This window comes from Corticium candelabrum, chromosome 11, assembly GCF_963422355.1.
Source record: "Corticium candelabrum chromosome 11, ooCorCand1.1, whole genome shotgun sequence".
In the NCBI taxonomy this organism is placed as follows: Eukaryota; Metazoa; Porifera; class Homoscleromorpha; order Homosclerophorida; family Plakinidae; genus Corticium; species Corticium candelabrum.
This window is the reverse complement of record NC_085095.1, coordinates 4,399,920-4,470,573: the sequence shown is the minus strand read 5'-3', so window position 1 is coordinate 4,470,573 and position 70,654 is coordinate 4,399,920. Positions and strand designations below refer to the sequence as shown.

General features: G+C 42.2%; 8 protein-coding genes across 16 annotated transcripts in view; 5 read left to right on the top strand and 3 right to left on the bottom strand.

Annotated features, from left to right (window-relative positions):
* The window catches only part of LOC134187453 (contactin-5-like), a 1,646-nt gene extending 1,202 nt beyond the window's left edge, over nucleotides 1-444 (top strand). Inside the window, exon 2 of the mRNA XM_062655571.1 lies at nucleotides 11-444. Within this exon, the coding sequence (XP_062511555.1) occupies nucleotides 11-309 (299 nt within the window). The 3' untranslated portion in view covers nucleotides 310-444. The remainder of the gene's footprint in view (nucleotides 1-10) is intronic.
* A 333-nt stretch (nucleotides 445-777) lies between these two features.
* Nucleotides 778-4,072, bottom strand: LOC134186939 (uncharacterized). The gene has a single exon (XM_062655039.1). The coding sequence runs from the start codon at nucleotides 1,684-1,686 to the stop codon at nucleotides 841-843; it is 846 nt and encodes a 281-aa protein (XP_062511023.1). The 5' UTR covers nucleotides 1,687-4,072; the 3' UTR covers nucleotides 778-840.
* Nucleotides 4,073-10,843: 6,771 nt separating this feature from the next.
* On the top strand, nucleotides 10,844-26,766 carry LOC134187027 (mucin-22-like). Of its 8 annotated transcripts, none has more exons than XR_009971044.1 (19): nucleotides 10,846-10,983; nucleotides 14,387-14,668; nucleotides 14,982-15,557; nucleotides 15,624-15,917; nucleotides 22,386-22,481; nucleotides 22,536-22,577; nucleotides 22,638-22,730; nucleotides 22,791-22,859; nucleotides 22,929-22,997; nucleotides 23,072-23,128; nucleotides 23,187-23,270; nucleotides 23,314-23,379; nucleotides 23,448-23,660; nucleotides 23,722-23,778; nucleotides 23,838-23,903; nucleotides 23,958-24,017; nucleotides 24,341-25,353; nucleotides 25,411-26,522; nucleotides 26,592-26,766. XR_009971044.1 is itself a non-coding variant. In XM_062655142.1 (17 exons), exons 2-17 carry the CDS (start codon nucleotides 14,389-14,391, stop codon nucleotides 24,463-24,465), a joined length of 2,247 nt encoding a protein of 748 aa, XP_062511126.1. In that variant the 5' UTR covers nucleotides 10,846-10,983; nucleotides 14,387-14,388; the 3' UTR covers nucleotides 24,466-26,766. The 8 variants fall into 8 exon arrangements, 1 of the variants encoding a protein (XP_062511126.1); XR_009971045.1 differs by having other exon boundaries at nucleotides 24,341-26,137; nucleotides 26,194-26,522; XR_009971046.1 differs by having other exon boundaries at nucleotides 10,844-10,983; nucleotides 22,389-22,481; nucleotides 24,341-26,522.
* A 4,335-nt stretch (nucleotides 26,767-31,101) lies between these two features.
* LOC134186993 (uncharacterized) lies at nucleotides 31,102-32,211 on the top strand. Its single transcript, XM_062655101.1, has one exon. The coding sequence runs from the start codon at nucleotides 31,293-31,295 to the stop codon at nucleotides 31,716-31,718; it is 426 nt and encodes a 141-aa protein (XP_062511085.1). The 5' UTR covers nucleotides 31,102-31,292; the 3' UTR covers nucleotides 31,719-32,211.
* A 3,117-nt stretch (nucleotides 32,212-35,328) lies between these two features.
* On the bottom strand, nucleotides 35,329-36,570 carry LOC134187153 (uncharacterized). Its single transcript, XM_062655270.1, has one exon. It carries the CDS (start codon nucleotides 36,568-36,570, stop codon nucleotides 35,329-35,331), a length of 1,242 nt encoding a protein of 413 aa, XP_062511254.1.
* Nucleotides 36,571-41,325: 4,755 nt separating this feature from the next.
* LOC134186796 (uncharacterized) lies at nucleotides 41,326-50,459 on the top strand. The gene is made up of 3 exons (XM_062654851.1): nucleotides 41,326-41,533; nucleotides 49,109-49,958; nucleotides 50,024-50,459. Exons 1-3 carry the CDS (start codon nucleotides 41,514-41,516, stop codon nucleotides 50,096-50,098), a joined length of 945 nt encoding a protein of 314 aa, XP_062510835.1. The 5' UTR covers nucleotides 41,326-41,513; the 3' UTR covers nucleotides 50,099-50,459.
* A 7,052-nt stretch (nucleotides 50,460-57,511) lies between these two features.
* On the top strand, nucleotides 57,512-66,189 carry LOC134187316 (cell division cycle 5-related protein-like). 2 transcript variants are annotated; one of them, XM_062655427.1, is made up of 6 exons: nucleotides 57,512-57,631; nucleotides 57,691-57,794; nucleotides 57,858-57,888; nucleotides 58,598-58,728; nucleotides 58,793-58,920; nucleotides 65,684-66,189. In XM_062655427.1, the coding sequence occupies exons 1-6, from the start codon at nucleotides 57,587-57,589 to the stop codon at nucleotides 65,818-65,820; spliced, it is 576 nt and encodes a 191-aa protein (XP_062511411.1). In that variant the 5' UTR covers nucleotides 57,512-57,586; the 3' UTR covers nucleotides 65,821-66,189. The 2 variants fall into 2 exon arrangements, with proteins under 2 accessions (XP_062511411.1, XP_062511412.1); XM_062655428.1 differs by lacking the exon at nucleotides 65,684-66,189 and adding an exon at nucleotides 59,665-59,830.
* Nucleotides 66,190-66,558: 369 nt separating this feature from the next.
* LOC134187152 (uncharacterized) lies at nucleotides 66,559-68,999 on the bottom strand. The gene is made up of 2 exons (XM_062655268.1): nucleotides 67,583-68,999; nucleotides 66,559-67,067 (listed from the first exon to the last, which is right to left on the bottom strand). Exons 1-2 carry the CDS (start codon nucleotides 68,352-68,354, stop codon nucleotides 66,559-66,561), a joined length of 1,281 nt encoding a protein of 426 aa, XP_062511252.1. The 5' UTR covers nucleotides 68,355-68,999.
* Nucleotides 69,000-70,654: the final 1,655 nt, after the last annotated feature.

Genomic DNA, 70,654 nt, shown 5'->3' with positions numbered 1-70,654 from the left:
GTGTGAACAGGTGCACCTTTGTATTTTACCAAGCATCCACAGTCCACAATTGCAGCACCAGATACAAATTTGCAGTTGACATGTGAAGCTGTTGGCAGGCTACCAATAACATACAGATGGTTGCGCAATGGAGAGGACTTGATAATTCGAGGTAATGTAGAAGTGGAGGGTGGAACAATTTCTTTCAAACCTTTCCAGTTTGATCATCGAGTTTACAAACATCATGTGGGTCAATATCAGTGCATTGCAACAAATCAAGATGGTGCTGTGTTTAGTGAGCCTGCTGACGTTGAATCTTACAGTGAGTAGCTGAGTACTTTAACATATTAATTAAGTACAGCTAACTTGATTGTAATATAATTCTCCATTTGTGTATAGTCATGTCTTTTACTTTGTTGTGTGTTTGCTTGTTGACTTGTGTTTGGTGTGTGTACTGTGTGTGTGTGTGTGTGTGTGTGTGTGTGTGTGTGTGTGTGTGTGTGTGTGTGTGTGTGTGTGTGTGTGTGTGTGTGTGTGTGTGTGTGTGTGTGTGTGTGTGTGTGTGTGTGTGTGTGTGTGTGTGTGTGTGTGTGTGTGTGTGTGTGTGTGTGTGTGTGTGTGTGTGTGTGTGTGTGTGTGTGTGTGTGTGTGTGTGCGTGCGTGCGTGCGTGCGTGCGTGCGTGCGTGCGTGCGTGCGTGCGTGCGTGCGTGCGTGCGTGTGTGTGGTGTGTGTGTGTGTGTGTGTGTGTGTGTGTGTGTGTGCGCGCGTGTGCGTGCGTGCGTGTGTGTGTATGTGTGTGTGTGTGTGTGTGTATTTATATTTATTTTTTACATTTTACCCACTAACAGTGGGCAAACAAATCACACATACTCCCACATAACATTGTCAACATTACAGATGGCTAGTCTGCTCAAGATCAGTTTAGCATTATACCGCCAAAGGCTAGAAGAAAGTTGTTGCAGTAAATGCTGGATAGCTTTAGAGACCGTTGCCCCTGTAGGTAAAACAGTTCTTCTTGCTATAATTTTTAAAATCTCTAAAGAACTAGGAGACCAAACTCCCAGTGTCTCTACAACTAGAGGATAGAAATCACATCCAGCTGTGTTAACTTCATCTTCATACCATGCAGTCTTCTGGGAGTTTCCTCCAGCAGCTGCTGCTCCTGGTTGGGTGGCTGACTCTAGGAGATATGATGCCTGTAGGGAATTCCTAGCGGTCACATCAAAATACGCAACTCGGCCTTGCAGGAAGTCAGGATGAAACGCAGCCCCTAGTCTGGCATTGTTGTGGCTGTTGCACCGTTGCTTCTTCTTGCAATCACGGTTATCAACAAGAACTGTGTTGAAAATGACGTCACAAAGTGTGTCATACCTTTTATTTCTTAGTGAGCCATGACCACAACCCAAGACATCATCTCCATCTGGATCGATGACAGTATCGCAAGGACACCTTATGGACGAAGGAGGAGATGGAAACATAGGAATGCCAAGCCACATACGAAGAGCAACCATAAATTCTTGAGGAGACATGACCAGGCCTAATTTCTGGTTATGTATTACCACAAGCCATGCCCCGGATTGTCTGGCAGAGACTGAGTTGAGACGTGCTTTATCTCGTAAGTTACTTTCAGCCTTGATTTTTCGTAGCAGTGATGAGAACGGCTTGGAATTCGCATTGTTTAGAAGCCTTGAAATCAATATGTTCATAGTGTGACAGTGCTCTCCTTAAAATCTCTCGAGTTGGTAGTTCACCAGGGACTATCAAATTCTGGTCAAATGAGGCGAGGTTGACGTGCTCACTGCCATCCACAAATGATGTAGCATGCCAAGCAATTGACTTAATAATTTGCGAGTTGAATTACAGCTTCCAATGAAGGCTGCTGAAGCTGTTCTGCTGGCTTCTCTTAGACCAAGGCCACCAAGACGGACTGGTAGGGTTGCCTGTTTCTAACAGGCGTCAGACATAGACGAATTGAACATCTTCTCTAGGCAACGATGCACACCATGATCAAACCGGCTAAGTTGTTCTGTCACTCTCCCTGGGAGACAGTTCTGATTAGATGATTTATTTGCACAGGCTAAGACAGCTGTGTAGGAGGTGCATCTCTACTTGGGGGTCTTCGAGTTCAGAGAGATGATCCTGACAGGAGAGAACATTGTCCACTCGTTTGGGAAAGGATTGATTAAAGAATGAATCAGACCCGACAACTGGAGCCCCTAAAAACTCTGCACCTTCTGAACCCTGATTGATTCGTATGACCTCTCCAGGGAACTCTGGAAATGAAATGTCATCTGATGGCCAGAATACCTCACATTTCTTCTTATTAATGTAAAGGCCATGCGATGGGCCCTTTGATGACAGTAAGTCCAGGAAAGCAGCAACAGAACTGCGTTTTGCTACGAAGGTGCCATCATCTAAGTGCAGTGCCACCAGGCATATCTGGCCATAACTTTCACGCGCCCTACAGTGGAATTCCGAGGAGCTATGGTAATGCCGCCAACACACACACACACACACACACACACACACACACACACACACACACACAAACACACTCACGCGTGTTCCTTAGAGTGAGGTCACTTCAGTAATCTATATACAGGTCTATAGAACATTCTGGAAAGAAGATAGAAATGCAGTGTGTTGATTAGCTGAAGAATAGGCATGGCTAATCGCTGATTGGTTGACATAATTGACTCCGCCCCAAGGTTGTTTGCATGTTGGGCGTAACCATGCAACAGTTGCTATTTGCATTACATGTTCGGGTTGATGTGGAACATTCGTGTAGGAGTTGAAAGCGAGAAGTATTCGAGAATTGATGGCGGGCTCTATCTGAGTGGAAACGGAGATGGAATAATGGCTTGCTGACGAACAGCAGGCTCCCCTTTTGAGGGACGTTGAGACAGCCACTCCGTTGCCCTCTGTTTCTTCTGCTGAAGATCCTGTGAAGACTTTTATGACTTCTATGGACTGCCAGGATGCAGATCCCGGCACGGACGAGAGATTCGACAAGCTGATCCGTGACTGGCTCGCTACTCTTCCTCGTCGTGATCAGATGACAAGCTCTAGATGTGAAGAATTTATTGTTTTGTGCTGTCCTTGTAATCTAGGTTGAGTGAACTGAAGTAGTGTTACACATTATGTGAAGATTCTGTTGTAATAATTATTTTATTAGCATTAGAGGTATAGCAATTAGAACAACAACTTCATTGTGTTATAACTCCGTATTGAAAGCGTCTTTTGAAAATCGCCTCAATGATTTTTGCTCCAACGTCTGAATAACGTACTCGTGTACGTTCATTGCCAAGTGTTGCTGTTCAACGGACAAACACGACTAAACAACACCCTTTCCGGGGACCCTTTCAATGAATATCTGCAAAGCAGAAGCTTTGTTTTAAAATCGCCTCTATGATTTTTAATAAAACAATATAACAAAGCTTTGGACTAAATTTTAGAGTCGTGCGTCTTTCTGACAGCGAGAAATGCGACGATATGTTCTAAACATCGACATCACAGTTCCCCAAATGGGAGTCCCGTAGGGAGATCATTTTCAAACAAGAAATTGAATATAGAAACAGATTTTGTTTCTCCTCTTTGTCTCCAAATTTCAACGCAATTGCGAACGCCAAATTTGAATTAGGTGTGTTTTTGACTTTTGGACCCCCAGATGGCCAGATATGCCTGGTGGCACTGTACCAAAGCTGGAGGTGCAGATCCGGTATATCATTAATATCATCAAGGAGCTCCAGGATAACTGACGAAAAAAGAAGAGGACCCAGAGGGTCTTCTTGCTGAACTCACTCTGATGATCTAATCATTCCCAAAGCGAAGTTCTCAGTGTTATGATCATTGAGACCATGCGAATAACTCCGGAAATTGAGTATGTACACGTTGGGGATAGGACCGTCGCTTACACTCATTGAAGGCATTTGAGAAATCAATTTTCAGATAACAGAGATCCTGATCGTTCACATGTGATTCTATGAAGCTGGAAAGACAGTGGATAGCAGCTTCTAACCCTCCTTTAATGCCAACATCAACTTGGCCAGTGGGAATGAAAACATCTGGCAACTTTGATCGAACTGCCATGCAGCAGAGGCGGCTGGCAAGGCATCTTAAAACTTCTCCTACTGCAATTGGTCTGATTGTGCCTTGTTTCTTGTATAGAGCAGTTGGTGGTGCTCCTGTAAGCCAAGGAGCTAACCAAGTGTCTGCTTGACCAAAAAGAAGAAAACATATGAAATGTGTTAGCCGATCTAGACAATCTCTTGCAGAAGGGGTGGTTGTTCCATCAATAGCATCTAGAATATGCTGACAGCACAATTTTTGAACTGCCAGGGCTAGTAGCCGGAGGGAAAGCACGAAGAGCAGCAAAAACTGAAGCACAGGAAACAGTCAGTGGGGTGGAATATCCTCATTCCATTCAGGAAGTAGATGTTCTAGGTGTCGCTGACGTAACTCATCAAGTGCTGAAGTGTCATCTAGAGGAGCACAGCTCAACAAACCAAGTGCTTTCATGGCACTGCTGTATCGACCTTCTCTAGCCAAACGCAGAGCTCGCTTGGCATTTGCTCCAGCGACTGTGAAATGCTTGGATTTCTGGTTATGGCACTTGGCATCAATTCTAGCATCTTCCTAGAGACCAACAAGATCCCCTGTCTGCCCTTTCTGAAGGCGTGAAAGCAGTTCTGCTTTACCACATGACGTTTCTTCTTTCCTCCTCTTGAAGGACATCGAAGGACAGCTTTCGGCAGTAAGAAAAGGCGAGCAAATCCCCACACACCATCATATTTAGCATGCCTTAATTCTTTAGCTAATACCTCAGCAAACAAGGGGCGGACAGAGCGAGGAATGTGACAAGTGGTGGTAATTGGAAGGGTTATAATCTCATTCATCAAGGCCTGAAACAGGATGAATTCTTGTTGAAGGTGACAACAAATTCTCTCAGCCGATCGAATGGCTTTCAAAACGATATCATCAGACATGAAATTGCTAGTGCTTCGTACAGACTGGTTAAAGGAGACCTCTCACCAAAATCAACTATCTCTTAGATGAAAGCTGTCACTTCATGGCACAACCCTTTGCAACCGTTTACTGCAGAAGTTTACCGTAACGAAGAAATAAAGCGTTGAAATTACCAGCGTAGGCGTATGTAGTACTCGTATGTGGCATATGCGTAACTGATTGTTGGTTAGCAAGGAAGACCGATATCTGTGCACATTTCAAGGTAAGGATTGGGAGACATATGGTGTCAAGTTGTGATTTATTAACCAAAACCTAAAGTAGTTGCTTCGAGAGAGTAAGACTTTGCGTACATACGGGGAATCGTCTGAGCAACTCATTGCTGATTCTCTGCTTCTGTGGCTCTCTGGGACCGTAGGTTTCCTGCAGGAAGATACCAAGCCTTGCATCTTTCTTTCAACAAGTTTTAGTATTTGGTGAGAGTTCTCCTTTAAAGAGTCCCGAGTTGTTCATCAGAGGAGGATTCGCCCCTTGTGTATCTTCAGTCATATCTTCCAAACAACCGTTTCCAGTAGACGGCATATCCTGCAACCAAAGAAAGTTCTGGTTCTGTCATCTGACCTCCACATCGTTGATGACCAGGGTTATTCAACCTGGAAATTTTTTGTCATCCTGTTCAAACGTCGCCTTGTCTTTATTTTCCCTTCTTCCTGGCTGGACAACATGGTCATTCGGAAGTCTGATGTATGTCGCACCTTCACCCTGCTCTTTGAGCACTCAGCGCTCATCGTGTCTATTCCTCTGCCTGTGCTGCTTCCACAATGTCCTGTACTCTTGTTTTGTTTTCTCATCATCGCACTTTCTACTTCCTTCTCTATAAATCTTTACAAATCATGTATTTCTGTCGTCTTTGGACCAGAGTGCACTTGTTTGACATATCCAGTAATAATACTTGTCTTTCATGTATGTTTTTTTGTCCCATATGGGACATTTAGTTATATATATATATATATATATATATATATATATATATATATATATATATATATTAGGATCCATGGCCCGTCCTTTGTACGGGCAAGACTGTAGTGTAAAGATAGGTCTGTGGACACGTCACGTGCAATCTTTGTTGCAAGATCCCGGATGTGCTGAATGAATTCGAATCTTGCTCTTCGCGCTTGTTTCGATAGAAATCGACACACTCCCCGTGTAGCGCTTGCTGCAGAAAATGTGTAGGTTGGATTCGGTGCAAATGCAATCGGAATTTGAAGAGAAACGAAAGCGCTAGAAGAGTAAGTTTCGTCGGCAAGAGATATTTGATTGCTCGAAGCTTTACGAAGGACGACGATGCATACAGTCTACACGGGACTGGTGTGGGCGTGTGTTTGAATGAACTGCAATGTGTAGCGTTTGCGTCATCGAGAAATTTTACGCGTGGGTCGTTACCTCCAGAGGGGACCCGGTGCATTAATTTTTTATGCAAACCTTCCTCTGTGCATGCCGAGTGTGCGTGCCGATTTCGGTTGCGAACGGACAAAAGACGTGGCCGCCAAATGCGAACACACACACACACACACACACACACACACACACACACACACACACACACAGACAGACAATTTGAGCTTTATATATTATATATATATATATATATATATATATATATATATATATATATATATTATATGTATATAGTGAATCATATATTATTTCTTCAAGTACAACTATACATAGATGTCTAGACCACTAAATAAAAGACAAGCCAGTTAAGTCATCACAATCTAAACATATATGTATGTATGTATTCGAGTCATCACTGTTATCAGTGGACATGCCATCATATATATATATATATATATATATATATATATATATATATATATATATATATATTATGTTGTGCTTGCATATTGCTGTACTGACCTGATCACGTTCATCCAATGAACATGAGAAAAGAAACGAGATATATATATTTTCTTTCAAAATCAAACAATTCCCCAAACATCCCCAAACTAACAAGTCTTACATTACACTAGGTATATCCCAACCATTAACGTCCTGTACTTCAAGCTGAATTCTCTTATGAATCATTCTCGAGTTATGTTTCCATAATTGAATAGACAGTTGCTGCATCATATTTTGGAAAGCCTGGTGGAAATTAAGGCCACTGACTGCTGAGGTTTTTGGAAGCAATAGCTTTCAATATATATATATATATATATATATATATATATATATATATATATATATTATAATTTATCAGTAGATAATGCTTAGCTACTTTGTCCCTTAATCATTATCCCCCTTATGATTTAAGGGGTAGCATGGCTGGTTACGGCAGCGATAGATAGTTTCATTCAGTACTAGTAGTTATATCCAGTAGCTTACTTTTTGTCTGCACAGAGAGTCGGCTTTACAAGTATTCTAGATATATATTTTGATTAAACTTTTAATTAATGACTGTTTTCCGGTTGGTGGTGGCAGTATTATTGTTATTTATGTATAATAATGTTATAGAGTATTTAGTTTGTTGAAATATATTGTAGTATGATCTATTCAAATACACCATTTTAGTCAGTTATATGTAGATCTGTAGTACTATTTGTTGAAATACACCAGGTTTCCCAGTAGTAGTAGTGTTCGCTCTTCTAAGGTCTTAATTTTTGTGTTTGTGAGGCTGTAGGTCTGGCACAAAAGCGTTGTATTCATCTGGTAGCTTACTTTCTGTCTACACAGAGAGTCGGCTTTACAAGTAGTCTAGATATGTTTTGATTAAACTTTTAGTCAACGAATGACTGTTTTCCGGTTGGTGGTTGTAGTATTATTACCCGAGGCTTGGATTCCCGGGCTCGAGTACAGTAGTCGTTCGATGACCAGACAACCGACCCACCGTATATAGTTGGTTAGCACAGATGCGAATGAGCTATTCTGACCAATAGACGAGAAGTGGTGTCATTACCGACCAATAGATGAACATGATGTCATCATCATAATCTAGCTGCATTTGTGACATTCCCACATCTAATTTTGTTTTGGCTCTGGTACCTATGCCACGCCTAAAACCGCCCATAGTTACGACCTCAAAAGCTGCACAAACAATCAGCTGCACAAAGAACCGACGAGCGAAGGTTGTAACATTATCCATGACAGCGTCTGTTTGTCGGACAAAGCGGCTCGGCTGACCTGTAAGTACGCTAGTGCGTCTCTATTTATTTTTGTTTTACGGTATCCAAAGTCAGAGCGAACAGACACCTAATTAATCTACATGTGCACGTGCATGTTTTCCCACATTGATGTTTTGTTTTGGCTCTGGGGTCACCTCATTACAAGCAACCAAAATTTATTACCCACATCATACGATTCTGTCATACGATTTTGTCATAGTGCGACTAATTTACCTTCAAGGTGCATACCGGCCGAGGGTTTGCACTTCTAGTGCTTCTTCATTGTTATTTATGTATAATATGTTATTTATGTGTAATATGTTATAGAGTATTTAGTTTGTTGAAATGTATGGTAGTATGATGTATTCAAATACACCATTTCATTCAGTAGTAGTAGTAGTAGTAGTAGTAGTGTTTTGAAAGAGCCAAGTCTACTTTCATCAACACCAACATCAATATTACAACAGAGGGACACTATTATCTTGGAGCTGCAATTGGTAATCGAAGCATTTGTGAAAATTTTTTGACTAACAAGGTCAAGGATGGGCCAAAAGAAATTGAAACGCTCTCTTTGTTTGCTCGATCACAACCGCACGCTGCGTATTCAGCTCTCATTCATGCAATTATTGGCAGGTGGACATATGCGGCTAGATGCAATGAACATCTGTCAGACTTGTACAACTTTTGCAGTCAGCAATTCAGTCTAAACTTATTTCAGCTCTGACTGGCCGTTTTTACCCGGAAAAACATTGAGAATAGTCTTCGCTCTTTCAGATTGTCTTGGTGGTTTGGGAATTATTGATTCAACTGCTTTAACAGACGAATATGTTAAATCCCAGAAAGTTTCTGAGCCTTTGTCTAATCTCGTACTGCAGCAACAATTACACCTGGGAAATGCCTCACAGCAACAGAATAATATCAAATCTAGTATAAAACAACAGAAACACCATAGGAACAAGGCAAATGCTGAACAAGTAGAATCTGAAATTATGCCAGATCTTAATCATGCACTAGAACTAGCTAGAGAAACAGGTGTGTGTACTTGGCTTACAGTTCTTCCCTTGGACGAATACCAATTCTCTTTACACAAATTGGAGTTCCAGATACACTTTGTCTTCACTATGGGTTGCACCCTCTTCATCTGACTGACCAATGTCCTTGTGGTGAATCTTTCAGTATTGATCATTCAATGTCTTGTCCAACTGGTGGATTTCCCACAATTAGACATAATGAAGTAAGAGACCTTTTTGCTGCCATGTTAACCAAAGTTTGCCATGATATTGAGACCGAACCATTTCTTCAACCACTAAGTGGAGAGATTTTACCGCAACGATGTAACACAAGAGAAGATGAAGCAAGACTTGACAATTCCGCCTGCGGTTTCTGGGAGGAAGATTCCAAGAAATGTTTTCTGACGTCAGAATTTTTAATCCTGATGCCTCTTTATATAAATCTAATGCCATTAGCTCTTGCTACAAAAACCAAGAAAAAGAAAAGAAGAGGAAATATGAAGATTGCATTAGAAGGGTTGAGCAAGCATCATTTACTCCTCTTATTCTGTCTTGCACTGGAGGTGCCAGCCAATTGACAACAACATTCATCAAAAGATTGGCCTCACAACTTTCTGAAAAGAAGGACAGAACATACAGCACTACAATCTGTTAAGATGCCGGCTTGCTTTTGCCCTTTTGAGGTCGTCCATTATGTGCATACGCGGTTGCAAAATGCGAAGACAACTTCAATTGAACACTCAAGACAACGTTCTCTCAGCGACAGCTGAGAGCCGATTATTTCAGTAAAAGACTAAAACTGTTTCAGTAGATAAATCTGAGTCTTTTAGTAGAGTGTTTTGTTTAGAAAGTGAGGTCTTGATTGCTACCTTGTTAGCTACGTAGCTATTATTGTATACTTATCAAATACACCATGTCTTTCATGAGTAGTAGTAGTAGTAGATCATTTGTTTTGACTTTGTCAATCAATGGCACAGTAGCAAGGGCATACTACTGAGAGAACTGATGTGTTTGAAAATCGAACTCTATCATACAAGATAAATAATTAAGCAATGGTACTGTACGCAACATACGTAAAACGAGTACTACACATATCTAACTCTAAAATTCAACTACTGCAAGGTAGTCTTCTCTTGGCCGAAGCCAAGAGTATGTCTTTGTTAATAGGTGTTCTTGTTCTGCAGCCTCTGAGTCACACGATGGATGCGCGTAATAAGGCAAAGCCAATGCGACATCTTATCCAGTTGATGGAAGTGCTGTAGACAATGTTTTGTTTCAGAGACAGTAGAGACCCCAGTCTTTTCAGAAAGGTTGAAGTTAAAGTGCTGGCACCTCCAGTACAGGAAAACACTAGGGGAGTAAAAGAGGCATGCTCTATTTGTTTCACCCTTTCTTTATAACGACTTTTCTTCTCTTGTTTGTGGAGTTTGTAGCAGGAAGAGATTGCAGAAGACTTGTAAGAAGGAGCATTAGGATTGAATATTCTTACGTCATAAAAATGTTTTTTGAAAACAACCTCCCGAAAATCCACATGCAGACACATCTAAGCGAGCTTCATCTTCCATCGAGTTGCTGCGCTGTGGTAGACTCTCACCAGAAAGGGGCTGTAACTTGGGCTCTACTTCAATATCATGACAAACATCAGAGAGAAGACTTTGCTATAAGATCGCTTACTTTGTTGTGTCTGATTGTTGGGTATCCACCAGTTGGACAGGCAAGAGCATGATCAATTGTGAACTTTTTACCACAGGGACAAGTATCAGCTAAACGAGGAGGCAACCAACCATATCTAAGGCATAACGTGTCACGAAATGCAGACTTGTGTAGCAAAAAGTCATGTTTGATCAAAGGAAGCACTGATAATCAGGTAGAGGCATCTTTCTCTTTTGCTAGATCAATGGATCGCTTCATAGCTTTTGGAACTTCATGTTCTAATTGTTCTGCAATCGCTTTCATAGTTGGTTTCTTTTGCTGATGTACAACTGATAACAAGCGATTTTGTTCTTTCTGAACATTTTTCAAATCTGTGTCTTGTTGAAGAATGAGTCTTGACAAAGGAGCTGTTATCATTTGTGAGTTGGTAAACTCTTGACATAAAGAATAAGGATTGATGATTCCCAGACTGCCAAGTTTAGGAGGAAGAGCAAGCATATTTCTTTCTATATTTGAAGGAGCTGAACGACCAGTCAGCAGGAATCCATTTTGATTTTATTACGTTTTCTAACGGTTTGTTGACTTCAGAAAGATGGTCATTTGTTCTAACCGTATAGGTCCATCTTCCAACAATACCATGTGTAAATGCACTGTGTGCAGCATGTGGCTGTGAGGATGGTAGCCAAATTTGGGACCTTCTTTCACAATTGCATTCCACCATTATTTCACATTTTCAATACTTCCTGCTCTGGTGGCATCATCTGCGAACCATACTTGCTTACATAACTGGGTCAGTCTATTAATGAGTGCTAGAATACCGATAGCATATATCGACATTGCTAATGGATCTTCGTGTTGTACCTTCTGTTGATTGAATAATGCCACCACCGATAGTAAATATCATTACCTCAGCTCTATAGGTGTTAATGAGTGCAGTTGTAATAGTTGGGCAATAATTTGAGCGTTATGAAGAGCTGCATTTCAATTGAGGCAATTGAAAGCATTGGTAGCATCAACTAATAATAAGCATTCTGCATCATCATCAAATATCATGCGCATGGTGTGAACAGCCGCCTCGCAACCACCATCGTGACCTGCGCATACCTGTAGTGAACCAGCTGATTTACAGACATCTTCCTTGACAACATTCATTATTGCTTTTGCAATAATCCTACGAAATGTTTGTCCAATGCCAATGGGTCGTAAGCCAGGACATTTGTCTAAAGGAATAAGACGACATGCAACCAGAGCGTGGACAGTCTTAGGATCTACAAATTCAGAGCAAATACGTCGTGCTAAACCTGCAAGACCATTGCATAAATCATTTGATTGGCATTTAAATGAACAGCAAAAACGTTTTCAAGCTGTTGAGTCGACAACTGATGGTCCACCAGCACCTTGAGTTCTCAGTGCTGCAGAATGAATAGCAGATCCATTAATTTTCTCAAATATCACTGGTGATATGTCATAAACTGGACCTTGCAATAATACTTCTTCATTCAAAGGCTGCTGTTGCAGATGTTTCATATGCAATAGCTCTCTCACAGTTGTACCTTGGTCATCGATCACAGCATTAAGAGACAGAACACCTCCTTTAGTGTTATCTGAAAGATAACGAAGAGCAGCATTGATTTTCCCCTGAATAACAAGATGACTGAACACCTTTGACAACTGATCTTCTGAAACATTTCTCAAATTGGTCTCTAATCGGTGTTGCAATGTGCGACCTTCTCTTAGTAGCTCTTCAAATTTTGCCATCTTCCAAAGCTCTAGTCTTCTCTGTACACATTGAACATGGTCACGTGATTTGGACCGAGCATGAGACTTTTGAAGAATAAGAACTTGTAGAATAACTAGAGCTTTCAGAGCAATTCCTTCCATTGAAGTAGCATTAGCAAATGACTGTACTAAACGTGTCATTTCAGCAACAAAGCAAAGGTGGGTGGGTGGATGGATGGGTGGGTGGGTGGGTGGGTGGAGATATATTTCAGATATAACTAAACAGCCAAATATACAGAAATCACTGATATGCTAAACTAGAATGTAGACAGCTACAGTCACCAAACGTAATCCATACGTATAATAATTTACTAACTGTCAAAATTATGAAGCCCAAATAGACTGGGCATCCAGTGGGTGGGTGGGTGGTGGGTGGGTGGATGGGTGGATGGGTGGATGGGTGGATGGTTGGGTGGATGGATGGGGATATATTTCAGATATAACTAAACAGCCAAATATACAGAAATCACTGATATGCTAAACTAGAATGTAGACAGCTACAGTCACCAAACGTAATCCATACGTATAATAATTTACTAACTGTCAAAATTATGAAGCCCAAATAGACTGGGCATCCCAGTCTTGACCGTGATTGTATGGTCTCCTTGAGTTGGTAAGCCTGTCAATCTTCCTTAATAGGACCCTTGAATTGCACTTTTGAATCTGAACAGAGATGCGCTTACGCCAAAAATTTATGAAGTCAGCCATGTTGGATTTTCCAACAGCATCCCTAGATTTTCTCGAAAGTACCCTTAAGTAATCGACAGCTTTCTCACCCCAGCAGCCAAAGTGCTCGAAAACTAGAGGTGTGAATGCTGGTGAGTCACCACTTGCTAGACGTTCCTGATCATATTTTGAAAACTTGAGGTCCTCACGTTTTTTGGCAGCAAATCCGCAGATTCGAGCTGTTCGTTTCAGATAGTCTTTGCTCCAGGGGTGGGCGAATGAAACATCTAGATCTAGAGATGAGCCATTTTCGCTGTCAAATACGACGATATCAGGCCTATCATCGCTGTTGCTGTATCTGTTGCGAGGCTCCTTTCGGTGATGTATACCAAGATCGAGAAGGCAGTCGGACCAGCTTGCGACAAGGCTGTTGTGTTGCCAGTTGGGACCGCCGCCAGACTTGCAAGTAAGTAGGTGGAAACCTTCAGCGTCGAGTTTTGATCCACATTCGCAATTTACAACCCATTCTCCATGGATGGGTGGATGGGTGGATGGTTGGGTGGATGGATGGATGGATATATTTCAGATATAACTAAACAGCCAAATATACAGAAATCACTGATATGCTAAACTAGAATGTAGACAGCTACAGTCACCAAACGTAATCCATACGTATAATAATTTACTAACTGTCAAAATTATGAAGCCCAAATAGACTGGGCATCCCAGTCTTGACCGTGATTGTATGATGGATGGATGGGTGGATGGGTGGGTGTGGGTGGATGGGTGGGTGTGGGTGGATGGGTGGGTGGGTGGGTGGATTTTCTATACATATATTTTCAACATATGGCTGCTCTATTACAGGCTAGTTGTCTAACAGTCAACATCGAATACAATCCAATAGTTTGTACCAATAATGCAATATGGATGGATGGATGGGTGGATGGATGGGTGGATGGATGGGTGGGTGTGGATGGATGGGTGGGTGTGGATGGATGGGTGGGTGTGGATGGATGGATGGGTGTGGATGGATGGATGGGTGGGTGAGTGTGGATGGATGGATGGGTGGGTGTGGATGGATGGATGGGTGGGTGGGTGTGGATCTGTGCACACTGACATTGCCATAGGATGTACTTTTTTTTGTAGTTATGGAAATTTGTATTTGTTTACAGGAATGGCTACTTTCATTCGTCCTGATTCTCAGATAGTAGCACCAGGAGACATGGTTCGTTTCTATGGTAGTGCTGCTATTGCTATCCCTTCTCCTACTGTAACCTGGGAGATGAATGGAATAATGTTGCAAGATGGAGATCGTACAAGTCGAGTATCTATTTTTCCTTCTGGAGCTTTACATATAGAAAATGTTACGCAACAGGACGAGGGGCGGTATATGCTACAGCTTACAAATGGGTATAGAGTGAGGAAGTTTGATGTAACTCTTCGGATTAAAGAAAGTATGCATTTTTACTTGCTGGTTTTGGTATTCAGTGAAATGCAATATGAATGTGTTGATGATGTTAATGAGCAGTTGGCTGTTGCATCGATCTGTCTGTTTTTAATGTACTTATGTTCATTTGGTTGTTTTTGTGTTTATGTGTACAGTGGTTTGTAATGTGCATCTGTGTGTCTGTCTATTATCAGTCTGTCTGCATGTTTGTTTTGTGTTTGTCTGTGTTTGTGCATTTGTTATTATTTGATTTTTTGGCTTTTCTGTTTGTGTGTCCATCTGCTGTTATGATGTGGATTGTTGACAAGATGTCACGTTAGGTTCTCTTCCTTGTCAACCTTCAGTTCATCTTCCACTTTCTCATGTACAAGTGAATCTTGGTGATGCTGCAACCATTGAAGTTGTTATTCAACATTTGGGTTGTATACCTGGACAGATGTCAGTACAGTGGATGAAAGATGGATCATTCATTAGTGACTCAGCAAAGTATGCATTCAAGGTATACAGTTTGGTGGTTAGAGATGTGGAACCAACAGATCTTGGAAATTATACTATCTTCGTAAGTGGGAATGGTGTGGAATTAAGCAAGCTAGTTCATGTGTCAGCTCTAATCAAACCAGCATTAACCACACAATTTTTGAAAGAGGAGACAGTCACGACTTTAGATGATACTATGATAACATGCTCAGCTAGTGGAAGTCCAACACCTCTTGTTACATGGTACAAGAACACAGAAAGAATTGAATATGATGGAAACCACTTTCAATTGCAGTCATCACCAGGACAACTGACATTGATTATTCGCTCTTTCAATGCAAGTGACGATGGTGTATATCAGTGTAGTGCTAGTAATGCTGTTGGACTTGTGATTGGAACTACTTACTTGACTGCCAAAGGTGTGCATGCATGTGTTTGTTAAATATTTATTGCATATACAGTAGAGGTGTTGTTGGGTGCTGCAGATGGTGTACCAACTGCTCCCAGGCATGTCAAGGTTTTCCAATTTGATAATGGAACGGTTCGGGTACATTGGAAGACACCAACAGTAACCAATGGACAAATCATCTCATACACTATTTATTACAAACAGCTGCCTGATGGAGTGGAAGAGTCTGTTGTTAGCAATGACATCAATATTCTTCAAGTTCTTTTGCATCAATTGGTATCATCTTCTAAGTATAGTATTTCAGTCACTGCGAGCACATCAGGAGGTGAAAGTAAGAGGAGTCATGTAAAGACAACGATGGTCTCTACAGGTGATGTATGGGGTTGGGTGGTATGACTAGAAGAGTGATGGGTGGTGTTGTGTTGTATAGTTCTTAACGTTTGCATGCCCAAAAAATGAAAAGTTTAATTTTTGAAGCTACATTCGTGAAGTTATTGAGGCGTAAGCGGACCCGTCGTGACGTCATACGAAGAACGGAAATGGCTACAGTGCATGCTTGCAATAGAAATGTCGGATGAGATAGTACACCTCTGGTTGCCTGCTGGCTGCAGTAATGTGCTCAGAAAGAAAGCATGACTTTGATTCACTTCTCCAGTAATGCTAAGATGTCAAAGAAATGGGCAGTGCGAGAAAACAAGCGAGAAGTCAATGCGATTTGTGTACTAGGAAGCCATTGAGAGGATTACTGCGTGACAATGCGAGAAAGTCAACAAATACAGAAGAGGAGAAAAGGCTGAAAGAAAGTGTGAGAAATGAAGGGTTAAGTAAGTCCTGTAGAATTCTAATGATAGACTTGCTCGTGACGATTTCTCCACTGATACTGCTGCAGCGTGCAAGAGATGAGCTTCATTGCATGTGCAGGAGATACTATTTGGTATACACTGTGGCAGTATATCATCAACTCACAAGACTCCTTGTGCTGGAAGTGGGTTGGAGAGAACATGAGTTGTATTGCCATCCATACTCACTAATTAATAGGAATCATGAATTGATATCAGAAATCTAACTGATTTCTTCTCACCTTTTCATTAAACAAACGAGTATTTGAGAATCAGTTACCCATGGTCAGAGCAAACAAGATAATGAAATCTTTCTCAGTTAAACCCTCTCTAAATATGATTATCTCAGACTCTAATTTATGACGATGTTTGAAACTGCTGCAAAAGGATGAGTGTGAGGATTATTGATAATTGATTATAATCTTCAGAAGTTTTGACACTCACAACCTACGAACAAAAATAACATCATTTATTAGTAGTTCCAGTGACAGTATGTTTCACGTGAAACCTAAACCTAAATTATAAATTATTGATGGCTGTCTTTTACTTGAGATACTCTATAATGTCTCATAGTGCCTTCTGACGTTTGAATTGTGATCTCACGCAATTTCCATTTTATACAAAGCAGCCAACAACAATCTGTAAAAGGAACATTACTTTTATGATATTTTAAAGGGGAAGTCCAACAAAAATGAAGTTAACTTGTATGAGTAGATCTTACCAAGACAAATCGATCGGTATAAGTTACTTCGTTATCTTCACTTTTGTATACGAGAACGAGCAATGTTTCTGTGATGTGCAACACCCACACACCTGCTCCGCGCTTCCTGGTCTATTAAGCTCCACCCACTGCAAACAAATCAATGCGTTTACAGATGACTGCTACGGATATATCGAGAATGCCGAATGTGAATGCGAAGATATTATGAAGATCTGCCTTCTTGCCGTCAGTGGTTCCTCTCTAAAGTAAAATGGTGTCGGTAGAGCTGTTTTCCTGTCAGACTTTGAAGCAGAATTCCTCAATACCGCGTCTTACTTAGAGAACGCGCTTGTGCTTGAGTATTTGTTTATCCTTGTTTTATGATATCCGAAGAGAAACGTTCAGCGTGCCGTCTGGCATGTGCTACAGAGGACGTTCCTATTTTCACATTCAGTCTGCTAACTTTCTTTTGCCGCTGATTGGTAGAAGGTTACAATCCCAGATGTAAATATAGAATCATCCTCTGTTGCACACACCAGACGGCGTGCTGAACGTTTCTCTTCGGATATTAAAAGAACAAGGATAAACAAATACTCAAGCACAAGTGTGTTCTGTAGGTAAGCTGTGGTATTGAGGAATTCTGGTTCAAAGTCTGGCGGGAAAACAGCTCTACCGACACCATTTTACTTTAGAGAGGAACCACTGACGGCAAGAAGGCAGATCTTCATAATCTTCGCATTCACATTCGGCATTCTCGATATATCCGTAGCAGTCATCTGTAAACGCATTTATTCGTTTGCAATGGGCGGAGCTTAATCGACCAGGAAGCGCGGAGCAGGCGCGTGGACGTTGCACATCACAGTAACACCGCTCGTTCTCCTAGACAAACAAAGATAACGGATTAATTATACCGATCGATTTGTCTTGGTAAGATCTACTCATACAAGTTAAGTTCATTTTTGTTGGACTTCCCCTTTAAGCACTTGATATTCTATGGCATGTGTCTAGCATTTCTCATTAACAAAGCTACTGTCTGAAGTAGAACAGAAAAGAAAAATAAGCCATTTTGTCAAGACATGGTAAGTACATAGACAGTAATTCTAAACAAACCAGAAACACACCACCACTACCAACAACAACAACAACAACAACAACAATTGCCATTGCAACCAATAGGAAGGAATGAAAGAAACTTTGCACTCATAAACCTGCGAATGCTACGTACTGGAGTCCAGGACTAACACCAGGACACTGATCAGATTCTTCAGCATTGTCGACATAATTTATCCACATCAACATCAAGAGAAGCTCATCTCTTCGGTTCAAACTTAATTACGTCCACGCTCTAGCAGTAGGTAGAAAATAGTCCCAAGCAACTCTATCGATCACTAGAATTTTACAGGACTTACCCTTCATTTCTTATTCTTCTTTTCAGTCTTCTCTTCTATTTGTTGACTTCTCACGTTGTCACGTTGCAAGGGTTTCGTCTTAGCTCAGCTTGATGCTTCAGGCTTTAGTCTCCTTTTACCTCGGGTAAAGCCCATAGCCTCTTACTAACATAATCCTTCTGTTTCGAAACATTCCGGCTGAGAATATGCACTAGATGAGTCTGAACGTGTGGTTGGCCCATCTCACCGATTTCTCATTTGTTTCACTCGCGTTGCCCATTTTTTTCACGTCTTGGCGTTGTTGGAGAAAGCGAATCAAAGCCACACTTTCTTTCTGAGCACATTACTGCAGCAGCAGACAACCAGACGTTTACTTCTTGTAGGACATTTCTATTGCTAGCATGTGCTCTAGCCACTTCCGTTCCTCTTATGACATCACAGCGGGTGTACGCCTACTATACATCCGGAGGCAAAGTGTGTTTAAATGACAAGTTTTATATGGGTGTTTTAATTGTGTTACTTGCAGTTTTCTGTTTGAGTTTTCTGTTTGTTATTTTTAGATGTCACTACTGAATGAAATGGTGTATTTGAATAGATCATACTATGATACATTTCAACAAACTAAATACTCTATATAACATATTATACATAAACAACAATAATAAGGCCGCACCGAAAAGATTGTCTGATTGGGGTAACATGCAGTGGAAGAAGACAGGCAGGCGGATTTTTTGATATCTATGTCAGATATGGTTTTACCATCGACGTTTGACAACCCGATAACACAAATTCAACATGGGTACTAGAGCTAAAAAGATCACCTACTGTAAGTCAGGAAGTTTTGAAATCTGTCAGATGTTAGACTGGACATTATACATTCTGTTTCTGACCGATGCCTCAAAAGAAAGTACACGTATCGACGCTTAAACTTGGCATGGAGCTGCACCTCATCATCTAACTCCGCATCTTGTTTGGAGGAAGTGTCTGTGGTCACAGTTCGCACGCTATGTACATCATCCACCTGATCACCTAATCCAACCTCCTGCAATACCTCACGAAGTCTACATTTCCCAGACACACTAAGAATCTTGCCATCTCTCAAAATGCGTGCTCCCTCGGACACGGATATGCACAGAGCAACAGAAGACATTTTATTTCTCAGTATGAGCATGCGCAAAAAAACTACCAGCAGCCCTCCAAACACAGGTGGGCGGGTTACCCCAAACTGGCAATTTTTTCAGTGTGGCCTAATACAACCACCAACCAGAAAACAGTCATTTGTTGATCAAAAGTTTAATCAAAACATATATCTAGACTACTTGTAAAGCCGACTCTCTGCGCAGACAGAAAGTAAGCTACCGGATGAATACAACACTTTTCTGCCAGACCTACGGCCTCGCAAACACAAAGATGAAGACCTTAGAAGAGCAAACACTACTCTGCACCTTATCCAGGCAATTGCTAGACTGTATGGCATGTCCTTTTTTTTCTGAAAGGAGATATGCTAACTGCTTTAAAGGAGCACATCACTGATCGACGCACGCACTCTGACCCCGCCCTCGCTTGCTAATTGTTTCTGGTCTTTTTAAGTTGGTAAGTTTGGCGCTATCTCAGAGCAAACTTGATAGCGGAGCATTGTGATAACGCAAAAAATTGTACGAGACGTTTTCTTCAAAGTAATGTCCGTTATGTGTAGGTTTTGTTTTACCACTTCGTGTAAACTTTAATATTTGCTTAGGCGAAAGTAAAATGTGCTTCCGCATTTCTGACTCACCTTCAATTGACGGCGAAAAGCACACATATGGCGATGGTTCAGCTGTAGAATAAAGGCACTTTGTGTCACGTGATTGTGTGCAGTGACGTACGTTTCTGTGTGTTTTCGCATCACTCAATCCCTTTTGAACTGTAGTATGTCCTCCATTCGTAGAAAGAAACATGGAGGAAAGTGCAAAAGACTAAGCGATTTGAAGTCGCTCAAGATGATCATGTGGAGTCTACAACGTACGAACGACTGAGTCACTTATGAACTGTCACTTGTTCTCTTTCACTGTTACGAGTTGCCTGAAGCGTCTAAACCCGTCTCTTGTGTGATCTTGTAGTTGGCCTCGGAAAGCAAGACCAAAACAATGCACCATGCAACACAGCAAGCGTTCGGTTTGCAGTCCAAGGCCTTAACATACGTTAATGTTTACTGCGTGTGCGTCTGTTGGTTCTTTCTCACTGTCTATTTAGCTACGTCTGTGAGTTTCTGTGATCTGGCGTGGGGCTAATGACTGATATCTGCAGACTAGACTACTAGGCATGCTGTTTAGAGCTGACGAAATCCCCATAGCACACACAATCAATAATTGATAAGCCAATTACTAGTGCTATATGGAGTACACGGAGACGTGTACCTTTCTGGGACTTACCTGCCGGGTTGGTGGGTGCTACTTACCCTACCTTGAGGGTGATGACGACATAGGATCAGTGCTTTCTTGGTAGTCATTGATATCTACTGGGCGTGCTGTTCAGAGCTGGCGAAATCCTTGTAGCACACGCAGTCAATATTAATAAGCCAGTTACTATCGTCTGGATTACACGGAAACATGTACCTCTCTGAGACTTACCTACTGGTTGGTGGGTGCCCAGTTGAGGGTCAAGATCCCACTTACCCTACCTAGAGGGTGTGACGAAATCTCGTTTTTCTCGAAGTTTGTACAGGTTTTCTTTTACTGTAAATCCACAAATTTTTGCATGCATTTATTTTTTTATTGTTTGTACAACTCCTAAATGTACCAAATTAGAATGCATACTAAAATTTTTCTTCGATGACAAACTGTTATTACAAATTGCCACTAGAGATGTTGATGATGTACCACAACACAAGATCCTATTGAACAGTACACAGGTTTTACAACTACAAAAGGTCAAAATGAAACTCTACATACAGCATGTCCAGTTGCAACATTAGGATGTCACTCAACTCGAACTGTTTCTGGAAGTACTCTTACAGACATTTAGCAATGGCATCAACAGAAGATGAACCAGACAGTTGATGTTGATTCTTGCAGCAGTGACGGTTTGTTCTTTTGAACTAGTCCTAATGAGCACCCCAACACTATGCTTCAGTTGACGACACAGCTGCTGTCTCACAAGGCATGCCAGTAATATAATATCATGATCACTTCTTTGTCCAATGCCGGTTCAAGAAAGACGTCTGCCGCATCTTTTTTTTGCTAGTTTTACCATTTCCTCAGACCGTCGGTTCAATACTAGTAACTGTTTTTGATACACATTGCGGATTGATTGAACTGTTGGCTTTTGTGATTCTATGAATTTTTGTGGAATAGCGCATGCCCTCGTAAGTCCACATTCTTCAGCGACTCGGGCCATGGTCACCCTAGTCTTGTCGTAGACATGATATTGTCCTCTCTTTCTGTGCTTAGGTGCTGAGTGATCTCGATCTCGATCTTCCTCTACACAACTGCGATGTCTCTTGTTGAATCCCGGATGCTGCTTTCGATCTCCTTGGTAGTGGGAGTTTTTTCTTTTTGATCTTTTGTCGTGAGCCAAGCATGGATACCACTTTGCTTTAGCTTTGAAGTTATGAAATACGTACAGTGACGCACGTAGAATAAAACAGTTACTGTACTACCTGCACTAAAAATTGGCCTGTTAGAGTCCGTACAAAAATATGATACAGATACGTACGAAAGGTTTTTGTCAAATGTATGAAAATAGTCTTGTACGAAGATTTTTGTGGATATACAATGTATACTAACTTGCAGTTGTACTCATGAGCTGTTAATTAATCATAAGCTGATTGTCTTTGGTATTGAGCATGTCAATAGTGCTTGGATATTCCATTGGGTTGAGATTGTGGTAGATTTTATGTTGTTTGTCATAGTGCTTTTGTGTTTGCTATATAGTAGCATCACTTTTGCCAATGACAACGACAGCAACAACAGAAGTAACCTCTTTAGTGACACAGGAGGCAACTGGAAGTGAAGCATCAACGTCAAGAGGTTATAATAGTTGAGATATGCAACAGGTTGTCTAACATTTAATGTTGGTTGCAGAGAAACCTTCTCAATTGCCTTCAGCAAATATTTCTTCAACATGTACGTGGTTATCTACCTTTACATTTACAATCAAGAACTTGGTTTTTGGTTTTGTAATAGTTCTCTTTTTGCCTGTGACTACAAATGCAAGAACAACTATGATGCATGTTACAGAAGCAGGTGGAACAGACATTCGGGCCTCAACCTCAAAAGGTATACTTGTATGCTGTTTCTGTATAGACAGTCATGTGTAACATTGGCTACTTATTGTAGCAAAGAGCACAGAATCATTATCTCAATCACTGTCGAAGTCAACAAGAAACGTGAATCTTGCAACATTGTGTAAGTGGTCATATTAAAAGTTATAATTTTATACTTTGAATGTAGATGCATCTTCTGTGCTCATGATAGTGACGGCAAGAAGTACTATGACAACCACAATAGGAGCAACACAAGCTGAAGTTCAGATGGTAACAAAAGGTTTGTATCTTTTTTCCAAAGTGCATGAGGTTCATTCATGATTGTGTATCACTTACGGTACTAATGATGTATAGGGAAGAGCACAGAATCTTTTCAGTCATCATCCAAGTCAACAAAACAGCCCACAAAATGCAAGTAGTCACTTGTTTGAGCGGTGATTAGGTACTTAATTTTTGTGCTCCAATAAAGTGGCATCTTTTGTGTCGATGACGACAGTGGTGAGGACTACTGTAGTAACAAAACCACCAGAAACTGCTGGAACTGAAGTCGAAGGTTCTAAATTACATGGTGACTTTATTTATTATGTAATGGGTAGATGTTGTAGGGAAGGGTACAGAATCTGTTCAGTCATCGTCTAAGGCAGCAACTCATGCAATGCATTGTGAGTCAATTGTCTTCAATCTTGACTCGTGTGATTTGTCTCGTAGCATCATATCATCTAATACATAGTGGCATCTTTGCCGATGAAAACAACAGTAGGATCATCAGCAGTGAAAACAGCTGAAGCACTGATAACTGAAGCTCAAGCGTTAACGAACAAAAGTCAAACAACAACAATTCAAGCTCCAACAACTAAAGTTCAAGTTTCTATGACTAAAACTTATACACCAACATCTAGAGCTCAATCACCAACAACTGAATTTCATGCAACAAGAGGAAAAGGTTTCTTTTGGTTTGTAGAGTATCTGCTGTATAGCATTAACCATGCAATTACTGGTTGTAGGAAGGACAGAATCCTCTTCATCATCGTTGTTGTTCACTAATAGTTTTCCAAAGGACAGTAAGTGGTGATCAATCTGTTGAAGTTTGACGTACTGCTGAGTGTATTTGCTCATCTAGCAACTGTGGAAAGTCCAACTGTGCAATTTACAGAACAAAATGATACTGAAACATTGGATTCGAATGGTTTGTTTTGATTCATAAAATGGTGCTCATTGTGTAGTAGACTGCTGCTTGTAGGAGACATTATAGAAATTTTTTCGTTATTATCCAACTTAACCAAGCAACCTACAGGCGTCTGTAAGGCCCATCTCTCTCTCTCTCTCTCTCTCTCTCTCTCTCTCTCTCTCTCTCTCTCTCTCTCTCTCTCTCTCTCTCTCTCTCTCTCTCTCTCTCTCTCTCTCTCTCTCTCTCTCTCTCTCTCTCTCTCTCTCTCTCTCTCTCTCTCTCTCTCGCTCTCTCTCTCTCTCTCGCTCTCTCTCTCTCTCTCGCTCTCTCTCTCTCTCTCGCTCTCTCTCTCTCTCTCGCTCTCTCTCTCTCTCGCTCTCTCTCTCTCTCTCTCTCTCTCTCTCTCTCTCTCTCAAGTGTATGATTAACATTCAGTGTTGTGTGTTGTGTTCAAGATGTACCTGTTGATATAACGGACGACTTGATGCTAATACCATACATTGTAGCACCAATTGCTGGTGTTTGTGTGGTCGTGCTGGTCATAATCATCTGTTATGTTTATTGTCGAAAGGAAGAGTGAGTTCTATAAAAGTTTATTGTCTGTTGTGCAAAATTATAAAACTAGTAATTATTATATACTAGCTGATTAGCTGCTTGTTCTTTACTCAGGCAAATTAATTAGTTCATTAAAGGAGCACTTCACCAGTCCGCACATCTCTGACTTCGCCCTCGGCATTAGACGTTTCTGGTCACACATCAAGTTAGGAAGTTTGGCAGTATCTCAGAGCAAACTTGATAGCGGAGCATTATACTAAGGTTAAAAAACGAAAATGTACGAGGCGGTTTCCCAAATAGTGTCCAAGTGTAGGTTTTGTTTACCGCTTCATGTAGACTTTGATATTTACTGAGGCAAAAGTAAAACGTGCTTGTGCATCACTAACTCACTTTCAATCGACAGCGAAAAGCACACATACGCTATGGTTCGGCTGTAGAATGAAGGCACTTTGTGTCACGTGATTATGTGCGGTGACACACATTTCCGTATGTTTTTCGCATCACGCAAGCCTTTTTATACTGTCTGATCTTCGTTCGTAGATAGAAACACGAGGAAAGTGCGAAAGACCGAGCGACTGCAAGTCTTTCAAGATGATCCATGTGAAGTCTACAACATGTGAACAACTAAGTCGCTTATGAAGTGTAACTTGTACTCGTTCACTTTCAGAGTCACCTGAAGCGTCTAGATCCGTCTCTTGTGTGCTCTAGTAGTAGTCCTTGGAAAGCAAGACCAAAACAATGTGCCGCACAACACAACAAGTGTTTGGTCTATTGTGCGTGCGTCAATCAGTGAAGTGTTCCTTTAACGCAAATTCCCACATCTATATACGGATTGATGGGCGGAGACAACAAAACCAGATATCCTGTTCGCCTGCCCTTAATTCAAATGGTGAAAAACCCACGGACTCTTGTGGTACTTCTTGGTACACAAATAACAAATCATTGACATATCTATCCCTCTGTTTACTAGGCTTTTCAGTACACAATCGTCTCAGCGTCGTTTCAAGGTGCCGTTAAATCTTCTCACCATTTGCACATGGGAAGAGAAGGCATGACAGTAAGCTGACTAATGCTAAATAGTTTAGACACCTCTTTCATGCAATCCGAAACGAATTGTCTGCTAAGTCAATAAGATTCTCAGTTATTCCCACTCGGCTGTAAATGTTGAAGAGCGCTTCCCGCTACTGTCTTTGTATTGATGTTCTTGAGAGCGATGGCTTCTGGATATCTGTTTGCATAATAGATTAACATCAAGATATATTGACTGCCGTCACCAGGAGAGGAGATTGGTCCCACCAAGTCGACTGCCACTTTTTTAAACGGCTTGTCTATTAAAGGGCCACCGACACGGAAAAATCAAGAATTATTTTAAAGTTCTATATGATAGTTCTCGGGAAAAATAATTTTAGATTTAAGAGCAAGGTTTCTATAAGAAAATTGCCCCGTAATGTGCTTTTGGTTGATCGCATCCGGTTTTGAGCAGTAGATTCGGGGTGTGTACGTACGTATGATGTAAAAGTGAGAACGGATGTTGCGTTTGCACAAAGGAACTAGGTAACGCACAAGACTCGAGTGGGTGCTAGGGTTAGAATGGTCTGGCACTGTGTGGCAGCTGGGTGCTATATTACCATGAAAGAAGGTGTGAGGCTCGTTTAGTTTCCGAAGACCCCTAACAAAGACGAAAGCGGGCGGAACAAGTCAGACAAACGAGAGATTGCTGGTAAGCTCCAAGTAATTCTTCTGTCTTTTGTAGTCGTTATTTTGGAGCAGACTGCTTTGAAGATGAGCCAGGATTGTGCAAGCATTTAGTTTAGGCTACGGGGCACCGAAATGGAGCCGAATGTCGTGCATACTGATTGAGACAATGCGGAGAATGGGCAGTTAGAAACACCAAAGAAGGATGAGATTGGCATACGAAAAAAATGTGAAAGAAAGAGTAGGTTGTATTTAGACTTTATAGAAGTGTACATATAGTGATGAATTAAATTGATTAAAACTGAGCCACTGAACCATTTCTGTGGTGGTACACAATCTGCTGACAAGAGGCATGACAGCCAGTTTACAGCATCTTGCTAATTGATGGTAAGAAGTATATCTGTATATCTCCTGTGCAGCATAGTAATGCATTGTTGAAGTCAGCATTGTTTGTAGAATTGTTTCTCATGAATTTGAGGAGGATCAGTTTCATACAATGCCATAGTCTTGCTGTATGTAGTCTGCAGAACCCACACATCTAGTTAGGCAGATGCCAGAGAATCCTGGGTATTCAGTGATGTAATGTCGTCAAATTACTTCCAAGTATGTCCTGGCAACACCCACTGATGACATGAGGTCAGCAACCACAACTAAAAAATAGTTGTACACCTAAACAAAATTCCACTAGACATGACTTGTAGATCATCCTAAACTGTTTAATCTATATATATAAAGGAGAGGTGTCTGTCTGTCTGTGTGTCCATCCGTATGAGCGTTTCTCAAAGACGGCGAGTCCGATCTCGGCCGAATTTGGCTTGCGCACGCCGAATTCATTTTGGTCAAAAGTGAGACCGTGGTCGTCTTCCTGACTTCTCCCACGACAACGCCATTTCCCGGCATCGCACTCGCTTCCGCTCATGCAGAATGGGTATCTCCGGAACGGCGCATCGTATCTCCACCGAATTCAGACTGCCCATTCCCGACATCGGACGGTACCCGCCGAGCGTGTTGTTTATTGCGTGCGATGCTGGAAATGGAAGATATTTTTGCTGATATCCGGTTCTTGAAAAATATGTCCACAGTCGTTTGCCAGTCTACGACGGTTGAAGAGCTGCCGTGTTTGATGCACCTGTTCCCCGAAACGCCAGCAACGTCTTCGACGAGACGACGTTCAGCGGAACTGTTGAAATGACGAGAGTCGGTACGAGTCGTGACTTCGTTAGATACTGGGAACGGATTATCTGGGTGAGTACTGCATGTGACTTCCAGTTCTGCTCTGATAGATTCATCTAAATGCATTTTGGACAGCGCAAAATCCGGGGGATTATCCGTGTAAGTATTGCACGGGACATTGGACGGTATCTCCACCGAATTTAAACGGCCCGTTCCTGACATCGGACGGTATGCACTCCCTGCAGCGGAGAGAAGTGACCATGTCTCTAGAGGATGGTTCACACTGCCCATAATTACGTTATCAAATAAATATCCGGGAGTGCTATACGATTCGTCTAACTGCACGTGACTTTATTTCATTCAATTGAACAGCGCAATATCCGGGAGTGCTATACGATTGCAAGTGTATACGAGACATTTTTATTCACTGCAATCATCATGGCCAACATCACCTATGATACCATCAAACGCATTTTTAGATACTTTCTGCTATAATCTCTACCTATAAATGCGACCTGGCTCTCATCCACTTTCGTGTTGTATTGGCTCTATGACAAACGTGTGTGTCAACTGCGGCGCTATGAAGTGGAAAGGAGAAGTACCTGGCATGTGTTGTCCCCCGGGCGAAGCCGGGCATTGGAACTTGTACTATGATAATTCAGTAGTCATTTGTTTTGCTCACCTTTGGGTGCTACCAGCAATGGTGTCTCATGGGGCGACAGGCTCAAATTTAGACAGCTCCATCTATTCTACGGCTTTAACTTCATCGTCTTAAGCCATTCTCCACATTACCAGTATCTACTCCATACGATACTGAAGGTTCTACGCACACAGACTGTTTTAAACCGTTATGCAACAACGATTCTGCAGGCTGACGTAGCTGTAAACAATGATGTTTGCCCGCTTGTACCTCGTGAAGAGTATGATCACGCAAAACTTTTTTGAGAGCGCCGCCATCTTTCTCACTAGTAGTCATCAAATCGTTTGCACTAATGCGACATTTGTTCTCACTTTTACGTTATATGTACATGCCTTGAATCTACTGCTCGAAACCGGATGTGATAAACCGGAAGCACATCACAGCGTAATTTTCTTATAGAAACCTTGCTTTTTAAAAGTTAGTACGATGACATTAGATAGATACCACAAACTACATAAAATGTCAGCTAAAACTCTAACTTAACTCAAGTAATTAATGTGGGCACGTTTGGACACGCATGAGTTCCATTAACTAAAATAGAACCACCTTGGACAATGTTCAAGATCACATGAGCATTGAGTTTCTGCAGTGTAACAGAGAACCGACGTCTCCAGTAGGTCTTAGTCAGCAGAGTTGTTCTTTCCTTCTTGATAGATATATAAGTTCATTGGATATCAAAGTTACTAGTACAATGACGTTAGATAGATACCGCAAACTACATATAGTGTCAGCTAAAACTCTAGCTTAACTTAATTAAGTAAGTAATGTGGGCGCCTGGACACGGCTGAGTTCATCAACTAGAATAGAACCAGATAGATAGATAGATAGATAGATAGGTAGATAGGGTGCGCACATATTCTGTGAGCTCCCTATTTTGCCGTCTTTTCTTGCTTTGGAGAGTTTATCGTTCCAGCTGTCGATCACATTTCAGTAGCTGACGTCTTTAGCTACTGTTTGATACGCAGAACGCATCATTTGACGCCAATTTTCATTCATTGTCTTTGTCTGATCGAGTGACACGTGATCAAGAAGTCTCAGTCTACGAGGAAACGTCGTGCAGACAGACAGCCAACCAACTGTTTCAGGTCTGTTGCGTGTCTGTTCGTCGTTTTGTATCTTGTGCGCAGAGTTTGTCTGTCGTACGAGTGACTGCGCTCGTGTTTGTCAAAGTCAACACGGCGGCGCACATTGTACGCGACATGTCACTGAGAATTCGAATAGACGAAAGCCTCTCAGTATCATACGACGAAGTAGAAGAGGTGGTGTTGCAACACGTACGCGTCGACGAAGTAAGCTGCATAGCCAGAGTGCAGTGTCATCACTACCAGGTCACACTGAAGAATCAAACAGCGAAAGAGACACTCCTGACACACGGAGTAGACGTCAAAGCAAGGCATTTTGCCTGCGAATGCGTACAAAAACCGAAGACTCAGTACACAGCAGTCACATTATTGATGCCATTTGAAATGGATGATAGTCACATGACTTCCATACTGTGCAGAACGGGCACACTTGTATCGACGAGAAGACTAACCAGCAAGAAACACCCAACCATCGAAACGGGTGTCCGATTATTTAAGTTTAAGGATTGTAGAGCCGACGACTTTCCTAGTCTAATCACGATCGGTCACTACAATCTGGTAGTGAGAGTGTGCGGGAAAATGGTGAGGCACTGCTATTGCTGCAAGAGTGCATCACATTTAGTCAGAGACTGTCCCGAACCGGACACTCGTTCACACGACTACCAGGCAGAGATGGATGTCGACACAAATGCCTCGGAACCCTATCCCTTGCGCGAGAGAGCCGACTCGCCCTGGACATACGACGGTAGATCGTGTGCTAGCACACCCGAACTGCCATATCTAGAAGTAGGCAACTCCATCCTAGACGGCGACGAACAACGCGACTCTTCTCTGGGCGCGTTCTCGTCTTCTGTTACAGTGGACAACTCGGACCTTCTTCTGGGGTTCGAGGAAGTGGTAGGGGAAGAGTTGACTTCCCAGAACGATGAAGAAGGCAGGCTCCCTGCACAAGCACCAACTCTGGCTGACGATAGCACTCCCGACGAAACTTTGCACTGTGCGCTCGATCCTCACGTAAATGACAAAGTTACAAACCCTTCCGCTGACTCTTTCCACTCCGTCGCTACGACTAGTCTTCAGACCTCTGGAACAGCCGACTGGGCGGAGGCAATCTTATCGGCTAACCAAGATCACAGTTACTTTGACACAGGCGATAAGGACAACCCTGTCTTTGTCGAACCACCTCCCAAAAGAAGTAAACGCAGGAAACAGACACAGAGATATGCGAGATGCCTTTCTTCATCGCCGGGCAGGTCGACGCGGAGCAGATCACGATAGAAAGAACCGAATGTAATCATTCACGAGGGAGAACCGATGATGCCTTATCACATGCGCGACGGTACAACGGTTATGAGAAAGCTGCGAAGTGATTCCCCGTACTTCAGAAAGAGTAGCGATGCTCCCGAGTCGATTGCTACACTTCCCGACACCCAATAATTGTCCCCTTCTGTCCCACTCTTTCCGTCTAGTCATCTTTTCCTTCTTCCCCTCGTCTTAAGTGTCCTCATGTCGGTCTTAACTATTGCTACCTTAAATGTCAATGGTCTTCGTAACCCGTCCAAGCGTTTTGCTCTAAATCGCTTTCTCTGCTCTCTCCACGTTGATATTGTTGGTGTTCAAGAGACTCATTGGGCTACAGATTTTCTACTACACTTTCGGAAACCACGCGATCTTTCCCTCGCCGGACGTTCGTATGTGGCACGTACGCTAGCGGCATCCAAATTGTGGTATGTGGCTCAGGTAGTCCCGGCACCACCACGAATGATCGACGAGATCAACACGGCCATGTGGAAATTTATCTGGAAAGATCACGTCGAACTCATAAGCCGACGAGTCTGTTGTCGGAGCAGGCACAACGGAGGGTTGGCCGGAATCGTAATCCACGACAAAGTCGCTGCTATACAATTACAGTGGATCTCTAGACTGACGAGTACCGGCGACGACAGTTGGAAGTACTTCGCGCGATTTTGGCTAGATTGAGCAGCCAGTCCTTTTACCGACCATCGTGGCCTCTTGTCAGGAAACCGATCTCCTGTTTCCTCGGCCATACCACCTTTCTACTTTTCCTTGCTTAAAACCTATCGACGCTTCAACGGTGCCGACAGGACTAGCCCGTCTACGTTGTCGGAGGCGACTTCACAGTCTCTGTTCGGCAACCCAAACATCACCGATCCGAGCGGCAGACCGTTCTATTCGCGTTCCATGGCGACCGCGGGACTGTGCACTGTTGGTGATTTACGAGAGAACAATAGGTGGAAAGAGATCGCACAATTACAACAACGATATCAAGTCGGACCATACTTTCTTAAAGGCTTTGTGCATAAGCTGCACACTGCCATACCAGCCGTCTGGTTTACATTGCCCGACACCGAAGCCACTCCGTCATTGTTATCGATTTCCTTTCCACCTAAGACGGCTATTCCTCTTTCCTCCAAGAGAATGTACGTTCAGATGGCAAAATGCAGAGATGTCAGACCACTAGCCGAGGATAAGTGGACGCTCCCTTCTTGGTCGGAGGCTGGTCGACAGCTTGCTCCGCTCTTCAGGATGCAAGACTGGACACCCCATATTCCAACGATATTGCTTTCAAATTTCTCCATTGCGTCCTTCCGACTCCAGACTGTCTGACACTCTTTTGACCTTCTCACGACACCTCTTGTAACTCGTGTGGCGACGGACGGGCTGATCTCGAGCATATTTTCGCTCGTCCGTCGGCGAGGTCTCTCCAGCCTTCTTTACGACGTATTCTCACCTGCTTCCTGTCTGACGTTCCGTCCGATGTGACTCTTTTGACTGCTCCGTTTTTGTGTGGTCTATCGCTATCATCACCCGCATTGTTTGTCGTCTGGACCTTCATCACATCCTATTGGCGACATCGTAATTCTTTAAATTCTAACAGCATATTGAGTGTAACAGCGTTGGCCATCAGGCGGCAGATCGTGGAGGAATGGCACGAAGCCCGCCTTCATCGTCCGCCGAGAATTGATTTCTTTTCTCGCCAATGGAGACCACCGGATAGGCCGTGCGCTTTGTGTTTTGAGGATGGCGACGACGGCCTTGACATCCGCCTGTCTCCTCTGTTGGATATACCAATATAACCCCCCCCCCCAAAAGAAATAAACCACGTGATCTAGTCAGTCACTCAGTCAGTCATTTATAACTGTGTAGTCAGTCTGTGTGTATGTCCACATTTCAGCAAAACGGTTGTGATGGACTTAACATGTACACCTCGCACCTCGGCGTGAGTCGGGCCGGGGCACCATAGATCGCATTCACTTAGTCAGTTTTTACTTCTCGTGCAACACTAATGATTATCATACGTGAGACCTGTCCAAATATGACTCAGACAGGAGTCACAAGAAGAAATTCTTGTGGCTGGCGGAATGGCTGGGTTCGGTCCCCGGGTGATTTTGACGTGCTAGTGCACTCAACCCGTGTCTCAAAAAAAAAAGAAAAAAAGATAGATAGATAGATACACAGTAAACCCTAGATTATCAGATCCTCGGTTATCCGACCCCTTGATTATATGACCATGTTCGCAAAGCGGAAATGATGCCACAAGCCCATTTTGCACAAGCGCAGTGACAACGTGCTGTAATGGTGATGAAAGATACAGAGGCTTCTAGGATTAGTTTTCACTGTTTGGTGATTGTAGTAGTTTGCATATATAGTACATGTATTATGTCTTTATGCAATCATTTTATCACTAGCGTGTTGTGCATGTACATACTGAGACTCAAAAGCGGACTGGAACTCCGAGGTACGGTTGAACTCTGACACTTTGATTATCCGTTCTTTTCACTTATCCGACCCCTATTCCTCCGTGGCTTGCCCGTGTGTGTGTGTGTGTGTGGGGGGGGGGGAAGGTCTCTACGACACGTCGAGTCTGATCTCCACTGAATTTGGCTCGCACACGTTGAAACGATAGGTCGAAACTGAGATTGTCGTCATCTTCTGGACTTCTTCCACGATGACGCGATTTCCTGCTGATAGAACTCGCCTCAACTTGCGTGTGAATATCTCTGGAATAGTGCATCAGATCTCCGACGAATTTTGACTGCCCATTCCTGACGTCTGACAGTACTTGTGGGAGCGTGTCTTAAATCGGGCGACCTCGATAAAAGCAAGATATTTCTGTGTGTATCTGGATCCTTGAAAATTGCGCCTTTCTGTGTTCACCATGTAAGCACATCGAATACCTGCCACGTTCGATATGCCCATTCTCCGTTATGGCAGCAACATCTTATAAGTGACGGCATAAAATGACTGTCGAACTAGGCCTTTGTTCATGTAGGTCCCACATACACGTTTTGACCTTTGTCGTCATGTGTCACATTCTGTCGATGTCACAGCACCGAAAATGGGGTAAGGGCTTCTTAGTGTCTCAGAAACTGTACAATGAATAGGACTATGCACGGACGAGTTTCTTTCGGTGTGTAGAGCAAAAGTGCATCATTGGGAATGTGCGCCAGACGCCATCTTAACAGATTGATCTGTGACATCTTTATGCCGATCAAACCCGCTTTCACTCGCATGCAAATTTTTTGGAATGGCCCAAGAGATCTCCACCGAATTTAGCTGTCCGTTCCTGACATCCGATGGTATGCACGGAGTGTTGTTTATTTCCAGGACGTTGAAAAAGGCAAGATGTTTTTGCATTATATTCGGGTAACAAGCAGTAATGCAATCCGCCCAGGCAAAGAATGGGATCTGTAACGTCATATATTCTACTTTGAGATAATCAATCTCAGAATGGTATATCTTTGAATGGGATATAACTCTTGAACGAAATTCTTCATATAATTTTGTTCCTGCTAATTCTTCAGAACAGAGTAAAAATACACGTGAATGAGATATACCTAATGATAAATTGTCAGAATGGGATACTAATGCAACAACATAAATTTGCATACAATGTTAAATAAATTAATTAACTTTATGAGAATTCTGTCCGTGGCTGGTAATTCTGTTAATGAGATATATACTTCATGAATGCATACAACCATAAATTAATTAATTAACTAACAACTAATATGTATCTTATATATATATATATATATATATATGTGACCAAGCTAGACTAAATGCAATATCTGAACCACATTGCAGGGGCATGGCTCATAGCCATTCCCAACCCAAATCTCGGGCTTGCTATGTCCAGGCATGAGTTCACTGTTGCTCTACGACTTCGGCTGGGTATTCCTCTTTTTCCGTCTCATCCAAACGCTGTATGCTGCCCATATGCTCAATTGATTGACAAGTTGTTGATCATCTTCTCGGCTGTCGTAAGAACTCGTTGAGATCAAAACGTCACGATGCTTTGAGGGACACCATCTATAATGCGCTGTTGATAGATGACAAAGGGACTTTACTAGAACAGAGATTTTCGTCACAGAATAACAATTGCCCTGGTGATGTTTACCATCCCAACTTTCTGTTTGGACGTCCTGCCTATTTTGACCTTACCGTCCGTAACACAGTCCAATTGAAATTTATTGCCAACAGTGCAAATTCTGCCGGTTCAGCTGCAGCAGCAGGTGAACTTGAAAAAGATCTCAAGTACGAAGAAGCAGTCACTGACAGTGGTGCTTTGTTCTTCCCACTAGCAGTGGAAACGTATTGTTGTTGGACTCTTACTAGTCTGGATACTACTAAAACTATTGCGTCTAAAGTAGTGACTGCGACTAGCATTCCTTTTACACAAGCGTATTCTAATTTAATGCAACAGTTGTCTGTTAATTTGTGGAAATTTAATGCTCGTATGATACAAAGTAGATTAATGTTAGAGGCTGATGTAATTGCTTGGGATTTGCCGGTTTTGTCTGTTAGTAGTTTGTTATAAAATATAATATTATTTCTATAATATATATATTTTTTATATTCTTCTTCTATGCAAACTGCCCCAAACTACCCCAGACTACCCCAAACTACCCTACCCACCCAGTCCCTAAACATAACTACATTACAGTGACAGGAAAATCCCACAATTCATCAAAGTCCAGGTTCAGTCTACTGTATAATAGCTTGGCATTATACTGCCACAGTCTCACGGACAGCTGTTCCATCAAATTTGAGTATGTCTGAGAGAAAGGTATGCTGTTCATTGATGAAGCTTTTGAGGCTATGATCTTCAGCGTCTCTAGACTTGAGGGAGACCACTGTCCTAAAGTTTCTACAATGAGCGGGTAGAAATGACCTTCTGCTTGAGTAACCACCTTGTCATGCTTTTCATCTTTCTCTATTCACCAGCTTCTGCTGCGGCACCTGGTTTTATGGCTGCCTTGTAGACATAGGATGGTTGCATAGAATTCCTCACTGACACATCAAAGAATGCGGGACGGCCCTCCAGGAAATCTGGGTGAAACACATCACCAATTCTATTATTGCTTTCCCCTCCACACTTTTGTTCCTGTTTGGAATCTCTGTTATCAACAAGCAGTGCATGCCAGATAACCTCGCTGATTGCATTATAGCATTTTTTGCGAAGAGGTCCATGCCCGCAGCCAAGGACATGATCACCAAAACAGTCCATGACATGTCCGCATGGACATCTTGCTGCTTGTTGACTGTCCGGAAAGATAGAGATTCCAAGCCAGTATCTACATGTTAAAATATGTTCATGTCGGAGCATGGCCAGACCGAGCTTTGGGTTAGGGATTGCCTTTAACCACGCTCCTGCATGAGGTGTAGAGATGGTGTTAATACGTGCTTGATCCCGAAGACTGAAACCCTCTTTCAGATTTGACAACAGATGAGAATCAATTCTTGATTGGATTTGACGTTGTGAAGCATTTGTGAGATTGGGAGGGATCGTGTCACTTCCAAGATACTTGGGCAATATGTTCCTAGCGTGGTTCTCACCTGGAATGCAGACATAAGGACTGTTGGTGATGTCATCTAAGTCAGTTGTATTGGAAGCTTCCTTGTCCAGGAAGAAGCTGACAAGGTTCCGAGAAAAGTTACAGCTTCCAAGAAAGGCTGCAGAAGAGGTTGGTACAGCTTCTTTTAACCCAAGACCACCAACTTTCAGCGGAAGTGTAGCCTGATGCCATGCAGAATCAGAGATAGACGAGTGGGTTATAACACCCAAAGATCTTCGGAGTCCTTTGTCAAAGTGTACAAACTGGTCGCTGCCAAGACTTGGAGGAACGGTTCGTAGGAGACTGTTCAGTGTACAAGAACCCAGACAACTTCTCAAGAGGTGTAGTTCCACTTGCGGATTGTCCAGATCTTGGAGATGGCTTTGAGAATTCAGAACTTTAGCGACAACCTTAGCAAGGGTTGAATCAATGAAATCATCTTTACCATATACTGGTGACCCAAGTAGAGTAGTGCCTCCCTCTGACTGATAGACTCGTTTGATTTCAGATGGAAATTCGGGTACAGTCTGATCGCCAGAGGGCCAGAAAACTTCACATTTATCAACAGTGACCAGTAGGCCATATGAAGGGCCTTGTTGTAGTAGAGCATCTAATAGCATTTTGACAGCCTGCCGGGTTCCAACAAAAGTGCCATCATCTAAGTACCAGAGAGAATTCTATTCCTGAAATAGTGTCAACATCATCCACAAGTTCCATAATAACCAGCGAAAAAAGTAAAGGGCGTAGAGGGTCTCCTTGCTGTACTCCTGCTGATGCAACAATGCGGTGGTTGCCAAACCTCAGTTCTCCTTTTGTGTGGTATGACCACTGCACCCATGCCATCAGCTCTGGAAACTCTTTCACAAGTCGTTTCAAAAACGTAGTCCTGCTGCATTCATTAAATACATTAGTCATGTCAACCTTGAAGCAGCAGAAATCCTCTGAACGGCTATGACGATCAATAACGGTACGTACTGTGTGAACCACACTCTCAAGTCCTTCTTTGATCCCAACACCCACTTGACCGTAAGGAAGAAATAGCTCAGGAAGGTGGGGTTTTGCAAACAAACAACAAATTCTGCTTGCTAATCGACGGAGAGTATCACATACTGTGATAGGACGAAACCCACCACTGCTTATGTGAATTGCTGTTAGTTGTGCACCAAGTAACCAAAGTGCAATGCGTTGATCAGCTTTTCTAGACAACAAGAAGTTCATAAGCTTCGTGAGATTATCAAGGCAAGTAGTAGCCACTGGAACATTGGTGCCTTTGATGGCATCTAATAGGTGTTGAGCACGAAGTTGTGAAAAGCCAGGACTAGACCCTCTAGGAAAAGCTTGTAAACAAGACAGGACCGTACTTGAATCAGCTACCAGTGGTGGAGGTAATTCTTTACACCAAGTAGGGAGAACATGATCTGGATGACGACGTTGCAAATCTGTTAATGCATCTTCATTGTCATGAGATGCACAACCTTGTGAGCTCAAGGAATGCATTGCATCACCATACCTGCCCTCTTTTGCCAATCTCAGTGCCTGAATACTGTTACTGTGCTGTACAGACAAGACGTTTTGGGGTCTAGCCTCAGCCTTGGCCTCCTGCCATAAACCACAAAGATCGCCTTTTTTCCAACGTAGTAAACGTGTGTTCAAGATTGTTTTCACTGGACACCGTTTACTCTTGCCTCCTCTGGGCGGAGAACAAAGAACAGCTTTGGCAAACATAAATAGCCTCGTAAATCCCCAGATGCCATTTTTGCTGTTGCAATGATTGAATTCATCAGCAAGAACTTGGGCAAGAAGTGGTTGGACAGATGCTGGCACGTGCATAATGGTGTTTACAGGTAAAGTGGCAATTTCACTCATAACAGAATAAAACGTTTCTTCGTCATCTTCATGGGGCTTGCCAAGAGCAGTAGCTGCTTCTATACCGTCTAGAACTATGTCAGTGATTACCTTTTCAACACAAGGACTTTGCATTTCACTGGCAACTTCAGTACCATCTGCAGCTTCAGTACCTTCGGCAGCTTTAGCATCATCGGCAGCTTCAGTGCCATCGACAGCAGATTCAGACGTGTAGCGGTGTGAAGTTCCATCACGTAACCATGGAGACAACATAGGTGCAACCATTTCACCTCTGCATCGGGAAATACCTGATCCTAAAGAACGACGGCAACGACTAAAGCGTTTCTTGTAAGCAAACCCACAATCAGAACAGAGGCAACGATTGTAAGACTCAAGGAAATTCGTATCTGGGAACTGATGATAAGTTATATGACATGAGTTGATATGCTGGAACAAAGACCCCGTGTTCTTCGATACAACCGCACAAAGAGAACACTTTGTAACTTCTTGAGAGGAGCAGTGTTGAGAAGGATAGGAAGTTGGAGAATCATTTTCCTCATCACACTCAGACATAGCTCCGACACGAACGGGATTGAGCAGGCAGCTATCAGAGCCTAAGCAGACTGAAGAATGCGTTGACCTTGTGTAAACAAGCGAGCTGACAGTTATCAAAGAACCAAAACAGAGGAAGAAATCGCAGACAAGAATCATAGCGTAGACGTCACCATGACATATTCGAGATCATATACCGTATTCGCCCGTAATAACGGCCGTACCAAAATAATGTCCATGCCCGTACCGAAATAATGTCCATGCCCGTATATACGCCCATGTGCGACAGGTCAAAACTTTCAGCCCGAAAAAATGCCCATGCCCAACTATACGCCCTTGCCCAACTATACGCCCTTGCCCAACTATACGCCCTTGCCCAACTATACGCCCTTGCCCAACTATACGCCCTTGCCCAACTATACGCCCTTGCCCAACTATACGCCCTTGCCCAAGTATAAGCCCGGGATACGCATGCGCAGACAAAACAAAATAGGGCCCGCAGAACATTCATCTCCGTCTGTGTGCGCTTGATGAGCGGGTGTCAATGTTGAGTGAAAGTACTTGCCGCTAGACTCGTGTCTTCGTTGCAATTACCGACCCTGATGCTCTTGATGGGCTTCAGGCTGACCACGTGTGTATAGTGTTTTAGTTTCTGTGTGTATGTTGATGCTGTATGGATACCAGTACCTTTGATCTTGCAAATGGATAATTGCAAGCACTTGTCGTATTTCTGTCTTCAAGTATTTAGATAACGACAGGCCAAACGACAGCATTTTGTGACCATGTATATGCCTAGGACCAAAATAACGCCCATGCCCTAGTATATGCCCAGAAAAAAGGTTTGCTTTTCTATACGCCCAGGGCGTTATTACGGGCGAATACAGTATGTATGTATGTATATATATATATATATATATATATATATATATATATATACTAGGATCCATGGCCTTGCTCTTCGCGCTTGTTGCGATAGAAATCGATACTCCCCGTGTAGCGCTTGCTGCAGAAAACGTGTAGGTTGGATTCGGTGCAAATGCAATCAGAATTTGAAGAGAAACGAAAGTGCTAGAAGAGTAAGTTTTGTCGGCAATAGATATTTGATTGCTCGAAGCTTTGCGAAGGATGACGATGCATACAGTCTACACAGGGCTGGTGTGGGCGTGTGTTCGAATGAACTGGCATGTGTAGCGTGTGCGTCATCGAGAAATTTTACGCGGGGGTCGACCCCTCGAGAGGAGACCCATTGCATAATTTTTTAATTATTTACGCAAACCTTCCCCTGTGCGTGCCGAGTGTGCGTGTCGATTTTGGTTGTGAACGGACAGAAGATGTGGCCGCCAAAAGCGAACTCACACACACACACACACCCACACACACACAGACAATTTGAGCTTTATATAGTATATATATATATATATATATATATATATATATATATATATATATATATATATATATATTACAATGGTTCATAATTGAATAAAGATATAGTCCCACCACCTAAAGGTGAGCGCAAAATACAACTTTAACCATACATGTATGAGTCCATATATATATATATATATCTTACTGATCTTTTTGCTTGGGTGCAATGGTGTTACCATTGTAAGGGGTTATTGCGATTTGGAAAACACTGGTTACTGTCACCGCTGGAGTTCATCAAGGTGATCTGGCCAGACCATTGCTTTCCCGTTGGTTGTCCCCCAGTTTCTGGATGCTGTCGGCCACTTTTTGATCTTCACTTACAATTGTGGTATCTGGACGACGGAACTTTCATAGGTCCACATCATGTTGTTACAGCTATATATATTATTTGACATATTGCAAACCAGAGGCCCGTTGTTTGGCCTTCATCTCAATGTATCCAAATGTTGGCTTTTTGGCCGAGTGGAGACCAAATCTCTGAATTTCATCCAGACATTCAACGCATCTGATTATCGGAATGTGGCATGGAGTTTTTGGGATCACCTGTGTATGGCACACAAAAGATTTTTGACAGCTGTTTTTCCAAAAGAATAGAAAAAATACAAGAATGTCAAGAACACCAATACGATATGGAGAACCTGCAAGTAGAACTTCATCTACTTAGATCATGCTTGTTTCTATGTAAGATCAACCATTTACTTAGAACGGTTCTGCCAGACAAGTGTTTACTGCAACTCTCAAGATTTGATATTAACTTACACAACTGTCTAGAAGCCATCGTCAATTCATCTATTTCTGAAAATTCTTGGAATCAAGCTACTTTCCCTATATGTTCAGGAGGATTAGGGTTGAGAGAGGCATACAGAACGTGTTTGGCGACTTTTTTGTAGGAAGTTGCAATGCTACCCATCAATTGTCCAATCAACTCACGGTCCCCCGTTGTAATATGATTCTTTGCAGAGTTCAGCGTCACTTTCTTGTTGTTCCAGGAGAATGCTCTGTAAGATCATTTCAGACAGTTGCTACCTGAATACTCAGTGAACTCAAGCAAAGACAGCCAACATCACTTGCAAGTTTTGTTGAACAATAATGTGTGGTCCAGACTAAAAGAAGAAGCCAATTTACGTGATCGAGCACGCATGAATACAATTTCTGCTTAATATGCTGGTGTGTGGTTGCGGGCATTGCCTAACCCTAATCTCGGCCTTACCATGCCTAGCAGATAGTTTGTTGTTGCAGTGCGGATCCGTCTCGGCCTTCCCATTTTTTCTCCTCCACCATAGTCTAGTTTTTGTACTTGTGGAATGGTGGTGGATGAGTACGGAGACCACCTACTTGGTAGTCAGAAGACCAACCTGATCATAAATGCCATGATGCCCTCTGTGATGTGATCTTTAACACACACGTTATTGGTGTACAATTCCCACTGTCGACGTGAGCAGCGTTCAAGTGGTTCAGGAAAAAGACCAGACGCCATATTTCATCCTAACTTTCAACATGGTTTACCAGCATATTTCGATGTAACTGTGAGAAACTTGCTGCAGCCGTCATATTTACTGCAAACAGCATGTTATGCAAGAGCAGCAGAAGCTGGGGAAGATGAGAAAGTCTTACGGCATCAAACGATGGTATCCGCAACAGGAAGCATATTCAAACCACTTGTTGTTGAGTCTCTTTGTTTGTGGACGCCAACAGTTTACGCACACTGAAAATATAGCACACAAGGCATCATTTCACAATGGACAAACTCTTAGTAGGGTAAAGGAGAGCTGTGTGTGTGTGTGTGTGTGTGTGTGTGTGTGTGTGTGTGTGTGTGTGCATGCATGTGTGCGTGCATGCATGCGTGCGTGTTCGCATGTAGGAGAGGATCTCCAAGACGGCGAGTCTGATCACCACCGAATTTGGCTCGCTCATGCTGAATTCCTAGAGGTCGAAAGTGAAGCTGTTGTCGAATTTCGACTTCTCCCACGAAGACATAATTTTCTGGGGATGGAACCCGCCTCCACTCACGCAAATATCTCTGGAACAGTGTATTGTATCTCCACCGAATTTAAACTGCTCATTCCTGACATCATACGATACGTGTGGAGCGTGTCGTTTATTGTGGGGAACGTCGAAAGAGGCAAAATATTTTTGCATATATCCAGGTCTTGAAGAATGCCTACCGTACATTGGCCATGTAGGCAAATCGAATTCCTGCCACGTTCGATACATCTGTTCCATGCAATGCCAGCAACGTCTTCGAAGTAATGACGTTCAACGGGATAGTTGAAATGGCGAGAGTCAGACGAGACGTGAAGTTGGTATATATAAGGGGAATTTTTCAAAATGGGACACTCGGTAGCAATGGCAGCAATGTCTTTGAAGTGACAACGTTCAACGGGACTGTAGAAATGGCGAGAGTCAAACGAGTTGTGACGAGGTATATACCGTATAAGATGAAACATTGGCAGGAATTTATAATGGTGTTTTGCTAAGAAATTGATGGACAAAGCATATAGGCGGATCTTATTTTGGTGGTCGGACATCGTTGTTTGATAACTGTACTGGTCTCCAACTACTGTTTAGAGTGATGAAGAACTGTTGTGTCAGTGCAAAGAAGGGTACATGCGTGAACGTGACAGTCCAGCTTCATCCATAGCCTCACAGCCTGATTCACAGGCATGACAGACAGCAAGCATGGATTACCTGCCATCTGGTGGCCTCATCTGTGTGAAGTACCACCACATTGCCATATGATGCCTAATCCGCGTGGGTGATGATGTCAACATATGCTGGTGGCCAAATTAATAATGACGGATTTTATATTGGAGGTCGCTGAAAATCCACCAATCCGCCAAAATAGATTTTCCACTACTAATTTGTCTTATACGGTATGGGGAACAGATTATCTGGGTAACTACGTAACTGCACGTGACTTCCAAGTACTACTGCTCAGATATATATTTCCAAACGGGATTTGTGTTGAATAGAGCCAGATTCGATACACCTGTTTCCATAACGACAGCAACGTCTTCAAAGTAACGTGGCGTCCAACGGGGCAGTTGAATTGGCTTTAACAGGATATTAATTAGCTACCAATAAATAATCCAATCGATAGGATTTTGTAAAACAGGACACTTGGTTACATTTTTTGTCTTCAACGGGATATTAACTAACAATCAATAATCTCAGAATGGGATATCATGAACGGGATATAACTCTGAACGAAATTCTTCATGAGAATTCTGTAGAGCTACACTTCATAATAGATTAGAACGTGGTGAGATATACTTCATGAATGCAGACAATGATAAATAAATTAACTAACTAATAATAATAGAAATTTACTAACCGTTAGTAATATTAATAAGCTACTATAGCCTAGTGGTTAGAGTTCTGGTTCTCTGACCATGATGGCCTGGGTTCAATCCCCGGTGGCAACAGAAATATAGTGAAACGAGTCTGTTGGTTCTTTCTCGGTGTTTATTTGGCTATGTCTGTGAGAGTAGACTTGTTTCCGTCAATGGGAAATTCTGTGATCTGGCGTTGGGACTGTTGGCAATGAGGATCAGTGCTTTCCTGCTAATCATTAATATCTACTGGGAGTGCTTTTCATAGCTGGCGAAGTCCTTGTAGCGCATGCAATTAATAATCGATAAGCCAATTACTAGCTCCATGTAAATTACACGGAAACATGTACCTCTCTGGGACTTATCCTACCTAGAGGGTGATGTTGCTAATTTGCCCATGTGGAGAACGGGATGGTCAGCTAGTCTATATATATAGGAGAGGTGTCTGTGTATGTGTGTGTGTATTTGTATGTAGGAGAGGATCTCCAGGATGGTGAGTCTGACCACCACCGAATTTGGCTCGCACACGCTGAATCCATAGAGGTCAAAAGTGAAGCTGTCGTCGTCTTCCCGACTTCTCCCGTGACGACACGATTTCCCGCCTTCACTTGCATGTGAATATCTCTGGAACCACGTATCAGATCTCCACCGAATTTAAACTGCCCGTTCCTGACCTCGGACAGTACGTGTGGAGTGTGTCAATTATTGCGGGCGACATCGAAAGACGCAAGATATTTTTGCGTATATCCGGGTCTTGAAAAAATGCCTACCCTTTGTTTGGTCATGTATGCGAATCGAATTCCTGCTGTGTTTGATACACCTGTTCCCTGCAACGCCAGCAATGTCTTCAAAGTGACAACGCCCAACGGAACGGGACGGTTGAAATGGCGAGAGTCAGACGAGTTGTGACTTATATATATACTGGGAACGGATTCTCTGGGTGAGTACGTAACTGCACATGACTTCCAAGTTTATGCCGCCCGGACCACCGCCATAGGAAGCGGGGGGAGCCCCCTCATTCAGTGTAGGAACTGAAATTTTCTATGCCAGTAACTTTTACGAATCTGTTTACAGTCTGGCAGGCAAGCGAGATAGTTTTTGCTTACTCATGATGACATCCACGGTACAGCCTCCTGCTCGTGAACGTCCTTCTACACCACTGCGGCCATATTTTTCCTCACTGGATTCCACGATGCCACAGTAGATGCCACGTTTGATACACTTGTTCGCCGCAACGGCTGCATGTTTTCGAAGTAAGACTGCATCCAATGAGATTGTCGAAATGGCTTCTACGCCGGGATAGTAACTAACAATCACGATCAATACTCCTATCAACGAGCAATTTTGAGATGGGACCCTTGGCTAAATTTTTTCTTTGTCTTCAACAGGATATCAACTAACAATCAATAATCGAATCAATGGGATTTTTTAAAACAGGACACTCGGTTACAGATATACTTCATGCTAGATTAGAGTGGGACTCAACAAAGTAATACCCTGAAAGAAGAAATTTGTGCGGGAGAAAATTAGTGCTTTTTCTAGAAACATTACTACTTGTGCGGAATTAATTTGTGCGACAATAAGGCCATGCGCAAGGGAAAAATATATGTGGAATTTATTTTGTGCGATGGGCTTGTGATCGCACAAAATCGCACGAATTTTTCTTCCGCACAAATTTCTTCTTTCAGGGTATGCATACATTGGGATACTCGATCTTTGCTACTTTCTCAAAACGGGATATCACTGAATGGGATATTACTCTGAACGAAATTCTTCATGAGAATTCTGTCTGGCTGCTAATTAAGTTAATTATTCAGAACGGAGTAAAAATTCAAGTGAACGATATATTGTCAGAACGGAATACTCGTGCAACATAAATTTCCATACAGCGTTAAATTAATTAACTTTATGAGAATTCTTTCTGTGGCTGCCAGTTCTGTGAATGAGATATACATGAATGCATACAAAGATAATTATTTTGCTAACAACTAATAATTTAATCTGCCCATGCTGAGAACGGGATAGTGAGCTAGCGCGCGAATGGAGACGGGATCGGCTGGAAATCGTGTTGTCGCGGGAGAAGAATGGAAGACGACGACAGCTTCACTTTCGACCTCGGCATGAGCGAACCAAATTCGGTGGAGATCGGACTCACCCTTCTTTTTATCCTGATTCACACACATACACACACACACACACACACACACACACGTGCACACACACGCACACACACACACACACACACACACACACACACACACACGACACACGGACAGACAGCTCTCCTTTATATATATATATATGTAGATTTTTAGCACGTTTTTGAGAGAATGAGCAGTCAAAAGCTACATCCGCAATACTATTTTCAGAAAGGGACCGTGTTTGCACACTGACGTCAGTGGATGCAGATTAGCACTATGATATGTACTAATTAGTATGTTGAGTGGTTCAGAAACAGCATGTTGGAGCGACCTTGTTACGTGTAGAGATTTGGAAAGCGATTCAGAGGATTTGTCGTCGTCGTCGGATTCTTTGCTGAACAAAGCGCTGTAGCATGTGGGAGAGGAATCTCAGTTCATCGACATTGTCATTGAAGATGCAGCAGAAGACTTTGGATCTGTGGAACCGTATATTGTGAGCCACTTGCTGACAGTTTGTCTACTGATGAATTGCCCTCAACTGCCTATGTTGACGAATGCAGTGAATGGCTGTTTGACTTGTCGTGGTAAGTCTTATTGTGCAGAGGCGGAAGTTGCTGACAGCTGTACCCGGAATATCTTCCTTAGGTGTGATTGCGGTTACTGAGAAATTATGAGTACTGCGCAAGAGTGTGTGTGTTACAACTAAGTTCTTTTCAGGATGAGAGAATATGACGCCAGTTTGCAGTGCATCATCGTAGATCACCCTGGTTTTCGTTCTAACTGTCTTGACGTATGAGTACTGCAAACAGCATACTATCAGTATCGCCAAGAACATGGAAGATAGCGCTATCGCCGTCTGCACACGAGGAATACGTAGCCCATCATCACAACAAGTGTTGCATTGTCACGTTAGCTTTCCGAAGACATGGCAGCTTGTGAATGTTCACGTCTCTCTTCTTCGACAGAAACGAGCTTCCAACAACTGAAAGTGAAATGATTACTTATTTGTTCTCTTTGGTGATCAACAAGCAACTGCGCTTACTCTAGCTCTTTCTTGCTTTTTGAAGCCAGGCCTCTCCGGGGCGGTTTGAAGGCACTTCCAGAATCAGCCTGCCGTATGAAAATGGTTGGTACTGCATCGGACTTTTCTTGCTGCCCGATTCCAAAGCTTTGAAACAACTCGGGCTCTTTCTCAAAACAATGTTCTTCGAAGTGGCAGCTGCAAACTCCATTGTGCTTTGTTAGAGCTTCCTAGCCGTCTCTTGTTCGTCAAACTTGTTTTTCCCAACTTTTACGAAGCTGTGGAATTTTTGGAATTCGAAATACACTATATCCAGACTGACTAGAGTTGTTGTAATACAATGCCGCACCATGCTCGAGTATCACAACAATGGATAGGGTGCTTCTAATGATGTCAACATGCTAATCCGCCCCATTCCAGAAATGGAAAAGTGGAAGTAACTTTTAACTGCTCTCATTCTCTCAATATGTACATTTGCAAAAATCTAATTTAATTTTTTTCTGAAGTACACATTTATAGATGTTTTAATTTAGCTGAAAAAATAATTTTTAATTTTTGCTGTGCAGTGACCCTTTAAATATTAGCTGAAATTCCAATTTGGCTTATTTATACAGATAAAATCACAGCTTCTAATTGCGGCAATACAGTAACTGTCAATTTCGTTGCTATGGTCATAAAACGTAGGTAATTTAGGAAACTTGCCTGGTCGCTTTCTACTTCAAAGCTGTGGCTCAACTGCTTGTGCCACTACGGCAGCGGCTTCCATATTCATCCTTTTAATTTCTAACTCTCACTTGTGTGTCGTTTCTTTGTTTTCTAACTCCAACATTCTCAATTCTCTTTATGTATTTCTTCTTGTTCAATCGACTGCTGCTAAACAGCGAATGATTGTATCTCCTTATCTTGCAGTCCCATATTTACCAAAGTCCATCACCCACTCCATCTTCTACCTGTCTATCACATCTCCTCTTCCGCTTGCTTATTTACCAGTGTTTTTGTTACTCCTTTCCTTTTCTTTCCTTTTCTTTTCCGCCTTAACCCCCAATGTCATGATTCGCTTGAAGGATACACCCTCAGCTGAAGAAACACAATTAACAGGAAAAATCGGCATACATTGTAACCCACTTTCCCTATACTTTAACAATAAACACAACTATCTAACTCTAATGTACGAGTAACTGGACTAAATATGTTACCGGCAACCGGCTTTCAGTCAGTCATTGACTTCAGTCAATATAAGCTTCTTCCCTTTTCTCCAAATATGGTGATAACTTGTAGCCCAGAATAAGTTGCTTGCAGACACTCTGATATATTTGAAATATCTTGCTCTTAGCTATGTCATCGGTAATAAATGGCATGCTTATTGAGTACCATTTGAGGCCAGGAATGGCCATTTCAAATTTGGCGGCCCTGGAGATCTGATGTACTGTTCTGGAGAAGTTCAAGTGCAAATGGAGACATGTTCAATTGTCAAGAAAAATTACATCGTCCCAAGGCAACTCTGAAAGGCAGTGACACCTTCTTGTCGACCTAGCCTCGTCCCCATTCATTTACCATGCTCCTCCGTGCAGTGCTCGTGCGTCACATAACTACTAGGCTGTCGGAACGAGGACAACGCCTGGTATGTTTCGAGCACGCCATGATGATGTGGATCCCCCTTTTGATTCGATTATGTAAAGATATAATCCGACACTAATGAGATAAAAGGCATCACCTAAGGACTACACTGTAATGTCACGTTTATGGATAGCATGATCGCTGACAATGCCAACAGAGTGAGGTGTAGAAATCTAGAAGATCCTAACCATGCATGTTTGCTGCAATTCCGAGTTAGTAGACTGTAACAGTCGGGCACAAAGTGAAGTTTTGTTGATCTAACCCTGCGATGTCGTGATGTGTGATGACCATGGCACATTTGGGCCACTGCGATATCCGTGTTGCACATGTTCATTCTCACCGAATTTACACCTACACTAGCCCAAAACAACACTTGTCTCCCTGAAAGAACAACAGTAGAGTTCAAGAATCTGTGCTCTTTGCTGTACCACCCTTCCACCAAGGCACGTCTGTCTAGATCTACGCACGTCTTCAAGCTTTCACAAAATGGCTTCAAAGTAACAGACGCCTTTGTTGTCAACTGTGTTCAGCTGCTATCGCAAAAGTGACTTCATGGCAAAGCTGTCCATCGCGTGCGTTAATTAAGTTGCATGCTTCTCATGAGACTGTTGTGTAGATCACACACATCAATTACGGGGCAAAATTGCTAGCAAATGAGAGTGTGCATCTTTTTTTTATTTCATTACATAATTGAATCAAAAAGGGGCCCCATGTCATGATCTGCTTTTAAGATACCAGGTGTTCTTCTTGCTCTGACAGCCTAGTCATGTGATGCGCGAGCACTGGATGAGCGAGGCGAACGCCTGGGGAAGAGGCTACTGTCGACCTTGATCGGTTTGTCATGCACAAGCAAGATTTGGTGGTGGCACGACTTGCCATTTGTTTTGGAGATATGCGTTTACACTCGTGTGTGCATGTGTGTGTGTGTGTGTGTGTGTGTGTGTGTGTGTGTGTGTGTGTGTGTGTGTGTGTGTGTGTGTGTGTGTGTGTGTGTGTGTGTGTGTGTGTGTGTGTGTGTGTGTGTGTGTGTGTGTGTGTGTGTGTGTGTGTGTGTGTGTGTGTGTGTGTGTGTGTGTGTGTGTGTGTGTGTGTGGATTTTAAGAAAGCAAACGTTATTAGCATACATTGTTACTAGTTTTTATTCTCTTTGTGTATGAGTGCATTTAATATATTTATTTGAATAATGATGTGACTAGTTATTCATGTTACTGTGTTTGTTCAGGAAAAGTGAAGAAGTTCTTAATAGCAAGCCAGGTTGGATACCACAAACCGACTCTGAAAAGGGAGTTTCATTGCAGTCATATGAACATGTACCTATTGCTTCAATCCCACCGATGCATGCTGCACATGTATCAACTCAGGATTCCCCATCATCCAAACCGTCTGTCAGCACTGATACTCTTTCAGAAGTTAGTGAAAGTAAATCTGATTCAGATGACGGTAGGAAGGCACCAGGAATGGATGTAGTTCGCATTTTGCCACCTGGTATGGTAGCTTTGCCACAGAGGACAGAACGGCATCGGCATAGCGGACGGTTTCAGCAACCAGGTTATGGATCTTCAGAGCGACCAACAAGTGTGAGGCGATCAGGACCTCCAGTGGCATCTAAACTGAAAGATCGCTATTCTAACATCTCATCGGGGTCTTCACCACTTGTAGCAGCTGTCCATTCTTCTCTTTCAGCTACTGAGGCAACAACTCAAGGGCCCTACTCAGCAACTGAGCCAGAGCTTTCACCAGCGGGGCATGTAGACATGCTGACATCTACTGACGGTCGAAACTCGGCAATCAACATTGCAGGGAAACAAAACGTGCAGCCTCCCAAGAGAACAATAAGCCAACAAGAAAAAGATATCCTTGACTCAATGATGGATGAGCTGGCATCTACACCTACTACTCAGCCTTCTCAATTCTATGGTCCTGGTCAAGCTGGTCATGCAAGGAGTGTGTCTCTAAAAGGCAATCGATCTGGTTTGAATGACGAAGCCACTGTTCGACCCTCCACAACTGAAGTCATTTTTAGAAACAACCCTCCTGCTGCATCTGTAGCACGGCAGTCACTCAGTGAAGATGTATGATTTTGTGTAATTTTGTATTTAGTTATCTGTTTAATTACGGTATTATATTTTTGTAATAGCTTGATGACATCTTGAAACAGTTGGAAACAGATGCAGAGAACTTAAGCAGCCTGATGGACGTGGGATGGGTATGAGCTTAGATGTATTAAGTTAATCACTCCTTGTTATGCCTGTCAATCCTGTTTGGTTATAAGAGTAAGATCTATATTTTGTAATGGATCCAATTATAGACTGGAAATTGGACTTGCCTACATGCTGTCGTGCTGCAACTGTGATTTAGTTTGCTTTGTTTTTAGCTGCTAGAGTTTGTTGCTGAAAGGGCCGGTATTGATGTGATTTGCTGTAATGGTTGTTTGTAGCTAACCCTTGTACACTGTAATTCTGAACTTGATAATTTGTAAGGATTTACTATCGTGCAAGTCTGACAGTTGTATGCTTGTTGTAAGAGGATTGTGTAGCTACTGCACTGGATTTGAATAAACATTGAAAAGAAAATTTTGATGGTTTTGTTTCACTGGTTTTTACCTAAGACATAGCGTTTTAATTTAGACATTATCTTTGCACTCATGTTCATATGGTGATGTTTAGCAGTGTTGTAATGTATACATTATAAATAGAAGGTATGAAACTTCTGTGCAACAGTTATGTTACTTTTGACATGATTGCAGTTGATGCCTATTCATTTGTAATGCCACGCTTCAAACTATATGAGCGTCAATTTGTCTCATATGCTCTTCCTATTGTACTGTGCTTGCCTGCATTTTCCCAGAAATTTGGTGTGTCATCTTAGAGACTGGTACAGTACTTCTTGCGCTAGCGCTTTTCTGGGGAGGGTGGGTTCACACCTCACAGAGAATGGAAATCTGATTTAGAAGTCTCATTAATCCATAAAATGAAGTATCTGGGAGTGCACTAGCACTCACTAAGTAGGGATGGCACCGATAGTTAATATTAATCTTGATTTTCACTTTGGGATAGCATAGCTCTGAAATACTTTGATAAAATGCCACAATTTTTGTATCATCTTGTGTGGCTACGCAGGGGCCATGATCTTTGACTATCTCTTTGGCCCTAGCATATTCTGACGACATTGGGATGATGTTTTTTTTGCTGTGAAATTTGCCAAGCCATTTTCCACGCCTTTCTCTGTGTGTGACATAGAGAGCACTTTCACACACAGGGTTAACTCGGTTAATTTGGGTTAGGGTAACTCGGGTTAGGGTAACTTGGGTAGAGTAATGATAACCCTACTCCACCCAACTTGCGTTCACACTTAGATCACAGGTAATTAGATGCAGAAGATCTAGAGTAGAGCAAATATGTCAATTACTTGAAGTTTCTGCTTGAGAATAGGAAAGCAGAAACGCTGATAGCAGAACACCAGAAGTCGAAGCCATTTGTAGATCGATTGTAAGGCATGTTTTGGCATATATTAGGGCGTGTCTTTGCTTAACTCCACTCTAACCCGCTTTAACCCAGAGCCAGGGTTAGCTTAACCCTTGTCTAACCCTTGTCTTAACCCAAGTTAACTTGAGTTAATTAAACTCGCATTCACATGACTGGGGTAATTGGAGTCTAACCCAAAGTTAACCCGATTTAACCGAAGTTAACCCTGTGTGTGAAAGCGCTCAGAGTCGCATGCATGTGCCGACTTGCCAGTTTTGTGGATCTTTGCTATTCTCAAAGCGCTTACAGGATCTGTGCTACTCCATTCATTCTGCATGACTTGAAACACTCGACGATTTAGCCTATTCACGAAGCTTGAGAGCTGATCAACTTGCCAGTTTAGATCTTCATTTCGCTCACGGGATTTATGTGTCGCTCACAGGATCTTTTCTTTCCCATTGTTTGCTTGTTACTTGAAACGCCCATCGATTTACTCGCGAGATCTGTCAGTGCCGATCAACTTGTCGACAGTTTCGTTGGATTTTTCCTGTTCTCTGCGTGGGCCCACAAACAGGATCTCAGTGTCCCTCACAAGATCTGCGCAGAAAACGTGCATGTGCGTGTGATAGAGACCGTTCTAACTGGTAGAAGAGAAAGTACAAGTCCTGCTTGCATGGGACTGGAACGCATACACCAATTACCATATCATAATCAAATTAGCTTGTGATATGGAAGTCACAAAGAGGAAGGGGCTGGCTGTGCAAGACTATCACATTGCCTGGTACTAATGAAACTTCTGTATAGATCTAGACTAGAAGCATTAACGTAGCAGTCTAGGCAATACTCAAATATACTATGAGTCGTAAGAATGTTTCTTTGTAATAAATTAGCTTGTGTACTATTAACTAATTAATATTCTATCTAGCATTGCCTGGTACTAATGAAACTTTACTTGTATCTATACTATCTGAGTATGAGTTGTAACAATGCATGTGTTTCTATAAAAAAGGACATGAACAAGAATACAAGAATATTTATGTAATAAATAAAAAACAAAGTAGGGATGGCTGCATACTTTAAGCTAGTGCTCGAAGAAATAGGGGTCAAACTTTCGCAGACAAGTCTCATACTTTACATCTGAAACCAATCTCCCACATTTAAATCCTTACTTTACTCTGTTTACTTTCAATTGTGGCAGATTGGTTTCAGATGTAAAGTATGAGTACTTGTCTGTGAAAGTTTTGACCTCTATTTCTTCAAGCAGTAGCTTAATTAAAGTACGGAGCCATTCCTACTTTGCTTTTATTTCTTACATAAAATATTTTTGTATCCTTGTGTGATACTGCTAGTCAGGACATATGATAATTAGATAGCGTCAGCAATAGAGACTCGACCCAGTCTCTCTTCGTCCTCGTCATTCCCCGGATTGTCAATCCTCGCTGTAGAAAAACTAATCACGTGTCTTAGGTGCCACAAAGCCACTTCTGCCGCCTGTGCCTGGAATATTATTGACTCTAACAGCACTGCAAAGATTTTGTTCACAATATCGCTGTTGAGCTCGGCAGCATGCTGTACTGCTGAGGTCAGCAGCGATATTGTGTACCGGGCTAAGACTCCCACCCAAACCTGGTACCATAATTTTGAAGTCTGGTGCTACAATTGGCATCATCACCATGGCAATGGCATCCCTGAACTGTCTGAATTCTGTTCTCTAGAATCACTTGAGTTGTTTTGACAGTAGCTGCTTAGCTATGAAACGAAGACAAGAGCCAAGACAACTTTCTCAAAGTACTCTTAATTTGTGGAGCAAGGCAGAGCGGAGAACAACCGGAATTGGAGATGTTGAGTCGATTGAAGTGGAACGTGAAGTGAACGAAGCAATACCGGTAACAACCACCGCTGATTTTGCTAGTTCAACTTCTGCTAGCTGGACACATAGCTACAGCTGTTGTTGCTTTGGATCGATAATGTGGCAGATGTTGGACAGTGCAGTTGCACTGATAATTCAAAGTTGTTGCGTCTAGAAAATCCTTTTCGTTCATGATTCGATCAGACTTACCCTTCCCTAGTCAAGTAGAATATGGGCACTATCATACATTTTACACAACATGGCTGGAAACATATGAGTGGCTGGCTTATGCTATTGCATTCCATGTGTACTATTTGGCAGGAGTCACAACACTCATGTTGGCCTGCTCATCGCAAAGTCCATGTCAAGCTCTGCTGGCACCAAGCACACTTTGGAAACCATCACAACTCTGTTGCTCACCAGAATCTTTTGAAGGATGCATTTATGTTTCTGACCATGTCCAAGGAGAAGTCGGCAACTGTTGAGCAATGAATGGTCACAGCACATGCAGCAAAAATTGCTCGTTATCATCTGATGCTTTCATCTATTGTCAAGACAATTCTGATTTGCTGTCGACAGGCCATAGCTCTCAGAGGCCACAGAGAACCTAGCAACAGTGTAGCAAGCTATTCAAATGTGATATCCAATCCTTGTAATTTTCTTGCACTTCTGGACTTTCGCGTTGTTGCTGGTCATATTGCCCTGAGAGAGAACTTCACTTCCATATCTGCCAAGCGAAAGGTGATATACAAAGTTCTGAAGTGCAGAATGAGATGGCAAGTATCAACAGGAGCATATATCAGATGAAGTAACAAAGTCTGTATTCTTTGCTATATCTGCTGATGAAGTGTCAGATTCCATCAAAATAGAGCAAATGGCAGTTGTTGTGTGCTTTGTCAGTGAAAGTCACAAACTTGTTGAATCATTTGTGGGTTTGTTCCTTGTGCTTGCACATCTTGGAGATACTTGCAGGCAGCATCCGTGCCTTTCTTGAGAACGATGTTGGCTAGCTAGGCTGTTTATGTACATTGCAACTTTCATGTGCATTGTTCATGCTTCAAGTGTACAGGCTGTAAAGAACTTGATGGGAACTTGTAAGTCAGTGAACGTCTTCTTTGAGTACTCACCAAACAAAAGGACTGTCAGAACTAGAATGTTGCATCCAGGGAATGTCAAGACTGCATCCAGGGAATGTGTCTTGACAGTACATCAGACAGCGACTTGTCAGTCTTTGTAAAACCCACTGGTCTGCAAGACACACTGCCTTGGAGACTTTCGAAGGCCTGCTGGTACCATTACTAGAAACTCTGGACACTATTCATGAGAATCAAGAGCATCACTTGAGTGCAGACTCAATCAGTACAGCAAATCTAGGAATTTGCCAGTTCTTCTTTGTAATGGCCATGCAGCCTTGGTTGTAACAGGAAGAGCTCTTGATTACATCAAGTCACTGACAAATTGTCTACAGAGCTGTGAGTTAGACCTTTCACCTGCCTATAATCACGTTTTTAGTGTGGTATCAGCACTTCAATCTTTCCAAAGTGATGTTGACAATGTTCATGCAGCATGGTTCGCTTCAGCGAAACAGTTAACAGAACCATCAGGCGTATGTACCAACGCAGAGACGTTTCTGTCAATAAAGATCTTGTCTGAACGACAGAGGAACAGAGATAACGTACCAGGTATGAGACACGTATGGGCTGTGCAGAGTTTTACTTTGTACTCCTATTTGGTCTGACTTTAATTTCTGTGTGCAGGAAATGCTGAAGAATACACTATGTAAGACCATTAAATAATTACCATTCCATTTTTGGACAACCTGATTGCCCAGATGCAGGAACGGTTTGCGCCATTCTTAAAAGCTTGTTGCAAGTGGTCACGCTTTAATTCCCAAGCACCTAGTGTCTTCAGAAGAGCTACCAGATGTTTCTGCTTTGGTGCAGAAATATATGAAGAATTTGAAGACTTGCCTTCTGCTACCAGCTTTCCAGCTGAGCTGAAAGTTTGGGAACTTACACAGCGGGATCGAGGCAGCACAGAAGGCTGACCAACTTTCATGCAGAGCGTTTTTCAGCAACACACAGGTTGTTCTTCCCCAACACCTATGACATGTTCAAGCTCCTTGCTACGATACTTGTCACATCTTGCAAGCGTGAGAGGAGTACGTATCAATAGTCTTGGGCTGATGAAGACAGATATTCGGTCATCAGTGGGCCAAAACCGTTTGAATGGTTTGGCAATCGTGCACATGCAGACAGCGTGTAGTTGATATTGACCAAATTGTTGAATAGATTAGCCACTTTGCAACATCATAGTGCGCACCATGATGGTACACAGTGTGGAGGTAAATGCAGCCCCTTCGTTAATTTGAAATGGAGGTGATCACATACCATTTAGTGACTATAGTTACCTATGAACAGTTGATGATGATGATGAGTTGTTTATTTACCCAGAAAAATTAATAATACTGTTCAGTCAAAGACTGATCTTCCATGTACGTACCCTGCAGCATCAAACAGACACAACGCCTAATTAATACACATAACAAACAGCACCAACAACAAACGTCTAAGATTACAGTACTAATTAAGGATTAACACGATTACACTAAACACATTACAGTTGACTTATACATACATTTAAATGAGTCATGAGACTTGATATCACACACTCCGGCAAACTGTTCCATAGCTACATCCACTAAAACTTAGTGCTCTCTTTATAAAGTTGTTTCTTGGTGAAGGACAGAGAATTCTTTGAGTATTCCTTGTTGGCCGTTTACATAGACTATCAACTGCAGAAAGTGCCTTTCAGGTAGAACGGACAGCTGTGGTGGACACATCTGTAAGTCATAACAGCCAAGAAGAAAGTCAGTCTGTCCTCAAGTTTCGGTAGGTTTAGAGATGCAAATAACTCAGTAGTTCTTGTCCAACAAGGAGAATTTGTGATGATTCTAACAGCATAACCCTCAACAAGCTTTAACCTTTTGAAAATAGACGTACCACAGTTCATCCACGCAACAGATCTGTGTTCGAGGATTGGTCGGACTAGTGATTTGAAGAATATAATTTTGTCATCTCTGGACAGTATATGTATGATTGGACATGCGGTCTCAGTAGTCTCTGATATGCTCGTCCACAGACAGTCAACGTGTGCTCGCCAGGTTAAACGCTCATCAATCACTACTCCAAGGTACTTGTATTGGTGGACGTGTTCAATTACATGACCATTAATTAATTGTCACTCTGCAACTTTCAGGTAAAGTAGCACCTCTAGAACTCCTAATAGCAAGAAATTTGGTCTTGGTAAAATTGAGTTGTAGTTTGTTATGGTTGAACCACTTTTCAACTCGACTCAAGGCAGGTTGCATCTTTTACAGACAGTGCACTTGCGTAGAGAGACGTGTCATCAGCAAACAGATTGCAAGAAGACATACGCACGACATCAGGCAGGTCATGATCATCAATATACAGTGAAAAAAGTAAAGGTCTCAGCACAGAACCTTGGGGAACTCCCTTTTCACAAGGAAACCAAGTTGATTTCATTTGGTCAAAACTGACTCTTAGGAATTTATTTGAAGATAACTACTGAACCAGTTTAGAGAAGAGGACTCCTCCTAGCAATGAGAGTTTCTTCATCAGAATAGTATGGTCACGATCACTAGAATCGAAAGCTTTCTTTACGGCAAGAAGCACTTTGAGAGAAGGTCATTCTCGATGAGATATAATTGCAGTTGTCGTTTCACAAGATGCTCCATCACTTTGGAAACAACAGGAAGCAAAGCAATGGGACGATAACTGTTAGCTGATTTCATTGAACCACCATGTCTAGGTGTCACATTACCCATTTTTCAATCACTTGGACCATTGCAGTTTCAATAGACTTGTTAAATCTAGTGGATAATGGAATTGCAATAACATCAGCAGTCTTCAAGAATCTGGAGGATAGGTTGATGAATTTCTTGTTTTAAGTTAAGTGCTCGGACGCAATGGGGAAGATATGCCCTCTAGGAATACATGCACAATACGCAGCTCGATCAGTATCTATAATTCATTATTGCGCTATAAACAGCAAGCCGTGAAGAGTTTGTGTAATTAAGTTATAACACATACACGTGGTTACAAACAATATCTAGTCACACTCACTAGAAATCAACTTCTGCATGAAATGTATGAAGAATAGTCTAAATTGAGTCAAGTGTGTCTAGTACATGCCCTACCAGTCTCCGTAATACGATGAAGTTCTACTAGATGTATGCTTGCGCAGTTACCTCCAAGTCTCTATCTCTACTGCGCACTAGCTACACACTGGACATGCGCATTCGAATAATTCTTAGCGTGATTGACGCTTCCACTAGTTTAGCTCTTCCATTTCGAATTCCACAGTCATGCCTCGTGTTATGGTTAAAGGTGGTGTTTGGCGCAACACAGAAGTGAGAATAGGAAATGAGGCTCCGTATTAGGAACACCAGGTACCTTCTGTTTTCTTCAGGATGAGATTTTAAAGGCAGCAGTAATGAAGTACGGCAAGAATCAGTGGGCCCGTATAGCGTCCCTTTTGCACAGAAAGTCTGCAAAGCAGTGCAAGGCTCGCTGGTAGAAAGATAATTGTGAATGGTCAACTGGACGAAGTCTATGTGTGTTGTTCTTACGTGATAGGTATGAGTGGCTCGATCCAAGCATTAAGAAAGTAAGACTTTGTCGCTATCTTTTATTTGTTTGTTCGTCAGTATGTTTGTCTTGCTTTGTGTGGGTTTTCTGACTGTTTGCCCCTTTGTTTGTTGTTTGTGTTTGTTTGTCTTTCACTATGTTTATTTGCTTGTTGTTTGTGTGTCTTGACTTTGCTGTCGTGTATGCTGGTTATACAATTGGCAGTGGCTACGTCGAGACTGCTAGGCTAGAGGTCCAGCACTTCCTGTTTGTAACACTGACTGCCAAATGTTCCTTCCACCAACTGTAGACAGGATATAAGCCAGCGCTACCGCCCCTACTAATTTGTCTCAACTCCTGTTGGCAACGCCGGCAAGGGTGGTGAACAGTACCGCTGGCTGGGTACTCACGCCCCATCAGTCGCTTCGCTCCCCCTCACCTTAGAGCCTCCATCGAAACTAATCGGCACTTTATAGCAGTGCAAAACCTGGTTGGGAGATACTGGGAGTAATGTCAGATGGCGAGCAGACTTGCATGGGTAATGACATGACATTAGCAGATGACGCACCACTAGACTTGGACTTCCCAAACTGTAGCAAAACTTTGTTTTCTGCTTCGTGACTGCCGGACTGTTTGTGCACTTGCAGAGGGTAAGTCAAAAGCATTGTCATTGTGCATGCACCATTGACATGTGACTGCCGGACCACTAGCCAATTCGTATATATAATTCAGAGTATTTTTGCAATCAGACGGAATGGAGTCGTGAGGAAGAGGAAAAGCTGCTACATCTTGCAAAATTGATGCCAACTCAGTGGAGGACAATTGCACCAATCATTGGCAGAACTGCAGCTCAATGTCTTGAACACTATGAATACCTTTTGTAAATCTAATAATATTAATGAATTTTAATTGCATGAGAAATTACTAGGTCTTCTGTTTGCTAGAGATCAAGCTCAGAGGAAGGAAGGTGAAGAGCATAGTGAGGATCCTCGTAGACTTCGACCAGGTGAGATTGATCCAACACCAGAGACTAAACCAGCAAGACCTGATCCTATTGACATGGATGAAGATGGTAAGCATGAGTGTTAAATGTGTGTTGATGTATGACAGCTGAACTGTTCACTGCATGTGGAATAGTTAGTCACAGGTCATGCACTTTGTTTTCTGGGTAGTGATCAATGTATGGACAAGTTGCACAGTTATGTAGTGGCTAGACTTATGATAGCTAGCTATAGGTGATCTGTTTATTTGTTTGTTTACTGCAAGGGATGATCAGATACTTGTTTTCAACTTGTTAAATGGTAGGTAGAGTAGGGAAGATGGTCACATGATGTACAATCTGTTAGGCAACCACGTAACATGTGATTAGATAAATAATGAAAGTTATTATCCCTGTCATAGGATTCTGCTATCACGTAACAAACATACAGTAGTGGACAAGACTATTTGCCAGGCAAGAAATTTCAAGGGTTTTTCAGGATGTTTGTGTTTTAACCTAGGTGCGTTGGTCAGTAGTGACCTGACAAATAATTAGAACCAACATCTGAGAATAGAATGATATGAAATACTTCAAAATATCCCTCTGCCGGTGATAGGACTCCATACAGTTTTTCGATACCGGTTCAGAGAATGCCATTTATGATTACTATAGTGACTGAAATTGGACATTTTGACCCACAATAGTGCTAATTGGTACAGAATTGAGTCTAAATCAGTTGGTTGTTGCAATTTAAGATTATCGTTACAACCTAGTTAATTAAAAGGCGATTAACTTTACATTACAACTTATGCTCATATCAGCACTTCCATTCTGTAGGCCAGAATATGATGAAAAATCAACAAAAAACTACCCGACAAATACTTTTGTCCACTACTGTATGACGTTACTTCAAATCGCCATGTCGTTTGGTTGTGTGTTTTGCTTGCAGAGTCACTATTGTGTTGCAGACATAACCATAATAGTTGGATATATTGAATTATTTTTTGTGTGACAGTCTGCTTTTTCTTTGAATTAGCTCTGACTGATTACATTCAAGCTGCATAGCTATGGCACGCGGAGGGTTTGCACTGCAGTGCTTCATGTTATACTGCATTTTACATTGCCACTGAGTAACTGAGGTCAAATTGTGGACACATGAGTATCTAATGGGACTGGCCCTTGTTTACACTACATGAGGCCAAAGTGGACCATGCAGTACCGTGCTTATAAATTGATCAATAGTCACCACATGAATCGTAGAGAGTCAAACCATCGCTTTTCTGCCCTCTGTGCTTATACACGTAACCTAGAGATTAATTTCCATTGCCAGGGTCATAGTACTATAAATGACCGATTAAATAATGATATTTACTAGACTTTTTGTGCCCAACTAGAAGCAAAGTCATGCACTAATCTACCTGATACACTTCAATACATAACAATGATATGCATGACACATAGCAACATTATAGGGTCAAAGCATCAATTTCAAATGCTCTTAGCTGCAAGTAACTTTACTAAGCTTTGTTGTAGTTATCGCTATGTAAAGTTCCAAGTTTCAACAAATGTTTCATGTGAAAGCCATTAGAATTTGAGGTTGATGAGTCTCCACAGATGACCAGTTCTTCATCTAATTGTTCCACCACAGCATCTTTGGCTTCTATTTCTGCAACAGCTATTGTTTCTTGCTCTTTGGTTGTTGGAAACATGTAGCTTGGGCTATTATAGTTGGCCTATTATATTTGGGTAGGGCATTTGTTACAGTTATGCGGCATAAGAAATTACAAAGTCTCATGACTCAGCAAGTAGTGTATTCAAAGCATAAGAGTTGCCTTCCAGGCTACACACTGTGGATGGCTGACTATGTCTGTCATGCTTTGGGAATGTGCCATACCCTTAGTGTGGTCCAATCTTGGAGCAGTATTTACCCGAGACCTGGATATCCGGACTATGGGTACAGTAGTCTGGTGACGTTCGACCGTATTACTGTAATCAACAACTTTATTGTCAAACTCACATATTGGGTGTTGACAACTGTATTGCTGGCTGTCTTTCTTGTGGACAGGTATCAATGTTTCAGCAACTACAGGGCTCCACACAGGGCAAAAGGATTTTGTCGCATGTGACAACCAAGTAAAAATAATTAGTTGCCTGCTCATTTTTGTACGCCTTACTGCCTTGAAGACCCAGTACAGACCAAAGTGCTTTTGAATGCCTTGGAATCCCATGCAGAGTAACTGAGAACAATTGTATAGTACACCTACTAGCAACATGTTTGAAAGCTACATTTACTGACATGTATGATCCAATGCAGCAGTGCCTTTTGACGCTTCTGTAACTGGGTAATTGGGAAGACATGGGACTGTAATCACCCTGCTGGAAATATGTGAAGTGTTCTCCTAGTTCTGCAAACTAAAGTCATCCACTGCAGCAGGAAAATAGTAGCAGTAGGAATTTCACCTGAGCAGCAGATGCAGCAAAACAAAGATGCTTCATTTGCCCTAGAAAGCTAGAAAAACGGCTGTGGTAGGGACAGAGACTAGTGGCGGCATCAAATGCATAGTACATGCAGCCATTACTTCACTAGTGTAAATTTGACCACGAATTACCTTGCTAATTGACTACTATAGTACATGCTTCAATCTCCCAATCCACAGGAAGTGTCAGTTTTCAGGATACAGTACAGTAGAACCCTGGAATTACGACCACCTTCAGGACTAGGGTTTTTTGGTCTTATTTGTGAGGGGTCTTTGTTCTGAATCTGTGTGGGAGTGTATATGCCACACCCACATCACTAGAACATGGATCATGGGACATCATGAAGTACATCATTAATTTACAAGCTTCTATGATTCAATATCCATAACACTAGCAATGACTAGAGCAAGACGGGGTTCTACTGTATATAGAAATGGTTCTACTGTATATAGAAGTCACGAGACGCCAAGTGCAAAACCAGGTCTCTCTTTTCGTTACGTCTTTCCAATGCCAAACTTTGTAGCAAGTTGCGGCTGACTTTTTGTCACTCTCATTGACTAGTCTCCATTTCTCTTCAAGCGACAGTTGTTTCCTCTTCTTTACGGATCTCCATCCAGTCAGAGGTTAGAAATGCACATTTTCTCAAGATATCCGAAATGGACCGATTTTCATCTGGACGCACTGTCACAATAGCCATCTGCAACTTCGCCTGTTGTGCTATGGAAGCAATACACTTACTTGTGGTATCGCCATTGCCCAGTGTCACATCCTTTGTTCCTGGGACAATCAGGACAATTCCTGACTCTTGCTACCTCGGTGTTGGTACTGAAATCACTGTTGTCGAGTTTGGGATGTTTATCCGAATCTGGTGTACGTACAGTTTCTTAAGTGGAGTTGCTACGTTGGCCATTACTAACAGTTTGCCCCTGCTAGGATGATATAACACTTGCGAAGATGGTATAGCTCCTGTTTTTCACATGTGTAGCCATCCCTTTCTGTTTCAGCAAGTTTCTTACAGGTCATGTCATCTGGTAACATTATTTCTACAGAGGCTTAGAGGGAACTTGGTGGGCTAGGCACATCTGCCAGAATGGCTCTGTGCTTGACTTCTAGCCACTGCGCCAGAGTCGTATAAAGAGAGTTGTGACTACCCGGATTTATTCGCACCGTTTTGTGTTCAGCCGACGGTAGTAAAATTCTTGTATAAATTGTACAAATATCGACAAAGCTTGAAGTTAATGGAACTTATTACTATAGAACAACACTAATTTTGAGGGACTTTACATGTACGTAGAGTAGTTTTCGACAGCGGCTCTGTATAATCCTGATGACGTTAGATAAGGCTAGAGCGCACTTGTATTGCTGCATCATCAAGCACAACAACAAGGCATTCTGTAAGCAGTGACTAAACAAAACAGCTGTCTCTTGTATTTCCCGGATAGTGCAATGTGCAACTGGACACAAAATGGCGCTCATAATCTCACGTGACCAAATGATCATGTCGCAGCTTTCTCTATATACGGCTCTGCACAGCGCTAGACAGGGTTGGGTTAACGGCTGTTGACCCCGTCAACCAGCCAAGCCTAGTCTATCTAAGTAATCACATGTCACTGGAATAAGCACACACTTATAGCTGCATGGCTATTAAGCTAGATTACGTTAAACATGGAAACCTTGCGTGTTTGTGTTTGCGTCTTTGCATCTTGTGTCTCCTTGCACCTTTTTCTGTTTACAGTAAAACTGTTTAATGTAAACGCGTTTGCGTCATGCGTGTTGCGTCTCCTCTTTAACGAGCTAGTCTTTCCTGACTTCCAATGGCGTGATTTAATGCACACTATATGTAGTGCAATGTCTTACGAAGAAGCTGTTTTACTTATTGCAACCTCGATTTTCGGCACTTGTGTTGTGTTGAAAATGACACAGAGGAAAGGAAGAGAGAATGGGATGTGCCTGTTTCTGCCAAAGGCTCCAGCAAGTACCCTATCACAATTTGATACAATAAATGGATGTTGGTGATGTAAAAAATACGATGATACAAGCGAGTGCTCGCAATTAGACGTTCTTCCATGCCACCAGTACTCAGAAATATGGGACTATCATTATGCCGAACAAGATGTTGATATAAAAATGCAAGACGCAAGAATAGAACCGACTATTTCCTTACGTTTCTTTACGTGTCCTTCTGTCTCCGCATTTTGCATTTGTCATTTTAATGTGAATATATGCAAGGACGTAAGAAAACACAGGAGTAGGTAACACCTTATGTCTTTAATGTAACCCCAGCTATAGTGACTGACATAGTTAATACCTTTTAAGGCAAGCATCTGAATTGTGTCTCTTTAAGGGTATCTCCAATTACTGGACATTTTCTTCAATTCATGCAAATGATCAGATTGGTGGTGACCACCTTCCACCCTTTCAATTCGAAAAAATATTGGACTCATGTTTAAGAACTATGAGAATCACTAATCAGACGTTGATAGTTCTCAATTCACAAAATAACACATTTGCCAAACGGTAGGTTTATTTGAATAATATTATTAAATGGTGATATTAGATATGCTAATGGTTTAGTTAATGAGTTCACACTCCTAGGACACTCAGTCTGAATGCTTTTCAATTCCAATCTACTTCATAGGTCATCCAATTGTTACTCTCCATTTGCGTTGACCTTTTACATTGGAAAATCGCAATAACTCCACTGTTTGTAGAAATTTCACAACAAACTTTGCACCATTTGAAACCACAGAATATTTCATTTTTGGGCGTTTCAGAAAAATGCTCTAAATAGGCAAAGAGCAATAGGACTTATGCATATCAAAGTTGAGTAGAGTGAATAGTGGCGTATTATTGTGTTAGTATTAATTTCATACATATTTATTTCATTATATATACACATTCATTGCGAGACTTGATATGTTATTGGATCTCATTGGCTGCATTAGCCTTTGGTCGTCCAGGTCCATTGCTGGTGTGTTTTGTCTTCTTTTCCCGAATCGTAGCTATCTGCACTGGACCACTCAGTGGCACTGACAACATTTGCGTCGTCCTCTTCGTCATCTACACCGAAACATTCTAGATCTGCGAGCTAGAATGACATCAGCAATGGTCGAATATTGGAACCTTTGGACACTGTACTTTCAGAATAGAGGGTCAAAGGGCTAGAATGCAAGATCTACTTCGGCCATACTTGCATGTAAGAAGATCTGGTACCTAACACTAATTAGCACTAAGAGGGTCACTATGTAGCCTCAAATTTCCAGACCAGAAAGCGCTCGAACTCTAGTCTGGACCAAGTCGATACTAAAATGATTTCGGAAGTATTTATCAATAGCGATGCTAAATGGTGTCTAACAGCGTAGGATCGTTTTACCTAGATCAACATATCATTTGTAAATGTCATGAGATCTCACGAAGAAAGAGACGTCTGCCGTGTTTGCGGCAATATCTTGGTAGACGGCATGAAACGAGTACTCTTTGATTCTTTGGCAGACCACTAGCTAGTCTAACTGCTCGACTAGCGAGACTACCACTCGACCATTTGTCAAAGGTGATGGTCTGGCGACGCCGCTGTGCATGTCCTGTCACCGTGCTTGAACCTATCGACGAACTGAAGCTGAAACTAAAACTAAGATGTGTGCGTGTAATCATTGTTCTGGCATGCAGAGTTTGGTCATTGTTCTGGCGTGCACTTAGCATAACCAATTAGCTAAGCCAATCAGAATTTACAACCGGGACTCAGGTTGTAGAAGCTGATTGGCTTAGAAGGGCTATTTCTGAAATTATTTTAGTATCGACTTGGTCCAGACTAGAGTTCGTGCGCTGTCTGGTCTGGAAGTTCGAGGCTAGTCACTATGTTGAACACCTGGTGAAACTGCAATCTCATTAGCACTTCCTGTGTAAAGCACTTCCTGTGTAAAGGTCAACACGAACGGAGAGTAGTTTGTGATCCTTGCTGATATTATGTTGGTGGAGCTGGTACTTGGTCGGGAAGACCAGATCATAACCGGGGAAGGACTGAAATGGCTCTATTGAAAAGACTAGTCAGACATTTGCCATCATGGCATGCATGTTCTGCGAAACAGTTGGCACAAACAACTTAGCAATGTTGATATGGACACTCAGCTCAGTGTCTTATGCTGATAGAGGTGATGCTATGGAACAGAACGTTTGTTTGCTACAGGGTTTTGAGTATTGATTAGCAACATGAGAATGAGCAGTTAACTGTCAATCTTGAAAATTATGTTTGTTGTGTGTGTGTGTGTGTGTGTGTGTGTGTGTGTGTGTGTGTGTGTGTGTGTGTGTGTGTGTGTGCGTGTGTGCACGTGCACGCATGCATGCTTGTACTTGTGAGATTGTACTCTTGCATATTTTACAGAGAAAGAGATGTTGTCTGAGGCTCGAGCTCGATTAGCTAACACACAAGGCAAGAAAGCGAAACGTAAAGCACGTGAAAAACAGATGGAAGAAGCCAGGTACTGTTTCAATAATGTTTATTTTACTATATTTTTGTAAAGCAATGGATGAGCCGATGCCTTGGTGCACAATCAGCTGGGCATTCAAAAAAGGTCAGTAGGACAAAGACATGGGGCGGATTTTCATCTACTTCTACTGCACATGTGCATCAAGAAATCTCTCCTAACTCGAGAACAAGGCTTTCTTTTGGCAAATCTGTGAAAGAGAACATTACTTCTTAATCCAAGAAAACATCCTTTCTTACCCGTTACGGCGTAGAAGCCCACATTTGTCGTTAAAAATCCACTATGCAAGTAGATGCAGTGGTAACACATGTGCAATGAGAAATCACCCGTAACTCAAGAACAAAGCTTTATCTTGCAAGTCCATGAGTCAAAATCTAACAAAACATCACGTCTTTCTTGTAGAAGTTCTTTATGTGCTTGTTAAATTTATTGTGAAAGTATATACACTGTCACACACACACACACACACACACACACACACACACACACACACACACACACACACACACACACACACACACACACACACACACAGATGATGAAGTGCGTGGTCAACACGACCAACCTCATTTATGGCTTTGCTTGTGTCTCCAAAGACCAATGCGTGCCGTGCAGGAGCATCCACAAACATCGCGTGTAAAGTTCCCACTCTTAGAGATCGTCTTTCGTTCCTGCCTTTTTGTTGGAGTGTTTTCAAATGTTGGTCTTCAAAATGATCTAGAGATTTTTTGCAGTAAGATCTCCACAGAGATCTGTCTGACGCATAGCTTTCCTAGTTGGATATATCAATATTACAAGATTTCAAATTGGATTTCAATGTGTCTTTAAAGCGCAATTTCTGACCACTTGCTGTTCTAGAACTTTCTTCAGCTGACCATAAAACACTTCCCCTTGGAATTGTATCATCCTTCATTCGAACAAGATGGCCACACCATCGAAGTTGAGTTTGTAGTAGAAGAGCCTCAATTCGAGGCATGTTGCATTTCTTCAGAACCTCGGTATTGGGTATCATGTCTTGCCATTTTGTATTTCCAATTTTGCGAAGACATCGCATGTGACATTGGTCAAGCTGTTTTATGTGTCTTCTATATAATGTCCAAGTCTCACAACCATAAAGTAAAGTGGTGATCACAACAGCTTTGTAAACTTTGACCTTAGTGGATGTGGTTATGCCATGTTCATTCCAAAGGCATTTCGTCAGGTTGCCAAAGGCAGCACCAGCTCTACTCAGACGCATTGAAATATCATCATCGACAACAATGTTTTGAGACAGAATACTTCCTAAATAAGAAAACTTGTCAACCAATGTCAAAGGAGTGTCATACACTTTTACAACAGGAGGTGTGTAAGAAGTCCTAGGTTTTGGTTGGTACAAGACTTCGGACTTCTTAAAACTTACAGTGAGCCAAAACGTCGTGCAGTGTTTGAAAAACAATCCACGATGAACTGAATATCCTCTATGGTGTGTGCGACAAGGGCACAATCATCTGCAAAGAGCAGGTCACGTATGAGAATGTCACTGACTTTAGTTTTTGCATTGAAGCGACGAAGATTAAAAATATTCCCATCAGAGTGCGTTTGAAGGTAAACACCTTTATCGCAATTCCTGAAGGCAACGTGTAACATGACAAAGAAAAAGATGTTAAATAACAATGGTGCAAGAACGCATTCTTGTTTAACGCCATTACTGACTGCAAAGGACTTGGAAGAAGCTCCATTGTCAATGACGCTAGCTGACATATCGTCGTGAAATGATCTTATGATATTGACTAGATTGCACAGACAGCCTATTTTACCGAGTAGTCTCCATAAGAGATTTCTGTTAACAGAATCAAATGCTTTTGTCAGATGTACAAAAACTATGTAGAGGTCTCTATGATGTTCACGACACTTTTCATGAAGTTGTCTAGCAGTAAAGATCGTGTCGGTAGTTCCCCGACCTGAACAAAAACCACGCTGAGTCTCTGGCAATATATTGTCAGAGACATGTTTGGTTAATCTATTTAAAATAATTTGAGCCATGATTTTCCCGGCAGTAGATAGAAGTGAAATGCCACGATAATTGTCACAAATTGAGCGGTCTCCATTACGTTTGTATAAATGGATTGTGGTAGCGTAATGTCTTTGGAAGTATTTGGGAACCGCTTCATATTGCCAAATAAGACTGTAGAGTTGAGTTAGTTTTTCTACCAAAATTCTACCACCATGTTTAAATATTTCAGCTGGAAGGCCATCCAACCCACATGCTTTTCCAGATGACATATGCTGAATTGCATCAGAAACCTCATCTACATGGGGAGACACCGCTAAATGATCTTCACATGCCAGCTGTGGAATTTCATCTAACACCGTATCATCAACGACAGAAGGACGATTTAGTACTAGATTGAAGAGATCAGCCCAACGCTGAAGAATGTCCTTGTGTTTAGTAAGCAGAATTGAGCCATCATGAGAGAAAATAGGTGTTGTACTCCTAGACTGTGGACCAAGAACTGATTTTAAACCAGAGTAAAATCGCTTCATGTCATGTTCGTCAGCTGCTGCTTGTAGATATTCTGCTTTCTTCATCCACCAGGTTTCTTTCAGTGAACGTATTTTAGCTTGCACACTGACACAAGCTGGTATAAGCTATTTTCTTAGCAGTCAAAGATTTATCCCTGATCCACCCAAGATGTGCTTCCCTCTTGCTGTCAAGGAGAGGCTGAATTGTAGGTTCATTCATGTCGAACCAATCCTGATGTTTGTATTTGGTATGACCTAAAATGTCAGATGCACATTGAAAGGCCTTTGTTTTCAAATCGGTCCAAAAGCAGTCAATGTCAGATGATTCTGTCATACCAGCCAACGAATACTTTATTTGATCTTGAAACTGACATCTAATGTCTTTGACGAACAGTCATTTAACACACAACTTTTTAGTAGGCATCAAGCGTTGCTGATGTTGCTTGGGCTTGATGACAAGAGATGTGATGCACCTCTCAAACCGATGATCTGACCAACTACTAGAACCCCTCATCACTCGAGTTTGTCTGACATCACGCAGATCACGTCGCACAATGACGTAGTCTAGAAGATGCCAATGATGTGAACATGGATGCATCCATGTTGTCTTATACTTGTTGGATTGTTGAAAGATGGTGTTTGTTATAACTAGATTGTACTGAGTACAAGTACTGAGAAGCATTGTCCCATTGGAATTTTCCCTTCCTACACCATGAGGACCAATTACTTTACACCATGATGTATAGTCCCGAGCAACGCGAGCATTAAAATCTCCAAGAAGGAAAAGTTTATCTCTTCTTGGCACTGAGTCAATAACATTTGTCAATTTTTTATAAAACTCTTCCTTAGAGGCATCTGAAGCTGGTAGAGTTGATGCATATGCACTAATGAAAGTGGCATATCACTCATGAGAAAGATTTAGACGTAGTAACATTATACGAGAATTGATACCGTTAGGTAGGAACTCAAGGTTACGTACAATGCTGGATTTTATTGCAAAACCAACACATGCTTGTTGAGGTTCACCAATGGGGACACCTGATGAAAAGAAGTGGTGCCAGCACCAACTTCTTCAAAACTTTGTTGACCAGAAAGATGGGTCTCACTCAGTGCTGCAATGTCAATATTACACCGTTTTAGCTCCCTAGCGATAACTGCAGATCGACGCTCAAGATTGACATTATTTTTGTTATCTCGTAATGTTCTTACATTCCATGTTGCAATCGTTAACTTCAATTGTTAATTTTTATTTTCTTTCTACAGCAAAATTGAATGCCCGCTGACCGTGGTAGGCCAGCAAGGTTTGTACGGAGTAAGCTTTCTTTAGGGATCTTTTTCTCTCCCTTTCTCCTACTGGACAGAGCAGTGCTATTCCTGAATAGGGCTACTCTGGTGCTCAGGTAGGACAAGAACTGCTGTTACTCCAATTTTACAACAGAACGGCCATCACACCTGAGCCGCCAACGTGCAGGGTCGTAGCTAAAGGCTTCCATTGCCATTCTACAACTGCCCCGTCACTACTTGTCCATCGCCGTTGGACTTGAAGAAAAGAATAGATAAAGACACAGACGAAACAAGTCACCATAAAAGAACTTGCACAATAGAATGGATTATAGTGAAATGAGCGTGTGCAGAACCGATTCCACTCTCTCCTCCAGTACGTGCTATATGTTGACAGGTGTAAGACTACAACATGCCAAACAACATGTATGGACACAGTAAGCTGACCAGAAAACTAAAACCCCAAATTAGTAAACTGCTTTTTAGAGCCAAAGTGAACACAGCTGCTTACAGATACTATGCTGAATTGCTTTGAATCAAATCAGACTTTGTAGCAACAGCCTATTTATGGCGGCTGCACTCGCCATGCCCAGTGTCGTCATAGAGAATCTGTGACATTTTATAGAGATAACACTGCTACCTGTTATGCCATCACTCTCTGATAACACTGCCACCAGATTGTCCGCGACTGCTTATTCGTCAGGCAAGGCCTGCTTATTTCACAGCTAACCCTTATAAGTAAGGGTTGTTCCACAATCCGCAACCTGTGGACGCGCTCGGTAGCAGATGGTGCTGCTCCTGGGAATAAACCCCATACTTCGACACACACACACACACACACACACACACACACACACACACACACACACACACACACACACACACACACACACACACCTGGAACCTGGAATTCCGCCATACCCACTACGGGCTTTGGCATCGCAGAAGTTTTTGCCAACAAGAGCGGTCATTAGCTTGTGACGGGTCAATATTCCATGATACCAGGTCTCGTTGAATGGTATCAATCCACCTGCTCTTTGGATCATGCTGAGGGCATTTCACATTATGCAACTTGCTTCTCAGCA

Bases quoted from the DNA above. Each gene is read 5' to 3' on its own strand.
- LOC134186939 (XM_062655039.1), bottom strand. From the start codon at position 1,686: ATGAACATATTGATTTCAAGGCTTCTAAACAATGCGAATTCCAAGCCG.
- LOC134187027 (XM_062655142.1), top strand. From the start codon at position 14,389: ATGGCTACTTTCATTCGTCCTGATTCTCAGATAGTAGCACCAGGAGAC. The intron at 22,998-23,071 runs GTTTGTATCTTT...AATGATGTATAG, and splicing joins AGTTCAGATGGTAACAAAAG to GGAAGAGCACAGAATCTTTT. The intron at 23,271-23,313 runs GTTCTAAATTAC...TGTAATGGGTAG, and splicing joins TGCTGGAACTGAAGTCGAAG to ATGTTGTAGGGAAGGGTACA.
- LOC134186993 (XM_062655101.1), top strand. From the start codon at position 31,293: ATGGCGACCGCGGGACTGTGCACTGTTGGTGATTTACGAGAGAACAAT.
- LOC134187153 (XM_062655270.1), bottom strand. From the start codon at position 36,570: ATGCTATTAGATGCTCTACTACAACAAGGCCCTTCATATGGCCTACTG.
- LOC134186796 (XM_062654851.1), top strand. From the start codon at position 41,514: ATGGACAAACTCTTAGTAGG. The intron at 41,534-49,108 runs GTAAAGGAGAGC...GTGTTTGTTCAG, and splicing joins ATGGACAAACTCTTAGTAGG to GAAAAGTGAAGAAGTTCTTA. The intron at 49,959-50,023 runs GTATGATTTTGT...TTTTTGTAATAG, and splicing joins GGCAGTCACTCAGTGAAGAT to CTTGATGACATCTTGAAACA.
- LOC134187316 (XM_062655427.1), top strand. From the start codon at position 57,587: ATGCCTCGTGTTATGGTTAAAGGTGGTGTTTGGCGCAACACAGAA. The intron at 57,795-57,857 runs GTAGAAAGATAA...CTTACGTGATAG, and splicing joins AAGCAGTGCAAGGCTCGCTG to GTATGAGTGGCTCGATCCAA. The intron at 58,729-58,792 runs GTAAATCTAATA...TCTGTTTGCTAG, and splicing joins GAACACTATGAATACCTTTT to AGATCAAGCTCAGAGGAAGG.
- LOC134187152 (XM_062655268.1), bottom strand. From the start codon at position 68,354: ATGAAGAAAGCAGAATATCTACAAGCAGCAGCTGACGAACATGACATG. The intron at 67,068-67,582 runs GTAAAATAGGCT...TTTCTTATTTAG, and splicing joins TCTCTTATGGAGACTACTCG to GAAGTATTCTGTCTCAAAAC.